Source organism: Notolepis coatsorum, assembly GCF_963971535.1.
Source record: "Notolepis coatsorum genome assembly, chromosome: 7".
In the NCBI taxonomy this organism is placed as follows: domain Eukaryota; kingdom Metazoa; phylum Chordata; class Actinopteri; order Aulopiformes; family Paralepididae; genus Notolepis; species Notolepis coatsorum.
In genome coordinates this window covers 76,746,749-76,818,837 of record NC_140171.1, presented here as the reverse complement: position 1 = coordinate 76,818,837, position 72,089 = coordinate 76,746,749, and the positions used below count along the sequence as shown (strand labels likewise).

The following is a 72,089-nucleotide window of genomic DNA, read 5'->3' as shown; positions in this document are numbered from 1 at the left end:
TACTGGACTGAGAGGAACCTGTGTCTTCTATGACCAAACTTGTCACTATTTTCTTATCCTGAGAGCCCACCCCTCCATCACTTCCCACCACGCCATCCACTGTCTGACTGTGTACATTGTCCACCACATTCAAATGTTCCCCTATTACTTCACTTGTCAAATTTTTTTGATTCCTTTTTTTACCCTGACGGGGTCCTACTAATCACCCCAAAGTACCAGAAAATACCAGAAAATACCAGAAACTACCCCAAAATACCCCAAAGTATACCCCAAAATACCAGAAACTACCCCAAAATACCAGAAAATACCAGAAACTACCCCAATATACCCCAAAGTATACCCCAAAATACCAGAAACTACCCCAAAATACCCCAAAATACCAGAAAATACCAGAAAATACCCCAAAATACCCAAAGTATACCCCAAAATACCAGAAACTACCCCAAAATACCCCAAAATACCATAAAATACCAGAAAATACCAGAAACTACCCCAAAATACCCCAAAGTATACCCCAAAATACCAGAAACTACCCCAAAATACCCAAAGTATACCCCAAAATACCAGAAACTACCCCAAAATACCCCAAAATACCAGAAAATACCAGAAACTACCAGAAACTACCCCAAAATACCCCAAAGTATACCCCAAAATACCAGAAACTACCCCAAAATACCCCAAAATACCAGAAAATACCAGAAAATACCAGAAAATACCAGAAACTACCCCAAAATACCCCAAAGTATACCCCAAAATACCAGAAACTACCCCAAAATACCCTAAAATACCCCAAAGTATACCCCAAAGTACCAGAAAATACCCCAAAATACCCCAAAGTACCCCAAAATAGCCCCAAGGTATACCCCAAAGTACCAGAAAATACCCCAAAGTTTACCCCAAAGTACCAGAAAATACCAGAAAATACCCCAAAATACCCCCAAAGTACCCCAAATAGTGTGTAATAGTGTAATAGTAGTAATAGTGTGTAATAGTGTAATAGTGTGTAATAGTGTAATAGTGTAATAGTGTGATAGTGTGTAATAGTGTAATAGTAAAACTACCCCAAAATACCAGAAAATACCAGAAACGACCCCAATATACCCCAAAGTATACCCCAAAATACCAGAAACTACCCCAAAATACCCCAAAATACCAGAAAATACCAGAAAATTCCCCAAAATACCCCAAAGTATACCCCAAAATACCAGAAACTACCCCAAAATACCCCAAAATACCAGAAAATACCAGAAAATACCAGAAACTACCCCAAAATACCCCAAAGTATACCCCAAAATACCAGAAACTACCCCAAAATACCCCAAAATACCAGAAAATACCAGAAAATACCCCAAAGTATACCCCAAAATACCAGAAACTACCAGAAAATACCAGAAAATACCAGAAAATACCAGAAACTACCCCAAAATACCCCAAAGTATACCCCAAAATACCAGAAACTACCCCAAAATACCCTAAAATACCCCAAAGTATACCCCAAAGTACCAGAAAATACCCCAAAATACCCCAAAGTACCCCAAAATAGCCCCAAGGTATACCCCAAAGTACCAGAAAATACCCCAAAGTTTACCCCAAAGTACCAGAAAATACCAGAAAATACCCCAAAATACCCCCAAAGTACCCCAAATAGTGTGTAATAGTGTAATAGTAGTAATAGTGTGTAATAGTGTAATAGTGTGTAATAGTGTAATAGTGTAATAGTGTGATAGTGTGTAATAGTGTAATAGTGTGTAATAGTAAAACTACCCCAAAATACCAGAAAATACCAGAAACTACCCCAATATACCCCAAAGTATACCCCAAAATACCAGAAACTACCCCAAAATACCCCAAAATACCAGAAAATACCAGAAAATACCAGAAACTACCCCAAAATACCCCAAAGTATACCCCAAAATACCAGAAACTACCCCAAAATACCCCAAAGTATACCCCAAAATACCAGAAACTACCCCAAAATACCCCAAAATACCAGAAAATACCAGAAACTACCAGAAACTACCCCAAAATACCCCAAAGTATACCCCAAAATACCAGAAACTACCCCAAAATACCCCAAAATACCAGAAAATACCAGAAAATACCAGAAAATACCAGAAACTACCCCAAAATACCCCAAAGTATACCCCAAAATACCCTAAAATACCCCAAAGTATACCCCAAAGTACCAGAAAATACCCCAAAATACCCCAAAGTACCCCAAAATAGCCCCAAGGTATACCCCAAAGTACCAGAAAATACCCCAAAGTTTACCCCAAAGTACCAGAAAATACCAGAAAATACCCCAAAATACCCCCCAAAGTACCCCAAATAGTGTGTAATAGTGTAATAGTAGTAATAGTGTGTAATAGTGTAATAGTGTGTAATAGTGTAATAGTGTGATAGTGTGTAATAGTGTAATAGTGTGTAATAGTAAAACTACCCCAAAATACCAGAAAATACCAGAAACTACCCCAATATACCCCAAAGTATACCCCAAAATACCAGAAACTACCCCAAAATACCCCAAAATACCAGAAAATACCAGAAAATACCCCAAAATACCCCAAAGTATACCCCAAAATACCAGAAACTACCCCAAAATACCCCAAAATACCAGAAAATACCAGAAAATACCAGAAACTACCCCAAAATACCCCAAAGTATACCCCAAAATACCAGAAACTACCCCAAAATACCCCAAAGTATACCCCAAAATACCAGAAACTACCCCAAAATACCCCAAAATACCAGAAAATACCAGAAACTACCAGAAACTACCCCAAAATACCCCAAAGTATACCCCAAAATACCAGAAACTACCCCAAAATACCCCAAAATACCAGAAAATACCAGAAAATACCAGAAAATACCAGAAAATACCAGAAACTACCCCAAAATACCCCAAAGTATACCCCAAAATACCAGAAACTACCCCAAAATACCCTAAAATACCCCAAAGTATACCCCAAAGTACCAGAAAATACCCCAAAATACCCCAAAGTACCCCAAAATAGCCCCAAGGTATACCCCAAAGTACCAGAAAATACCCCAAAGTTTACCCCAAAGTACCAGAAAATACCAGAAAATACCCCAAAATACCCCCAAAGTACCCCAAATAGTGTGTAATAGTGTAATAGTAGTAATAGTGTGTAATAGTGTAATAGTGTGTAATAGTGTAATAGTGTAATAGTGTGATAGTGTGTAATAGTGTAATAGTGTGTAATAGTGTAATAGTGTGTAATAGTGTAATAGTGTGTAAAAGTGTAATAGTGTGCTAGTGTAATAGTGTAATAGTGTGTAATAGTGTAATAGTGTGTAATAGTGTGTAATAGTGTGTAAAAGTGTAATAGTGTGCTAGTGTGCTAGTGTAATAGTGTGTAATAGTGTAATAGTGTGTAATAGTGTAATAGTGTGTAATAGTGTAATAGTGTGTAATAGTGTAATAGTGTGTAATAGTGTAATAGTGTAATAGTGTGTAATAGTGTAATAGTGTGTAATAGTGTAATAGTGTAATTTTGTGTAATAGTATGTAATAGTGTGTAATAGTGTAATAGTGTAATAGTGTGTAATAGTGTAATAGTGTGTAATAGTGTGTAATAGTGTGTAATAGTGTAATAGTGTGCTAGTGTAATAGTGTGTAATAGTGTAATAGTGTGTAATAGTGTAATAGTGTAATAGTGTGTAATAGTGTAATAGTGTGTAATAGTGTAATAGTGTAATAGTGTGCGTGTGTGTGTGTGTGTGCGTGTGTGTGTGTGTGTGTGCGCGTGTGCGTGTGCGTGTGTGTGTGTGTGTCTCCACATTATGGCTGTAGTGACTGAGGCACTCTGTACTCTGGCTGCATCCAGGAAGGGATTAACGCAGTAAAGGTTTAGTGAGACAAAGAGTGAGACATAAAAAACGTAGAGGGCTCAGGAGATAGAGCCGAGCGCTCGTCTGGTTAATCAGAAGATTCCCGGTTCGATTCCGGCTCCTCCCAGCGGCGTGTCCGAGTGTCCTTGAGCAAGACACTTAAGCCCTGCTCCTCCCGGTGAGCAGATTGGCACTTGGCATGGTCGCCTCCGCCGTCGGTGTGTGAGTGAATGTGAGGCATAAATTGTAAAGCGCTTTGGATAAAAGAGCTATATAAATAGCTCCTTCTCCCCCCCTTCTCCCTCTATCTCTCTCTCTATCCATCTTTCTCTCTCCCTCCCTCCCTCTCTCTCCCTTCTTCTCTCTCTTCCTCTCTCTCCCCCTTCTCTCTCTCCATCTCCCTCTATCCCCCTTCTCTCTCTCCATCTCCCTCTCTCTCCCTTCTCTCTCTCTCCATCTCCCCCCCCCTCTCTCTCTCTATCCATCTTTCTCTCTCCCTCCCTCCCTCTCTCTCCCTTCTTCTCTCTCTCTCTCCCCGTTCTCTCTCTCCCCCTTCTCTCTCTCCATCTCCCTCTATCCCCCTTCTCTCTCTCCATCTCCCTCCATCCCCCTTCTCTCTCTCTCCATCTCCCCCCTCTCTCTCTCTCTCTCCATCTCCCTCTATCCCCCTTCTCTCTCTCCATCTCCCCCCTCTCTCTCTCTCTCTCTCTCTCTCTCTCTCTCCCCCTCTCTCTCCCCCCCTGGTTGGTCTCCCTTGTTCCACAGCTCCTCCATCAAGATGCCATAGAAGTTGGAATCCATCTTGAGTGCTAGAGACCCAGACACACACACACACATGCACACACACACTCACACTATTACACACTATTACACTATTACACACTATTACACTATTACACTATTACACACTATTACACTATTACACACTATTACACTATTACACACTATTACACTATCACACTATTACACTAGCACACTATTACACTATTACACACTATTACACTATTACACACTATTACACTATTACACTATTACACACTATTACACTATTACACTATTACACAAAATTACACTATTACACACTATTACACACTATTACACTATTACACACTATTACACTATTACACTATTACACACTAGTACACTATTACACTATTACACTTTTACACACTATTACACACTATTACACACTATTACACTATTACACACTATTACACTATTACACTAGCACACTATTACACTTTTACACACTATTACACTATTACACACTATTACACTATTACACTATTACACACTATTACACTATTACACTCTATTACACTATTACACACTATTACACTATTACACACTATTACACTATTACACACTATCACACTATTACACTATTACACACTATTACACTATTACACACTATTACTACTATTACACTATTACACTATTACACACTATTTGGGGTACTTTGGGGTATTTTGGGGTATTTTCTGGTATTTTCTGGTACTTTGGGGTATACTTTGGGGTATTTTGGGGTATTTTCTGGTACTTTGGGGTATACTTTGGGGTACTTTGGGGTATTTTGGGGTATTTTCTGGTACTTTGGGGTATACTTTGGGGTATTTTAGGGTATGTTGGGGTAGTTTCTGGTATTTTGGGGTATACTTTGGGGTATTTTGGGGTAGTTTCTGGTAGTTTCTAGTATTTTCTGGTATTTTGGGGTATTTTGGGGTAGTGTCTGGTATATTCTGGTATTTTCTGGTATTTTGGGGTATACTTTGGGGTATTTTGGGGTAGTTTCTGGTAGTTTCTGGTATTTTCTGGTATTTTGGGGTAGTTTCTGGTATTTTGGGGTAGTTTCTGGTATTTTCTGGTATTTTCTGTTATTTTGGGGTATTTTGGTGTATACTTTGGGGTATTTTGGGGTAGTTTCTGGTAGTTTCTGGTATTTTCTGGTATTTTGGGGTATTTTAGGGTAGTTTCTGGTATTTTGGGGTAGTTTCTGGTATTTCTGGTATTTTGGGGTATTTTGGGGTAGTTTCTGGTATTTTGGGGTATACTTTGGGGTATTTTGGGGTAGTTTCTGGTATTTTGGGGTATTTTGGGGTAGTTTCTGGTATTTTGGGGTATACTTTGGGGTATTTTGGGGTAGTTTCTGGTATTTTGGGGTATACTTTGGGGTAGTTTCTGGTATTTTCTGGTATTTTCTGGTATTTTGGGGTAGTTTCTGGTATTTTGGGGTATATTTTGGGGTAGTTTCTGGTATTTTCTGGTAGTTTCTGGTATTTTGGGGTAGTTTCTGGTATTTTGGGGTATACTTTGGGGTATTTTGGGGTAGTTTCTGGTATTTTGGGGTATACTTTGGGGTATTTTGGGGTAGTTTCTGGTATTTTCTGGTATTTTGGGGTATTTTGGGGTAGTTTCTGGTATTTTGGGGTATACTTTGGGGTATTTTGGGGTAGTTTCTGGTATTTTGGGGTATTTTGGGGTAGTTTCTGGTATTTTCTGGTATTTTGGGGTATTGAAATAAATAATAATAAATAATATATGCTTCTTAGCAGATTTCTTAGCTTAACATAACAGACCTAAATTTGGGGGAACTAATGGGATAACTGGGGTTGCAACAAAAGTGCAATTAGGGCTAAAAACCCAATGAAATAAAATAATAATAAATAATATGCTTCTTAGCAGATTTCTTAGCTTAACATAACATACCTAAGTTTGGGGGAACTAATGGGATAACTGGGGTTGCAACAAAAGTGCAACTAGGGCTAAAAACCCAATGAAATAAAATAATAATAAATAATATGCTTCTTAGCAGATTTCTTAGCTTAACATAACAGACCTAAGTTTGGGGGAACTAATGGGATAACTGGGGTTGCAACAAAAGTGCAACTAGGGCTAAAAACCCAATGAAATTTAATAATAATAATAATAATAATAATAATAATAATAATAATAATAATAATAATAATAATAATAATAATAATAATAATAATAATAATAATAATAATAATAATAATAATAATAATAATAATAATAATAATAATAATAATAATAATAATAATAATAATAATAATAATAATAATAATAATAATAATAATAAATAATTATGCTTCTTAGCAGACTTCTTAGCTTAACATAACATACCTACAGTACGTTTGGGGGAACTAATGGGATAACTGGGGTTGCAACAAAAGTGCAACTAAGGGCTAAAAACACAATGAAATAAAATAATAATAATAATAAATAATATATCCTTCTTAGCAGACTTCTTAGCTTAACATGCAGGGAACTAATGGGATAACTGGGGATGTTGTTTGCTCCTGACAAGAGTATCAAAGTCTGGGGTGATGGTAGACAAAGCAACTCTGAGGTCATGCTCAATGTCCAATCTGTTCCTCTGCTTTGTCTTCAGCTAGACCAGAGCTGAGAAGCCACTTTCACAAAGATAGGTAATGAGAAAAAAAAAGTAAAAAAAAAAAAAAAAAAAAAACGTTTTACTTTTTTTTTTTTATTTTTTTTTTACACACATCCGCGACCCACTCAAAATGGCTCCGCGACCCACCTTTGGGTCGCGACCCACCAGTTGAGAAACACTGGTCTAGAGGATTATTCTGACTTCCACCGGCGCTTCACATTCGGGCTCCCTCGGGGCATAGTGGGGCTTGCCTGCTCCACGTTTGTGGCAGGCAGGTGAGCCTCAGTGGCGCCCGGAGGAGAGTGCGCGTCGCTGGGCAGTTCCCCCGCCAGCGGTGGGTGGTGTCTTGCGACGCGGGCTCTCCGCCTCTGCTCGATCACGTCAATTGGCGGTGAGCGGCGGGGGCGGGCGGTCTAAACAGATGTGTCAGTTGTGCGGAGTCGGCTGCTCAGGCATACGGCCCAGCAGAACAGCCGGCTCCAGGCGAGGATTCCTCCGTTACCTCTCCATCACGTCCGAGATACAGTAACTGGCTGTTAGCCTGTAGCTAACCATTAGCCGGTAGCTAAACCGTTGGCCTATGGCCGGCCGTTAGCCTGTAGCCTGGCCATTAGCTTGTAGCTAGCCGTTAGCCGGTAACGTGGACGATTGGGATTGCATGGAGGGGATGGGGAGTTCTTGTTTAACGCCCCACGAAGACAGAGGCTTTGTCTTCCTGGGAGCCCAGATTCCGAGTCTGGGTTCAAGTCCCCGCCTCTGAGGAGGGATGCCCACTGCCATCCGCACTGGACGTTGGCCCCCGCCTATCAAAAAGATAGTGGGTTGGCCTCCCGGCGCGAGGGATGCAAGCTTGAATGTTTTTTATCCCCGAGCTTAAGGCGGCAGCGGCCCGCATAAACGGCGCTTCGCTGTCGATGCCACTGTATCTCTGGCAACGCCGTCCTGTGAGGGAGGCGGGAGTTGTCTGCCTTTTTTATTTGGGCTAAAGAAGAGGCAGTCTGCTATCTGGAGTGACCAGGCCTGCATCGCTATTCCCCACCTTTACGCAGCTTCAGTAGTAGCCGGTAGCTAATGGTGGGCCTGTAAGAGCTAGCCGTTAGCTTGTGAAGTATTATTCATTAATATCTATCATCTCGGTGATCGTATAGTGGTATTTACCCTTCTCTCTGCATTAGTTGCATTTCAATTGTGTTCGGTTTCAGGAAGGAAGCGCGGACGAGATGTTTTTGAATAAAGCAAAGCTGTGTTTATTCCATTTCAATAAACACAAACTAGATGAATCAAATAAGTACTGGATCTTCTTTCTATATCTAATCATCGTCTTCGGTTTGGCAGTCGATCCATGTCTGATCGGCTGATGCCGCTCAGAATCGTGTTCTCCGGTGTTTGTTGTCTCAGGTCGTCCCGACAACACAAGGCCCTTGGTTGCTGCTGGTTGGCAAGGTAACCTTGGTCTTCCGTGATCTCAGAGCTGGGGGGAGCGCTCGTTTCGTCTTCTCTCTCTGGATCCCTGCTCCGATTCGCCTCTGTCTCCGTCTGTGTGTGTCTCCATTCCACTTTCCTGCAGTTTAAGAAGAGAAGGCACCTCCCTGTTCCCTGCTACGTCATGGGACCTGGCTTCTCTAATTGGCTGAATTATTTATAGAGGGTAGCCATTGTTGCCCACGTCATCCTATTTCTGAGAAACCTATCCATTTAAGGTAGTACTGAGTGGTTAGCCCAAGTTCGGCCGTCCCTTGAAGGCAGTTACTTTGATCACCATTTTTATCTATCAGCAGTTTGCTAAACTCACTATTCCTATCTGTTACTTTGTTTTATGTGGATTAAACTTTACAGATTACTTTCTGTCTAGTAACCTAAAGTAATACCATTCTTTCTCCCGATTTCTATAACCAGGTATATCTTTTAACACTGTTTTACTACTCATGCTTTCTTAAACAATTAGTCTAATGTGATTCTATAATGTTTACCGCTTGATTTAACTCTGATTTGATCCATATCTTTCTTTGGTTTGTTTTAAACTAAAATGGTTTAGTCTTTAGATTGTTTTTAACCCAGTTCTCAAATTCCTGTTTCTAAAGACAGCTCTCCTGACTCAGGAGGACATCATATGTCAACTATTCTCAGGGCCCTCTTCTCAGGATCAATGATTGTTTCAGCTGTTAAACACAAGCTCAGACCCTTACGTTGACCTAAGGCCGTATCCTTGGAGGTAATCTACTGACCTCCCTCATAGTTGAGTTCAGTTCCGTTTCTCTATGGTTTATAACTAACCTATCTGACAAGACCCATCTGTTCTAAAGCTAATAACAGACTTGTGTCCTTCTCCTTCAGAATGTGCTGCTTGGGCGGGGGAAGTTAATTTACAACAGGGCTTTAGACATTGTGCCAGAGCTGACACCCAATTTACCACCTGAGCCACTGTCGCCCCTGTTGATTGCACATCTCCTTACAACTTACCACTTACAACCAGCATTTCGTCCGGTATCATTGTACATTTCTTGGGAGAAGACATATGGGTAGCACTTTATAATAACACCCTGTTATAATACATTTATAAGGTATTTGTAGATAATGAACTAATCATGAACAAACCATTTATATACATTCATAAATGATTATTAAATCATTTATAACTATATTTGTATAACATTTACAGATTAGTTCTACATTATTTATAACTCATTATCAACATTGTTTGTACTTGATTTGTTCATCATTAAATAATGTTGTTTAATGTGTAGTAACAGATTTGTAGATGCTTTGAAAAATGGATATGAAAAAACTACTATAGTGTATCTCCATTTATTTTTCATGTTCAACAAATGATTTGTTAAGACATTCATAAAACATTTATAAATCATTTGCAGATGCTATCGTGGGGCCAATCTAAAGTGAAGCCTATTCATCATTAACAAGTGTCTAATACAGTTCATTATTTGTTTACTTTTTCATCATATGTTACAAATGTTGTAGGCAGCTTTCGGATACACCCTTCTTTGTGACATCAAACAGTGACAGAATTAGGACTAAAGATAAATGCAATTTTATTAACATATAAAATACATGTGCATGACATATAGTGTAACATCGGGGGGCACTAGGACCCAGGAGTACCCTGGCCAGGTATTGAAGAGGATCTAGAGAGGAAGTCTCACGCGAGCGAGACTTGACGTCACGTGTGTTGCCGTCTGTTTGAATTGAAGCACAAGTTATCCGTGCTGCGTCTATACTTTCGCTTTTCAGGTATGAGCAGGTTAAACACCTTTTTTTGTTGGTAAATCTATTCCATCATTTCCGACCTACAAACAACTCTTATATGTTGTGTAGACGTTCGTGTAGATGTGGTGGGCGCTAACGTTACATTTGTTCCTAATGTGTGCTCAGTGCTCAGTATGTATGTGATGACGACACGACACACAAGAGTAATAATTATTTGTGTCGTGTCATTATCACTGAGCACACTGAGCACACATTAGGACCAAATGTAACGTTAGCGGCCACCACATCTACACGAACGTCTACACAACATATAAGAGTTGGTTGTAGGTCGGAAATTATGGAATAGATTTACCAACAAAAAAAGGTGTTTAACCTTCTCATACCTTATTAAAAGCGAAAGTATAGACGCAGCACGGATAACTTGTGCTTCCATTCAAACAGACGACAACACACGTGACGTCAAGTCTCGCTCGTGTGAGACTTCCTCTCTAGATACTCTTCAATACCTGGCCAGGGTACTCCTGGGTCCTAGTGCCCCCCGATGTTACACTATGTCATGTACATGTATTTTATATGTTAATAAAATTGCATTTATCTTTAGTCCTAATTCTGTCACTGTTTGATGTCACAAAGAAGGGTGTATCCGAAAGCTGCCTACAACATTTGTAACATGTGATGAAAAAGTAAACAAATAATTAACTGTATTAGACACTTGTTAATGATGAATAGGCTTCACTTTAGATTGGCCCCCACGATAGCATCTGCAAATGATTTATAAATGTTTTATGAATGTCTTAACAAATCATTTGTTGAACATGAAAAATAAATGGAGATACACTATAGTCGTTTTTTCATATCCATTTTTCAAAGCATCTACAAATGTGTTACTACACATTAAACAACATTATTTAATGATGAACAAATCAAGTACAAACAATGTTGATAATGAGTTATAAATAATGTAGAACTAATCTGTAAATGTTATACAAATATAGTTATAAATGATTTAATAATCATTTATGAATGTATATAAATGGTTTGTTCATGATTAGTTCATTATCTACAAATACCTTATAAATGTATTATAACGGGGTGTTATTATAAAGTGCTACCGACATGTTTTATTTTGATAATTCACGACACTTGCTGCTGGCCGTTAGCCTGAATACAGTTCCTGGCCGTTAGCCGGTAGCTAACGGTGGGCCGGTAAGAGCTAGCCGTTAGCCGGTAGCTGGCCATTGGTCGGTAGCTAACGGTGGGCCTGTAAGGGCTAGCCGTTAGCTTGATTGCTAACCGTCAGCCTGGAGTTAGCCGTTAGCTTGTTGCTAACCGTTAGCGATAGCCGTGGGGAGGTAGCGGGCCCTGGACACTCTGATTCGGCGTCATCTCTGGCAGAGGATGTCGTCAGACTGCACCACGGCCGGCCGCAGGATGTGGGCGAAACGCCGGAGCAGGACTCCAGCCGTCGCCACTACGGGCCCCGCCAGCAAGAGGCCTCGTCAACGAGGTGGACTAGCCATTGTTGCAGCCAATCGTCCTGTGCCCGGGGGTCAGGTAGGACACGTTACCACTTATGCCTCACTCTCCCCCCCCCCCCCAAAATGTTTTTGGTTGATAACACAAAGGGTCCCTCCTAGGGGGGAATGTTTTTGTTTAACAAAACGTGTTTACTTCACTGTATTTTGGGGATACAACGTGAGCTATGTTAAACCCACAGCTACAAATGCTGGGGGCGCCTTCTTGCTTGGGAATTTGTGCAGATTTCTCTGAAATATGCTTGGTTGCTGTTGTGTATAACTTGCAAGGCCTGTGTTCTAGCACTTAGCCAGGGGCTTATGTCCTTTCTCTCTACCTAAGCCAGTGTTTTTTCTTACGTGGTAAGAGTGAACTTGACGGCTTCAATGTATGATGAGGGTTGTGTGTGTTTCATGAAATACGTTTTTAGGTTAAAACGTAGCAACTGGTGTGCTATTGTTATCTTAGGGCGCTTTCACATATAGTTTTGGTGGACTCTGTGCGATTCTGGGGGTGAAGTTGCAACATTAATGTTGCATTCTTCATTTGGTTCGTCTGCATTCACATTGTAAGGGCGCTCGTCTATTGGACACAACAGAGTGAAAATGTGTGTGTGTGAATGTGAGCCCTATTGTGTGTGTGTGTGTGTGTGTGTGTGTGTGTGTGTGTGTGTGTGTGTGTGTGTGTGTGTGTGTGTGTGTGCGTGCGTGCGTGTGTGCGTGCGTGCGTGCGTGCGTGCGTGCGTGCGTGCGTGCGTGTGTGTGTGTGTGTGTGTCAAGTCAAGTCAAGAGTTTTATTTGTCACGGCATACAAGTATACAATGAAATGCGGGTGGTCTTGCCCGCAACGATGTGCAATACAGTGGTACAACATATAATAGAATCCAATAAAAACAACATTGTGCAATAAACAGGTAACAGGTAACATGGTGGGACATCTCGGTATCTGTACATAGTTATTTACAGAGCATATAGGACATGCTGGGTCCTTTGGTAGTGCAATACACTGTTACTGTTGTTATACTATTTTTAAAGTGACCTTTCCTTTTTGGCCATAAGTGTAGGCGTGTGCGCAGGGCAGCCTGGGAGAAATGCGAGGCCCTGTGCGAGATTTAACGCGAGGCCCCCCCCCCCCCCCCCCCCAAAGGTAAAAAAAAAATTTAAAAAAAAATTATATATATATATATATATATATAATTTTTTTTTTTTTTTTTTTTATACAGTCAACATATTCTTAAATAATAGCGCTGCCCGAGGCGGGGCATGATACAGTCAACATATAGCAAAAGAGAGAGCGAGAGAGAGCTCCCGTTCTACAGTCAATATACAGTGTACAGAGAGAGAGAGAGAGAGAGAGAGACACATTGGAAAGAAATTGAAATGCTATTTGGCCCTAAACAGAGAGTACACAGTGGCAGAATACCTGAGCACTGTGACTGAAGATCCTTGAGCACAGCCTAGCCATCGAGAAAGGCCGCCATAGGCAGACTGTGTGTGTTAGAAAGAGAGAGAGAGAGAGAGAGAACATGTGTGTTTGTCATGTGTGTGTGTGTGTTAGAGAGAGACTATAGCATGTATGAGAGATTCAAAAGGACAAAGATCAACACTTAAATCCAACAAGAAGAGCGTCTATACCAGAGAAACCAAAGCAGCAAGGAGCCAATGGCCGACATCAGCTAAATAGGCTAGCCAGGTACTGTGACACCAGGCCACGTGACACACAGCTTTGGCCAACGGCCCAACGCTACCCAAGCTACACAAACGACCATTCACACACAGCACATGTCGTATCTCCAAATGTTGTGAAGTAGCATATGTTTTGCCTGGAAAAAAACATCGTTATTAACAAAACATTCGGGAGGGGAAGGAAGGAAGAGTGGGGTAATGTCATGACATTTTACCTGCACGAGGAACGCAGGGCGAAAGGCCGCAACACAGGTCTCCACGTTGACGAAAGGCCTCTCGCTGTCGGGACAAAGCTATGGCCAGAGCCTTGTCATGGTGCAGGCCCGACTACATCTTCTGTCAAAGATGATGTCGTAGTCAGAGTGCCAGGGCCTGCTATTCTCAAGGCTAACTGATAGCATCAAACGAACGTTCCCAGCTGACGCTAAACAGCTAACTGGCTAACAGTTAGCTCAATCAGGCACCTGGCTGCATGTAGTAGCCGCATAGCTTGCTTCTGCGTTAGCTAACAGCTAACAAGCTATGCGGCTACTGTCTACATACAGCCAGGTGCTCTCACCAGGCACACACAGTTAGCTACTAGTAGTACTATATATTAGCTAGTCGACCAGTTTGGCTCCAGAGAGAGAGAAAGATAGATAGGTCAGGACAGGTCCACGGCGGGTATATAATCATAGGTTGACTCACCATAACGCAGTATCAATGAATGCGGCGCGGCCGGCGCCAATGGTAAAGTTGGAAGGAGACTTGGCCCACGGTGTAATTTCTTCTTCTTCTTCTTCTTCGAGTACTTTCCGGCAGACTGGACACCTTTCGGCGTATTGCTGCCTAACAGATTTATCTGCTCACAAGTTCTCTTCTCCTTCTTTTGAAAAGACATCCACTCGCCTCGCCTCGCTCCTCTGGATAGGTTAGCTAACGCTAGTTAGCCGTTAGCTAAGCTAGCTACTAGCCGACATCATCATGGCTATCCCGACTGAACCACACGTTAGCACTCAATATTATAACGTAGCTAAAGCTAACTAGCTGTCCCTGTCTTTAGCCGGGATGGCTAGCCTGACTGAACTGTCTAACATGCAACAACTTTCATCTTCAGTCCATCTGCCGAACGATGTCCTCTTCACCTTGGCTGGCATAAACTCCAATGCTGCACGCGCGGAATAGTCAGACGCTACCTTACCTGTAACCCCTCCCCTCATTGAAACCAATGCCTGCTGCAGAGCACCAGAGCTCCAATAGTGACCCAGGTGCAGACCCAGGAACAAGTCATTCTACAAACGTGTCTAATGTGAAATATATAAGCATATAAGCAAAACTAGATTTTAGGTCTGTGATGAAAAAGGGCCTCGCGGGAAGGGGAGCCTCTTGCGAGGCCCTGTGCGAGGCCCTGTGCGACCGCACTGCTCGCACACCCCCTGAGGCGGCCCTGCGTGTGCGGCATGAGTGTGTGCCTGCTCATGTTAAAGTGGCTGCTAGTGTGTGAGCGTGCAAAGCGTGCGTGTCGTGTGTGTGCTCATGTGTGCTTGTGTGTGAGAAGTTCAGTGTTCTGTGGCACTCAGTGATCATTGAACAAGGCTCTGATGGCCTGGGGGAAGAAGCTAAGCCGAAGCCTCTCTGTCCTAGTATAGCTGGGGTTCGCAGGCGTCTGCCTGACCTCAGCAGCTGGAACAGGCTGTTATTGGGGTGGTGGGGGTCTTTCATTATTCTGCAGGCTCTGGAGTGTGTGTGTGTGTGTGTGTGTGTGTGTGTGTGTGTGTGTGTGTGTGTGTGTGTGTGTGTGTGTGTGTGTGTGTGTGTGTGTGTGTGTGGTGTGTGTGTGTGTGTGTGTGTGTGTGTGTGTGTGTGTGTGTGTGTGTGTGTGGTGTGTGTGTGTGTGTGTGTGTGTGTGTGTGTGTGTGTGTGTGTGTGTGTGTGTGTGTGTGTGTGTGTGTGTGTGTGTGTGTGTGTGTGTGTGTGTGTGTGTGTGTGTGTGTAGTAGACGCAGCGGGAGGAGTGTAGCGAAGAGAGAGTCGGGGAGCGGACGGTCTCTCGGTTTGATTGCACTGAAGCGCCGGGGAGGTTGACAGGTGAGCAGTGTTAACTAAAATGATGACGAAAGATGTTCGTCAACGAAGGTTTTTTTCATGACGACAACGAGACGTGACATCACGTTATTGAAGACCATGTGACGCTAACGAGACTAAATAGTTTATTAAATATCGTTGACCACAACTGAGGACACAAAAATGTAATTTACAAAAACCAGGACAAAATGTCTCTTCATGTATGTTGATATTGCTGACTAAAACAAGACAAGACAAAAGAATTATAACTTTTCTTAATGCCATCGTCCCGACAGAGCAGTGTGACGGGGACCTCTGTTATTAGCATTAGCTGAAGAGCTATTTTAAAAGCTAGTTTTAGCTTAACGTTACCTTGGCTAAAGTTGGGACTATTCATAATCCAGCTGCAGACCTGCAAGCAAAGTACAGCAAGTTGGCAAAGGAGTATTCCAAGGTAAATCACTTTTTCACCAGTAACGTTACATTGTTTGTATTTCCATCTAGCTCGCGTTAACTAGTGGCTAACCTAGCTCACGCTAATGTGGCTAACTGATCGACCTCTCGCACACAATTAATGACATGTTGCGGACAGCCATACCGGTGACAATGTTTCGCTTTTAGTGCCAAATGATAAGAGTCTGAGGCGGAGTCTCAAAAGAGAATGTTGAATATTTATTGTGCATTACAAATCACAACAGAGCCTCTGCTACTAGCTAACCTAAACGGAGCCTTCTGGAAGCAAGTGCAACAACGTATAATGTCCGTGTGGAACCAATGTGCGAACAACCTTTCCGTGGGTAAAGCATAGTTGAGCATAGTTGTCATTTAATGATACTAATACTAATCTATACAATCACCTGTTGTTGAATAAATACCATTACTTTCTAGTTATTACTAAAAAACAGTATATATAAAACAGTAGCTGTAAAAAAGAAAAGATTTTTTTTTTTATAATTTATATAATTTTTTTAGTACATTAATAAAAAATTAGGGATGTCCGATATTATCGGCCTACCGATATTATCGGACGATATCGGCATTAAAATGTGATATCGGAAAATATCGGTATCGGTTTTCAAAAAAAAGAAAAAAAAATTACATTTCTATAACCTTTATTTACCCAGGCAAGCAAGTAAGAACAAATTCTGATTTAATTTATTGTCAAAAGTATGCATAATGTTGTGTTAATTCCACAACAAGAGATATGTAATGTTAATTACCTGAAATTATTCTGTTTTTTTGGGGGGGGAAACCCTGCATATATCGGTATCGGTTGATATTGGTATCGGAAATTAAGAGTTGGACAATATCGGTATCAGTAGAAAAGCCAATATCGAGCATCCCTACTAAAAATAGAATAGTCATCCGTTTTCGTCGACTAAATCTAGACTAAAACAAAAAAGACAAAATTGAGACAAAAACTGACTAAGACTAAAATGCTCAGACATTTAGTTGACTAAAACTCAGTGGCGGCCGGTGGGTGCTTCGCCACTAGGGGCGCTATACCAAACATTTTGCAAACATGTACAGTACCAAGCAACAGACTCATGGCAAGACGTGAGCGATTCGACTCACGCTCACGGCAATGAATCGGCTCTTATGAACGAGTCGCTCAGCTGTTACTACAACAACACACAACCAGTCAAATAAAGTATAGTCTAGACTCTAATTCACAACTTGAAACACAATATATAAATAGAAAAGTTAGAAACAAAACTCGCCCCGTCTCCAAACACAGGCAGATCTCTCCCTCTCTCCTTCTCTCTCTCACACACAGCGCGACGTGGAATCGATTCGTTACACAATCAGACCTATTATATACCAAGAATAACTTCAGTATGAGTACAGGGCTGTACACATATTTTGCATATTGTTAAACGAGCCAAGGCTAGCTATTAAACTATCGATATGAATCGAAAATCTGGGACCCTGATGTAAACAAGACAAACGTCTTTCTCTGGTCTGCATCCCCTTAACAATTGTGTGTATTGAGCCGTATTGTATTGTACCCATTCTGCAATCTGTTAATAAAGTTCTCATTCATTCATTCATTCATTCAAACATAGACGATATTGAACAAGCCATAATCCACGTATTTTCAATCCGAGAGAGCTGCAGTAGTTAAATCAATGAGCCATCGACACAGTCAGTGTGGTAACGTTATTATTGCATCCAAGATTGATACACGGCTGGCTAGGCAGTTGGTAGTCATAGTCTTGTGTTATAAAATAAATAAACAATCAGCAATGTCTCGCTTCATGAATGGCCAGCAGTAGCCTAACAGTACTGCTCCTAAAAAAAACTATTTACAAACGTTAACGTTAACCACAGAGAGAGAGAGAGAGAGAGAGAGAGAGAGAGAGAGAGAGAGAGAGAGAGAGAGAGAGAGAGAGCGAGAGAGAGAGAGACTCACCGTTTAGTTGACACGTCCAGGGCTTGCCTTGATAAAGTGTATAATCCACTGTTGAATGATGTATTCCAGACCACTGTCCACTGTGTCCAGACTGCATCCGCCATATAGCTTGTTAGCCAAGTGTTAGCTTGTTAGCAGCACCACACAACAGTCACAAGTACTTCATTCCTTTGTCCATTTCCGCTCTAACAGACTGCAAACTACCTGGCGTTCTATCGCCATGCTCTAAGACAAACTCTAACCTTAACCAACTTTGAAAGAGTGCCTAAGCTTAACAGTCTAAAGAACTTGCAGTCACGGCACGCTCTAAGACAAACAACCTAGGACCAACCTAGGAACCAACCTAGCCGGAATAAGCTAGAATTGGAACATTAGAAATTGGATTCGGCCAATCAGAGATCGTCTCTGTGAAATTCTGCTACGGAAAAAAATACTGGCGTCGGCCAATCAGAGAGCGTCTCCGCGAAATGCGGCTACAGAAATTCTTGACGCTACTGGCTAGACCGCTTCAAATCGCGCCCGGATTCCAACATAATAGTCATATTTCAACGCACAACGCGTTATGCACTGATTGGCTGTGACGGATACAGCGATCAAACTGTGACGCGCACTCAGAGCGCTATCGTGTCTAGCCCGGGCCGAGAAATACGAAAAAATAAAAATAAATAAAAAAAACGTGATGTCACTTCCTGCTCAGGAAAACGAGTGTTTTTTTATTTGAGATAATAACGTTATATTGTGCATTGGAAATACAAACATACTTAAAATGAGTAAATATTATTCATTTTAAACATGTTTATATTATTTATAGGGCTATAAAACAAAAAACAAAAAAGTTTTATTTTCTTCTTCTGTGATTTAACAGCAGCTGGCAGCAGGTGGGTCGGCGCCCTTGCGCCCCTAGTGGCAGAGCCGCCACTGCTAAAACTGACTAAACGATGGAAGAAGAAGGACCGCCTGACTCTCCAACAGAGACAGAAGTGGACCAAAGATTGTAGGAATGCAAAGGTCGATGACATTGTACTCCTACAGAATGATGCCACACCACGTAACGGCCTATCTCAGCGATGTCTTGGGAAAGCTGAATGAATTAAACCTTCAGCTTCAAGGTATGTTGATATTTTTTGTCTTCTAGTATCTGTCATGTCTACTCTAAACTAGAGTAGACTAGTGTCTGTCTGTTTGTCACTAAATGTAATATGAATTGATTACAAAAGGCCCCAATTGAAACAAGCCATTGGCTTTCTTGGGTTTTTTAATCCTATTTAGTTGACCTTGTACTTACTGTCATGTGATTTTTTTCTGCAAACATCTAAATAAAGTATTCTATTCAATTAAATTCAAGGCAAAGATAAATACCTACCTGACCTGGCAAACAAGATCACTGCATTCAGTGGAAAGCTGGAGATGTGGGGCAGGCGCCTTGATGAACAACAGACTGATGCCTTTGAGAACCTGCAGTGTTTCTCAAGTCACCACAGTGATCCCCTGTCTCAGGCAGCACATCTCTTCCCTGAGAGGATTTTTTTTTAATACTTCCCTAACAACAGTGCTCAGTATGACTGGGTGGTGGATCCATTCAATGCAGCAGGTTGGTATTTTATGTTATTGACTGACTAATTATGACATTTGTGCTGTAGGCTACATACTGTACATTTTATTTATGTTGTACATATAATAATAATAATAATAATAATAATAATAATAATAATAATAATAATAATAATAATAATAATAATAATAATAATAATAATAATAATAATAATAATAATAATAATAATAATAATAATAATAATAATAATAATAATAATAATAATAATAATAATAATAATAATAATAATAATAATAATAATAATAATAATAATAATAATAATAATAATAATAATAATAATAATAATAATAATAATAATAATAATAATAATAATAATAATAATAATAATAATAATAATAATAATAATAATAATAATAATAATAATAATAATAATAATAATAATAATAATAATAATAATAATAATAATAATAATAATAATAATAATAATAATAATAATAATAATAATAATAATAATAATAATAATAATAATAATAATAATAATAATAATAATAATATGCTACTATCTAGCTGGAATGAATTGTTGTAAAACTGAAATTTGTTGTGTTTAATTTGCTATTAATTACAAATAAAGTATCTCTCTATCTACAGCACCTGCTGATTTCAGCTCTGCTGAAGAGGAGCAACTCATCGAAATGACCTGACTCCACCCTGAGGCTGAGGTTTACAGCTCAGACACTGAGTGAATTCTGGCTTGGTGTGGAGAGGGGAGGGAGCATCCACTCATAGGGCTGTGGGCGTCCTTCTTCCCTTCGCCACATCCTATCTCTGTGAGATTGGATTTTCAGCTGTTGCTTCACTGAAGACAAAGCACAGGTCTAAGCTCAACATTGAGCATGACTTGAGAGTGGCAGTATCAAGCCTGCAACCTCGTTTTGAAAAGATGTGCAGTGCAAAACAGGCTCATTGCAGCCACTGATGACTCACATCATTTACTTACATTTTCTCTTTTTTTGCACAAATTGCAAAGTTCTTTCACAAGTTCTTTCACAAGTTTTTCACAAAGTTTTCTATGTATTTTTTTTTAAAGCAGTGTCCTTGAATTGTATTGCAATGTTACAAGATATCTTTATTTTTGAAAAAACAGTCTTGAGTGTCCATTGAATTGTATTGCAATGTTACAAGATGTCTCTATTTTAAAAAAAGCAGTCTTGAGTGTCCATTGGATTGTATTGCAATGTTACAAGATGTCTGTATTTTTTTTAAATCACAGTCTTTGAGTGTATTGGACAGTATTGTTATGTTGTTGCACAATTGCACAGTTGTAAAGTGGTTGCACAATTTGAAAGGTCACGATATTGGTGTTATTTCAATCAATTTAAACATGGCCCATTTCATGACTATTTTGTTGGGGCGAGGGGGGGGGGGCCCAAAATATTTTGGTCCGCCAAAGGGGGGCCTGACAGAAAGAGTTTGAGAAGCACTGACGTAACCAGTGGAGGATGGCGAAGGTTATCGAAGTGTACCCAGGGAAAGATGGGAAAGCGCATCTCCACACCCGTCCACCTGGAGAGGCCCATCCATAAGACGGTGCCACTGGTGGAAGCAGAATGAAGTTTCTTTCACCCTCTTATCTTTCTCTATCTTTCTCTTATCTTTCTCTATCTTTCTCTAGTTTTCTCTATCTTTCCCTCTCCCTCCAGACGCAGTCTGAGGTGATTTGTCCTGTGGAGGCCAAGGACCGTAGTTATTGTATTTAGCCTTTGTTTAAGTTCTATGCAGTATGTTGTCTCTAAGTTATTGTAAGAATCATATACAATTGATATGTTTGGTGGGAGTGTAACTGCCTCTGTGTTCAAGTTTAAGTTTAAGTATGATGTCATAGTAGAACCGGCTAGAACAGGCTAGAACATTAGCCCTCTGCCACAACATTCTGGAACGTTCGTGATTCGTGATGATGTCATAGCTGAACATTGTAGAACCGCTCACATCCCTCTATATAAGTGGACGTTTCGACACAAACAGTCCTTTCGGGTAGAAGAAGAAGAATGTGCTACAGTCCATAATTTCCTCTCGTATTGCATGCAGCCAATAAGTTCTCACGGTTCGGAGTAAATCGGTAATATCAGTAATATCAAGAACGTGTTGCTGTAAACATCTGACTAAAAATAAATGAAGATGACTAAATATGATGAAAACGAAAAAGGAGCACTTGACACATGACTAAGACTAAAACTAAAATGAAAATAGCTGCCAAAATTGAGGAGGTTTATTTGCGCGCACGTGTGTGTGTGTGTGTGTGTGTGTGACTGCGAGCCCTGTCTGACTCCAGTTTAACCATTTTCAGTCGGTGGTAGGGTGACCAGGTGTCCCGCTTTTGGTTGTACTGTCCCACCATTTGACCGAATGTCCCGCGTCCTGCATATTGAGAGGATGTCCCTCTTTTCGAAGCAAAAAAAAAACATGGGTCTAAAAGCCCCTCCCTACAGTAAACGTAGCAACCTCTTGTCCACACACATTGCTCTGCTCGTGACGCTACCTCATATCGCAGATCTGATTGGTTAGGTAGTAATTTAGCGCTCTGCTCATGAGAGGTGACTCACCACTTCCTATATTTGGTCCGCGGTTGGTCCGATGAAGCGAACCGAGACCTAAGTTTTCAGGCGGACCAGAGTTTGCGTGTTTGGTCCGCACCAGAGTTCGACTGAGCATTCACACCACCCAAAAAAAAGCGGACTATCCAAGAAAACAAACTCTGGTCCGATAGTCAGGACCAAACAGCTCTGGTGTGAAAGCACCCTTACAGAGTTGTACATATGTAGCATGTGAACCAATAACTTTTTTGAGTCCCTCTCTTCAGTCTGTTATTTTTTCTTTGCTTAAGGGTAAAGGTAAAAAAAATAGCAGGTGGCAAGTTTTTTCGCACATAAGCCAGAGCCGTGGGTAAAACCCATTTTTTACACAAACAAGGTTATCAGAGTTTCAGAGCCTCCTCAGAGAGTTTCAGAGTCTCCTCCTCAGGGAGTTTCAGAGCCTCCTCAGAGAGTTTCAGAGCCTCCTCCTCAAAGAGTTTCAGAGCCTCCTCCTCAGGGAGTTTCAGAGCCTCCTCAGAGAGTTTCAGAGCCTCCTCCTCAGAGAGTTTCAGAGCCTCCTCAGAGAGTTTCACAGCCTCCCTCTCAGTGAGAGAGCCTCCTCAGAGGAGCCTTCTCCTCAGAGAGTCTTAGTCTACTTAGTCCAATTGTTACATGAACCTTTTTCATTGGTTTTACTCACGTTGAGGTCTCTCTAGGAAAACCGCTGTCTTCCCCTCTTACATAAAGAGCAGAATTGATGCGGTTGTTATTCCCAGGCTCGTCGTAAAAGAGCCCGTGTCTGTGTCTCTAGTACCGGCTTCCTGCTGCTCGTCCCAGACAGCGAGGGAAAACATTGTGGGGCTCTTTCTTGTTAGAAATTCGCTGTCACTGTTCTCGGGTTCTTTACGAGCATACACGCTGTTTCATAAATCAGCGTTTGGTCTTACGAGGCCGATCAGCGCTGGCCCAGGGTGTTTTTCAATGATTGAATCCGCTTTTTGGGACCGGCGCGCCTTGGTTGCCCAACATCATAAAAACGGCTGGGAAGGAGATTTTAGTCTCTACCGAGCGCCAGTGCACTAGGTTAGACTCGAGGACTCGCGTACATCTCCGGGGGGAGATGACGGAGTAGATCAAACATTGGCAGGGGGGTTTCACGCCTGTTAGGTGGGCCACCGGGAGCAGTGCGTTCGCGTACTGACCGTCTTGGTGGCGCCCTCTGTGATGTTTTGGATCGACACGCGTACCTACCCCCCTCTTAGGACTGGGGGCGGCGGCGTGACAAGGGCACGGGACTTGTCCTGGTTGTGCCGGACCGGATCAGTTTAACCCGTTGTCCGCCGGGGCGCAGACAAGTTCTGATACCCCAAAGGACCCTGAGCTTTTCTGGGGGGGAAATGCCTGGGCGGGCCGGATGTCACAGGGGTTGATGTCATGAATGTGTGTGTCATATAGATGCCACTACGAGTTGCCCTTAACAGTGGTGTGCATTGGTCCATACTATGTTGTACCTTTTTGCACAATGTTAGGTGGGTTGGTCCTTCTCCATTCATTTCACCCCTCCCTCCCTGCTAAACCGGGGATGGGAGGGGGCTGTCGGGGAGGCTGCTTCTGTCAACTCCTCTATGCATCCCTGTGTAGGTCCCGGTCCTCCAGGCCCAGGTCGGGCCTTGCCCTCATTGACCTGTTGGCCTGGGTTAAACCCTTTTTAAACCTGAAACGCCTTGAACTGCATTGTATAGCCTGTGTATATGCGCAGTTATGTTTCCGGGTTTTTAATTTTTATTTTTATTTTTTATCTTTTCCCCCCTCCTTTTTTCCGATTTTTCTCCCATCCCACTGTTTAGTCGTTATGCCAATTCCCAACCCCCTTCCTGGTTGTTGTGCACTCCCCCCTACTGTTGGTCCGGGAGGCCGGAGACAGTCACATGCTTTCCTCCGACGCATGTGCAGCCAGCCGGCAGCCAGCCTGGCAGCGCAGATTCTCACCGGGAGAGTGTAACGTGTGGAAGGTCACACTACCTCCCTCCAGATCCTACCCTCGCTGTGCAGGCGCCCCGACCAAACTGTAGGGGTCGCTGTCCACAATGCCCAGGACCCACCCATCAGCTTTTCCACCCCTAACACTGCCAATTGTGTTAGTATGAACGACCAGCCAAGCTGATAGCAACGCCGAGAGCTGGATTCGAACCCAGCGTCTCCAGCGTTGATGGCGAGCGCCTTGCCCACTACACCACCTAGCCGCCCGTTTCCGGGTTTTTTTTTTTTTACTTACATTTTTATTAACATTTATAGACAAACAACACTTACACAAAAATGGATCCCATAACACTATGAAAGAATGCAGTGAACATAAATGGTTACATGAATAGCATTGTTGGTTATATGTTTCCACTACAGTTGTTTTTCCAGGCACTTAATACAAAGACTGATTGTATACCGCCCTTGAACAGGTATAGACAAATTTAATACCTACTCAAAAGGATTAGATACTGACTAAGGCAAATATGTATGGTATGGGTCCAGTGACCCTCCTTGAATTTCCTTCTTCTCTTATCCTTCGCCCTTTCTATTTCTTTTATACTAAATTTCTCTTTGCCTTGTTTGTTAAACAGACATAAATAATAAAGTACAAAAAATGTAATACAATTGTAATGCCCAAAAAAAAAGAAAATTAAATCAGAAAATACTAACTAAGTCAAAAGTGTGTGACATGGGTTCAGAGACCCTCCTTGAACCTCTTTCCTCCTTTACCCTTCGCCCTCTTGTGATGCATTTGGTTCTTCCTCTGTGATGTCGTTTTCGTTCCCCTTGTAATCCTCCCACTTTCCCCATCTTTCTCCAAATTTCTCTTCCTGTAACCTCAGCATGTGCGTTATCCTCTCCATATCCTGTACCTCCTCCACTATTCCTACCCATTGTGCTATTGTCGGTGGGTCTTCTTTGTACCACAGTCTTGTTATTGCTTTTCTGGCTGCTATCAACATTATCTTTATTAAATATTTGTCCCCCCCTTGTATTCCCTTGTGTGTCAGGTCTCCTAAGTAAAGCACCAGTCCTGTTTGTGGTAACCCGTATCCTAATATTCTGATCATTGCCTCCCCTATCTCCTCCCAATACCCCTTCAGCTTCTGACATCCCCAGAATATGTGCGTGTGATTTGCCCCCTCCTTCCCACACATCCTCCAGCATGCTCGTTGTGTTGGTGCATATTTTCCCTTCAGCTCTGGGGTTATAAAGAATCTGATTATGTTTTTCCATCCAAACTCTTTCCATATCCTCGATCCTGTTGTTGAATGTTGCACCTCGCATATGTTCCCCCATTCCTTCCCTGTTATCCCTATCTCTAGTTCTCTCTCCCATTTCTCCCTTATATAATCGGTCGTGTGTCCCTTGCTGGTCATTATAGCCCGGTACAGTGCTGATATTACCCTTCCTTTCCCTCCTTCGTATGCCCTTACTATCATCCTAATTATTCCATTCTGTTCTTCTTCCTTGTCCCCTCTTATTTCTTTATTATAGTAATCTCTAATCTGTAGATATCTGAAGTGGTCCTTGTTTTCTAGTCCAAATTTCTCCTTTAATTTTTGTAGTGTTTGCATTTCCCCCTTCTCTATCATTTTGCATATCGCTGTTGCCCCCCCCCCCCCCCCCCCCCCCTCTCCCACCTTCTGAATCCATGGTCCAGCCTCCCTGGTTTGAATCTCTTGTCATGTGCTATCCATCTCAGAACCCCTGACTGCTTCTCTAATTTGTGTGTTTTTACTACTCTGTTCCATATGGTCAAGGTGCATTTGGTGATAGGATCTAACAGTCCCTCTTTTTCTTTGAACAGTTCCCTATCTCCCACCAGAGCTTGTACCTTGTATCCCTCCCCTTCTTTTTCAATGTCTTTCCATCTTGCCTCATATTTGTCGTTACACCAGCACATCACTGCTCTCAGTTGCGCTGCATAATAATAATCTTGTAGGCTGGGTACTGCCATCCCTCCCTCTTCCTTTGGTAGTTGTAGTGTTTTATATCTGACCCGTGGTCTTCTCCCCGCCCATATGAACCTCGATATTAGTCTGTCCCACTCCGGGGTTTCTTAATGGGTTAAGGGAGCAACCATTTTCTGTTAATAAACATAGGGGGGTGGTTGTCTCCCCCGTGTGTTGGTAGCAGAGTCGACTCTCTGGTTGAGCCCGGGTCTGACCCCGGCTGCCCGAGAGTATGCCCCTGCATGTTTCGTGACGTCTGCCAATTGTGTCAAACTCTTTCTCTGAACCTCGACCCCGCGGGATTAATAAATTGGCAGGGTCAGGGTTCGTGGTGGAATCTGTTCACTGGCGGAGTTGGCTAACGGCATACCGAACACCCTTTCCGCCGGGATACTGTTCTTACAGTAAGCCCCTTAGGCGCCTGTCTAGTCTGCAGTGCTCCGGGCGCAGGTCGAGTTCTGCTCTTAAGACCTGTCGACCTGGATTGAGGGATCAACTTTTTTGGAGGGTTGTCTCCCCGGTGCGTCAGCTGGCCCCACGACATTGTGGGGGGGAAGCCTCCTTGGAGCGCTTCGGAGCGGCGTGCCAGGGGGAGAAGGGCCTTCACCTATTTTAGGCCCTGTCCAATATGCTGGCGATGTGGGGGGTGGTGTCACCAGTGACCGTCTGGTGGGGTCTCGATGCTGCGGCCTCGTTGACTTCGCCAGGCCCCTTTTTCGGGAGGTCCTGGCCCCCGGGATGTGGCCTGGGGCTAGGGCCTCTTCCATGCCCCGCTGCTACGGCCTTGCCACGGGGTTGGGGCTTTTTGACCCCGACCCGGCGATGTTGGGGGCTGTGACAGGTTTTTTTTGCTTCACGTCCGTTCCCTGGTGGCGTGCGGGATGCGCGTCCGAGTAGTCGCGGGCCCTTCTATACGAAGGTAAGTCCCACGGTCTGCTCACCCTGTGCGGTTGAGGTACTGTTCCCTCTTTGCACAGTTCGGGTCCGGTCTCCCTCCCGCCACTCACTAGGGGGGGCGGGGGGGTCCGGATCCTCCCCAGTATTCTGATGGTTGTAGGGGACCTCAGCAGGTACATCTGTCGGGCTTTCCGCTCTGCTCCACTCTTGTGTTCCAATAGAGCAGAGCGCAAAGCTATAACGAAATATAATGAAGGTTATCCTATAACCCTAGTTATATGAGTATAGCGAGCGCTCTGCTCTGACTCACTGAGGACCCCACGTGTCTTCCATTTCGGCGGTGAAAGACTGGGGAAGGAGCTGGTAGTATGGCCATGGCCCCGCTTATATGTGAGCGGATGTGGGCGTGGCCAGGCAGGTGAGGAGCGTGCATGTGGTTGAAAGTTTTCATGATAGCATAATTAAAGGGACAGTTCCAATAGAGCAGAGCGCTCGCTATACTCATATAACTAGGGTTATAGGATAACCTTCGTTTTTATCATAGCAAAACTACAGGCTGACACCCACAGTGTGTTTTTATGATAGCAAAACTACAGGCTGGCACCCACAGTGTGTTTTTATCATAGCAAAACTACAGGCTGACACCCACAGTGTGTTTTTTATCATAGCAAAACTACAGGCTGACAACCACAGTGTGTTTTTATCATAGCAAAACAACAGGCTGACACAGTGACATACAGTGTGTTTTTATCATAGCAAAACAACAGGCTGACAGTGACATACAGTGTGTTTTTATCATAGCAAAACTACAGACTGACACCCACTTCCCCTTCCATCCTCTTTAATGTTCCAAATGAAAACAACACAACAACACAGAACACACCTTCCTCCCCAGTCCCCATGACCTCTGTTACCTTTAGTGTGAAGAGACAGCCATGCATAATGTGTACAGGTCATAATCTGACACATATAGAGAGATAGTGAGAGAAGGAAGGAGGGAGGGACATGGAGAGGGGCAGAGATCCGTGGGGCCGGTGGGCTCCACCAATGCCCCTGCCATTGTGTGTGTGTGTGTGTGTGTGTGTGTGTGTGTGTGTGTGTGTGTGTGTGTGTGTGTGTGTGTGTGTGTGTGTGTGTGTGTGTGTGTGTGTGTGTGTGTGTGTGTGTGTGTGTGTGTGTGTGTGTGTGTGTGTGTGTGTGTGTGTGTGTGGTGTGTGTGTGTGTGTGTGTGTGTGTGTGTGTGTGTGTGTGTGTGTGTGTACTACCTCTGCACTGCTGTGTGCCTTAGAGATGGCTGTCAGCAGGCGGTGTCTCAGAGAGAGAGAGAGAGAGAGAGAGAGAGAGAGAGAGAGAGAGAGAGAGAGAGAGAGGGGGGGGGGGGGGGTGGGGGGGAGAAGGGGGCCCAGTCTATTACTAAAGGGAGGTGGAGATTTACTATCCCACCCAGTCAAAATGCTACGCTGCTGCTCTGCCACACACACTCACACACACACACACAGACACGTACACACTTGAGCACACACACACACACAGACACGTACACACTTGAGCACACACACGCACACACACGTAGGCTGCAAACTCTCCACAGGAAACCCAGAGCCATAATGCGAAGGCACCTCAGAGCAGACGGGAGCGCTGCTCAAACCAAGTGGGATACGCTTGCGACTTTGATAGTGCGTTAATTACTCATGTGATGTGATACAGATGTCTGGGGGGCTTCAGCCGAAAGTTTGCCTGACGGTTTCCAAGGGGGCCAGGCAGACATTTTAGGAGCGGTAGGTGAAAAGCAAAATCTATTTATTATTTATGGTTGGGATTAGTTGTGCGTGCTGTCACAGCTCCCAGTAGTGCGGTGCTGATGCTAAACTGTGATGCTACTTGAAGGGCTGGCTGCTAAATAGTTCTTTGTGTAGTGGGTGACAGCTGGGGCTTTGAACGGGAACAACTCTTGGCTATGAGGGTTGCCTGTACTGTGGTGTGATGGAGAGAGAAGAAATGGGGGGGGGGGCTTCAAACTATTTAACTGTGGATCTGACTATGTAAAAACTTTTCTTTTACCTGGAGTGCTGTGAAATGAAAGGTGCTGAAATGAAGTGGTACATTTTGTTCAAATAAGTGCTGTACAACAATAGCTCTACATTCAGACAGCTATCACTGATATAGTGTCTGGTCAGTAACTTGGGTCTCCTAGTCGCTCCTGGTATTCCCACTGTATCCAATCAAGAGAGAGAACATTTGTCAGAAAATGGTCTGAGAAAAATAAGAACTAAAAACAAGTTTTAAGCAAATGTGTCCTTGAAACAAGTAAAATAATCTACCAGTGCAGTAAGCTAATTTGGCTTGGCAAGATTTCTTGAAATACGTTTTAAAGAATCTAGGGTTCTCTCTTCTGATTTGATGAAGTGGGAAGGGATACCAGAACATGTACCTTTTACTGCAGAGTGGAGGGACTGGGACTGGGAGACCCGTGTTACTGACCCAACACTCTATATCAGTGATGGCTGTTGGAATGTAGAGCTATTTAACACTTATTTAACAAAAGAAATACCACTTACAGCACCTTTAATAGTATTTTTCCATTGAGTATGTAAAGGGACAAACATCTGTAACTTTGTAACATGTAATAATGTATAATGAAAATTATTTAGAGTATTTTTATCGTAAACACTGAACAGTTACAGCAGTCATCTTTTATAATTGGAATCATCTTTTAATTTGAATTTTAGACACATGGAATTGCGCAACTGAATAGACCTTAGTGGAATTCTTTTGTGTAAAAAAAAATTGCTCTTTGTTTTGTAAGCAGCCAGACTGAATCTCTTGCTAAATCAGAAACAGAGGGGGAATGTGGGAACGAGGAAACCACTCCGATGAAAAGCCATGCAAGGGGCTCATTGTCAAAACAACATGGAGAAAACATACAGCCTTGCTCCTACGACCGCAGTCTTATTGACACAAAGGCCTGCGCAGATAGCTTCTTCCAGGAATGACTGAGTGCTAAAGAGATGGCCGGTGCACTGTGTTGATGGAGAGCTTCATTCTACTGTCTTGACTGTAACCATTCTTGGCATCTTCCATCTGTGCCCCCTTGGCCAAAAAAAAACGTTCTTAAAATCTTAAGGACATTGTTAGACTTCCTCCGAGCAGTTGGAGAGGGACAGAGATACTGTGTGACACATGCTGGTTTACTCCCGTCAAATGGAGGACAAATTGCCCTTGAAATAATCAGAGAAACAATAAGTGAGGAGCAAAGTGAGTTTTTTTATGCATGTGTGAAGTTGCTTAATTTCTTCTCTTTTTTTTCTCCCCTCTCTCCCACATCAGCGATATATTGGGACTTGTATCTACCAATCAGTGAAATCAAAGTGTGGAATGTGTCCTATAATGGGCGCCCCGGTCATACATGTGTTGGTGCTAATGGCCTGTATGGTGGTCGGTGGAATGTGCCAGATAAACACCACAGAGGGAGAGGACGAAACTCTCACAGGCTTTCTCCTCCACTCCACCCTTCAGTCGCCGGGCTTCCACGGCACCAGCAGCCCCCTTCCAGAGACTGGCCCCACCGCACACCATGTGGGGGGTCCGGGGTCCGGGTCCAGGGCTCTGGGAGTAGGACCCGGGTCTGGGAACGCGACCGTCATCAGGAGGCCCATGACCCCTCCGCCGTGCTTAATCACCACCTCCATTAATTATTACTTCAAATACATCAACACGGTGATCTCCATCACAGTGTTCGTGGTGGGACTGGTGGGAAACGCCACGCTGCTGAGGATTATCTACCACAACAAGTGCATGAGGAACGGGCCCAACGCTCTCATCGCCAGCTTGGCCCTGGGCGATCTCATATACATCACCATCGCCATACCCATCAATGTGTACAAGGTATGACACTCATAATCGTTCAAATAATGGGGAAAGATACGCGTAGACTTAAACATGTGGCACTATATGCTCCAAAACACCTTAATTTATGTGGCATGGATCCAGACCCCCGATTTCCCAACTTCTGCCCTTTTTTTCCAAATGTTTATAATAATGTCATGATTCAGTTGAGATCAAATCAAATCAAATTTCAGATCTGAGCTGATTCAGGGGCCAGAGCCAGGCTAAGATTTATCTTCCAATGGGCCTCGATCAAGCCTCCATTCTTTCCGTTCCTAATGCACCATACACTGCACCATACACTGCACACATCAATGCTCTGTACGAAGTACTGACCAGTTTCCTCGCTGCTACGGTGATATTGGTGTACACAGCGTTAGTGAAGGAGATCATAATATTATATATATGGAGAGAGAGGTAAAGAGAGAGGTAGAGAGAGAGAGAGAGAGAGAGAGAGAAAGAGAGAGAGAGAGAGAGAGAGAGAGAGAGAGAGAGAGAGAGAGAGAGAGAGAGAGAGGGAGAAGTTGGAGTCCAAGACGCTCCTTTACTGAGTGCGCAATTAGGAGGGCGAGTTTATCTGTGGGGGCTCTTTATCTACAGTGTGTGGGGAGGTTGGTGATGAGAGAGGCAGGGATATGACTGACTTAAGTAAACACAGGAGTCAGATGGTGGTGGTCACACATGTCAGGGGGGCTTCACGCAGACGGACTGAGACGTTAGTCACAGGCCCCCTTATCTAGAATGGGCAGTGGGGACACTATGAGCAACTAAGTGAACGGTGTTGTTCAAGTGATAAATCATCTGCGGAGCGCGTAAACTCACTTCTACCCGTTAAAAGTGCACTAGGGTGTTCCCTTCGTATGTTCACAGTGCAATGTGGCGTTTTAGTAGCCTACAATAACAGCTGAATGCTCGTGATATTCGGAGTGAGTACGATTCGGGCGATAACCTGGTACTTATTAGAGTACATTGCGAAAGGCCCCCCATTCATAGGGAAAACAAGCGTAAGAAAGACACCTGGTTGGAATTACCAGAGAACGTTCTGATCAGACTGTGTCAGCACTCAGCACATATGGTGACTTTGCGATCCAAGGCCTGATTATTCAATGCGTGTGGAAAAAGAAAAAAAATTATTTCCTGTTGGGGGGGGGGGGGGGGGGGTAATTCACACACAGGAAAAATCACAATGTTCCTCTTTAGGGAGATGGGAGGAAATATATAAATACTGAAATATATTTATCAAGTACAAGTAGGCTGGTACTTGAGTAACATTTTACTAAAGTAGGAATACGTGTAGACTTGGAAAGTAAGAGCAAAAGAGTAGCACTCCAAATAAAGTAGGCCTACTTATGTATTTAGTTTATTGAAAAGTCAAAATATTTGTATGTCACTATAACAAAGTCCAAGGTTTGTGGGCTGGTCCCTTTTTAATCATATGAACAAAGCTTATGTCAGTTATGACTGTGTTTTACTGTAAATAACAGCTGTCATTGTACTCTGTATGTCCACAAAAACAACTTGCTCAAGTAAATGTACTCAATATACATGTACTCAAGTAAAAGTAAAAGTAGTCATTTAAAAAAAGGAATGCAATAAAACACTCAGAAAGTAGTAGCCCAGAGGAAGCTAGTCACCCAGAGGCTTCAACACATGGCTGGGTGCTCAGTGCTACAACTCAAAGACATTTTGAAACAGGGCACTTAATGTAACAAATGACATTACCCAAGTCAGTAAAGAAAATACATATATATATATATATATATATATATATATATATATATATATATATATATATATATATATATATATATATATATATATATATATATATATATATATATATATATATATATATATATATATATATATATATACAGTAACTTGAGTAAATCTAATTTGTTACTTTCCACCTAAGAAAAGTCCTAAGTGCCCTGCTTCAAAATGTTTTCGTGTTGTAGGACTGAGCACCCAGCCATGTGTTGAAGCCTCTGGCTCACTAGCTTCCTCAGGGCTTTGACCATGTTTCCAAAATGAATCAGCTACACACGCAGGCTAAAAACAGTGACATGGGGCCCCCTCTTCCCCTTTTCCCCTAACCCCCCACCCTTCTTCCGCGCTCCTGGGACACTTTGATTAAATGGAACAGCCCAAGTAAACAATAGGGGGGCCAGGATGCACCCGTGAAGTGCTTCCTTTGGCCTGCGTTCTGAGAGAGACGTGTGGGAAAACCCTGTCATATTTCTTTTGTTGGAGCCCAGGTTAGGTCCTGTTCGGAAGACCACTTCAGTGACAAAACAAAGAGAGCTGTGACTTGTTTTCCTGAGGGAAGTTATATTGTAAGAGACAAGTGGTACTTGATACCAACAGAAATAGCAAAGTACTATTAAGGATGTCACATTTGAGATAGTCCTTACTTAGTACAATGGTGGACCTGACATTTTTACTCATATCAGCTGCTTATGAGGGACTACTGCTGGACCAAACACAGACGCAAGGATGATGAGGAGAGAGCTTTGATGTGGTGTTGACTAGGCTGCTGTGCTCTTGACCTTTAATGTGGGTAGAAGATGCTCATCTCACGTCCCACATTCAAAACGAGCAAACAACAGCGGAAATGGAAAGATTAGGACTTAATGGTCTACTCTCAATGAGTTGCCTGCAGTCAAATCATCTACTGTAAATCAAATCATGCAATCCAACATGACCAGCTGTTCTGACAACAAGGGGGAGTTTAGAGCCAAAGATGATTAAACACACTAGAAAGTATTAATATAATTAATTATATCAATCAACTTTATCATAACAATAATTCTCTGTTGGAGTTATTTTCTGTGTGTGTGTGGGGGGGGGGGTCATAAAAAGAACGGTTGTTCATAATATATTATTATACCAGAGATAATAATGTTTCATTGATCTGACAGTGATATTGTTGTATTTGTGCATTCCTCCAGCTCCTGGCTTCACACTTTCCGTTTGACGACAATGTGCTTGGCCTGTGTCTGTGTAAACTGCTGCCCTTCCTGCAGAAAGCCTCAGTCGGGATCACAGTGCTGAATCTGTGTGCCCTCAGTGTGGACAGGTCAGTGCTATCGCACTATTTTACTACGGCATTAAGAATGTGTACAGACGAGGTCCAAAGCCTCTTGGTCGTGATTCATATGAACATCCTATACAATGTGTTCATTTGTGTTTTTTTTCTTTTGTATAAAGATTTTTGTTTATTGTCATCCTTACTTTAAATGGGCCAGGACAATAAAGGACCGATGAGTAATCTGAAGGAACAAAAGGACAGCCCCACCACCAAAAAATCATGGAGATTTGGATATTCATTCTATAACCTAATTGATTGTCTGACTCTGAGCTATTGATACAAGGACTAACACTAGAGGTAGATACAGTATGAGTTTCCACTTACATTTGCTGTATTATTTGGTCATAAAAGGTTTATTTATATTGGCTGGAGTAAAACAGATCTATGTTCTGATTTACAATAGGCTAAGACAGTTCCAAAAAGCTTAAGCTTCAAGAATGTATGTGAATAAATGTAACGGAGGTCCGTGAGTATATCCACACTCAGTCACGATGGACTTCAAGTGTTGTTAAGTGACTGTGGCACGTAGCGGTATTGCAAGTAAACTCATCCACCCATAAAAGGCATGCAGACACGTTACAAGACCGGGGTTCGAGACTAACTCGGGACAATCCCTTAACAGGGGTCGAACTTTAACACAACGCAGAGATGGCAATACGAGCACGGCTACATAAACACGATATTTATGTGATTAAAACAATTCAAGATTTGGACTTTAACACTTTGGCGACCGCTGGGATGCGTCTAATATAGTGCTTGAGGACCAGGGTTTGTCAACAGACCGGTGACTTTTTGTACAGCTATATCTATACTTTATAGTATTGCTATCTGTCCATTCTCATTGTCAATTGAGTTCATAAACCGTCCCTTCAAAATGGCTTAAAGAAAAAAAAATGCATCAATAGGTTGTCATTTTATAGCGCCGTGAATATAAGCTTTATCGCAGATTTTGTCTCATATTTTCTGGAAAGCTAGTTATGGAGCTAATAACTGCTAACGTTATATTCAACGGCATTTCCGTTTTATATATGCTAAAGAAATAACTCAAACTGCATATGATCCGGGCTGTCCCAGAGCATGTATGCATGAAAGGGGGGGGGGGGGGGGGGGACGTTGTTTAGTATTATTGATTACCAATAACAGTGTCCGTGTAACTAGCCACATTCACTGATCTGCTGCTTGCGTTTCACAGCAAGCTCCGATCCGGCTGTAATTTAGGTGAAAAAGATCTTACTGTGAGCCCGTGGGATACCCCACAGCATTTCCCCGTTATCGATCGGCATCTGGTAGATCAATATGTCCATTGGCTGATGATAAATCCAATTATTCCATGGTGAAATCTGCGATTCAAAACGTGATCCACAGTACATTGTGCTGGTTCAGGATCCGGCTACAATGATACTCCATTGGAAGAAAAAAAATAGTTTTACATTCGCCAACAGGGCATACTGCAGTGGAGCGATGGCGCCCCTAAGAGGATCTGGCCGGTATTGCATGTTCTCGATTCCACAGACGAGGGTAGATCTGCAGAGCCGGTCGGGGATCTTGAGCCGGTTATTAAAATGGAATAACAGCAATAACAAATGCCACGGCTATATACGTGCCTCTGGTCCACAACGCATGGCACCGAAACACGTATATATACGTGGCCGTTCCCCATTCTGTTAAGGTAGAATAAGGTAGAATCTGTAATGCCATCAAACAGCGACCTCACTTTGTTTATATATTTTTAATTTTGGTCTGATGGTTGGGGTTGAGTGTGGATAGGGGAAGGGTTGCTGACCAAACCTCATGGTCTGGAGAAATTCACAGTATAATAAGTTACTAAACTCCAACCCACACATCAGACCAAAACTAAAAGACTTAAACAAATATCAAGCAGGGCTCTTGCTTTGAGGTCACTGTTTGATGGCATTACATGAAAAAAGAAGTGCCTTACCCAAAGAAAAGATCATAGTAATAAAAAAAAGGGGGTGAGGCGTGTAGGGGACAAGTCAGTGGCTCTCCAGTGTATGAGTTTACATAGTGAGTTTACACACTTAGATCACAATCCTTAAATCTTCTACAGAATATATTTAAGGATTATTAAAGGGGAACTATCTTATAAATGGCCTTTTTCAGTGTTTAGCATTGTTTCCTAGCTATGTGGACTTATATTAATATGATCTATGTCTCTAATTCTCATATTGGCGCATTCTTCCAATTCTCCTCTCACAATATTCACCCTCACTGAACTGAGTCATCTGAAAATGTGATGATTTGTGATGTCAGAAAGACACCGCTGCATGATAATCATCATGTCCCGCAGCGGTTTACCATTGTGGTTGGAGCCCAGGCTCAAAACGGCTTAAGATCTTGAGGTAGAAAAATGCTGTAGTTGAAGACTTAATTTGAAATACAAAACAATGAATTAAAAAAATATATGTTCCATAAACTCACAGGAATTGTGTAAAAGTGCCCAAATAGTGAAAGAAATAGTAAAATAGTTCCCCTTTAAGAATATTTTGTTGTATCTTGCATATTCAGAAAAAGGTAAAGAAAAAAACATATTTTATTATCATTCCTTATGCAGTTTAAATGTATACTGTAGCTTACTCAGATCTATATGACTATACAGTATATGTGGTTCTTTATGTTTTATAATTCCTAAGAGACAGCAGTCCCCACTACAGTTATTGAATCTTTTTAATTAATTTACTTTAATCCACATCCATGTTTATACTGGGAAATCACAGTGTCACAAAGCAGGTTGTTTTCGTTTGTGTGTTTTAAAAGATGAGCCCCATTGTTCTCACGACCTGTATTCACTGGATTGTGAGTACAGGCTCTATTTTATAGTTTGTTTGTTTTACATTTTAAAAGGGAGATGCTGTACCCATGTAGACAGAAAAACTATTCATATAGTGACTGCCATATTTAAACTATATCCATTCCTCCATACAATATCTCAATTCATCTTTGTCTGGAGGCCCAAACCAGCTCACGCAGCGTGGGGGAGTACGGTCTCCAGATTCAAACCAAATGTTTTGCTTTTCTTCTCTAATATATGCCGTTTTGAGATTTGTACGATGAATTCCACAGGAAAGATGAATGAACTTCCTTCTTGCAGCAATTTGAAGGTTTGGTTAAGACAAATTCCTTCAGAAAGATTAATGAATGATTTGATTTTACTTAATTGGAACCAATGGATGGTTTAGTTGGGTTATATGTAGGTCAGGGGTATCACTTTTCCATCCAAGATGTTTATAAAGTCAACACTAAAGGCCTCTACATGCTACAGCAAATTCAAAGCAACTTCAACACAACATCGGCGCGATTTCAGCGCGCTTGTTGCAGACAGTCTTGTAGACTGTGTTGCGAGGGCGTTGCGTACCTGTGTCCAAAATCTAATCTAAAGACCCGTTGCGTTGGTATTGCGTAGCAGTGATTGGTTGGTAGTGAATGGGGGCGGGGCTGTCTGTCACTTCTAGTGTTCCTGGCTCGAGACCAAAAGAAAACTTTCTGACAGGAGCTCGAGACCAAAAGAAAACTTTCTGACAGGAGCTCGATAGCTAGTGTATTGTTTCATTACACTTGTTTAATTGTTTGTTTAAAATGAATCAAATGCAGGAACGTATTGCAGAGGAGGTCCGAAAGTACCAACATTTATATAATAGCGGGTCTAAAGACTACAAGGATAGCATTATGACGATGAATTCGTGGAAGGAGATTGGGGAAACAATGGGGATGGACTGGGTTGATGTGGCGATATAACTATATTTACACTATATACAAGAACACAAGCGAAAACAAACATAAACAGGGCTATTATTATACTAACGATGTATGGTTGAGAAGGGAAATCCGTTTGTAATTGCTAGAATGCGCACCTTCGGCTGTACCTCGCGGAAAAAAATCTAATCTACGAATTCCAATCTGGCTTCAGAACATCCCACTCCACTGACACATGCCTTCTCTACTTGAACGACCACATCAAACAAGAGGTGGACGCGGGCAAATACTGCGGCATGGTCATGCTGGACCTACAAAAGGCCTTCGACACTGTCAATCACACCATTCTGATTGACAAGCTAAAAGCAATTGGTTTTGATAGTTTATCAGTGAGCTGGATACAATCCTACCTGGAGGGGAGGGAACAGATGGTGGAAGTAAACGGTACACTATCCCCCCCCCTCACAGTGAGCTGTGGTGTTCCACAAGGAAGCATACTAGGACCGCTACTATTCCTAATTTATGCAAATGACATGTCGTCAGCTTGTGACTGCAACTTGTTCCTGTTTGCGGACGACTCAGCCCTGCTGGTCTCTGACAAGAACAAGTTACAGGTTGAAAAAGCCCTCAGCTCGGAACTAGGCAAAATCTGCATATGGCTCGCCGACAACAAACTATCATTACACATGGGCAAAACAGAGTCCATTCTCTTCGGTTCAAATAACAAACTCAGCAAGACCGACGGCTTCTCGGTTACAGTGGGTGACAATATTATCACAAGGAAAGATGAAATTACCTACCTGGGTTCCATCCTAGAGGCTAATCTTTCCTGTGACAAAATGGCATCCAATGTAATAAAAAAAGTCAACCAACGAACGCGATTCTTGTACCGGATCTCCTCTCTGGTAAACAAGAATACCCTGAAGACTCTAGCAGGAGCACTCATTCAAGGGTACTACGACTATGCTTGCACCTCATGGTACCAAAGCACCTCAAAGGCACTAAAAAACAAATTACAAACATCTCAAAACAAGCTAGTCAGACTACTACTTGACCTGACTCCTAGAACCCACCTCACCCCTGCCCACTTTGACAACCTAGGATGGCTTAGAGTAGACGACAGAGTACAGCAACTTGCAATGGGCCTGGTCTACAAGATACACTACGCGACCAAGGTACCCATGTACATGTCAAAATACTTCCCAAAGGTCAGTGAATACCACGATCACAACACCAGAGGGAGCTCCACAAATCATGTAAAACCCAGATTCGGATCAAACAAGGGACTAAACACGTTTCGCAATTATGCCACATCAATGTGGAACGCCCTGCCTAAAGCTGTAAAGGAATGTGAATCACTACCCACCTTCAAAAACACTCTCAAAAAACACCTACGTGAGACTGCAATTCGAAACTGGCCCCTACAAATGTCCTAACCTAGTTGTACAGTAAATGACCAAGTAAGGCTTTGTCAATATTCCAATGTACAGTGTAAAATGTGTGTGTGTCCCCTTCCCAACCCCCCCCACCTCCAATGTACAGCCCTCACCCAACCCACCCAACCCCACCCCACCCAACCAACCTCCTCCAATGTACAGTTTCTATGCCAAATGTATATACACTCCTTTTCTGGACACTTTTGTATCACAAACAGTACTGTATTTGCAAATCTGATATGTCATAAATGTATAGATGTAGCAGTACTGTCTATCTGTATGTCATGTATGTCATATATGTTATGATGAATTGAAAATGGGGGACCCTGATGTAAACAAGTCGAAAGTCTTTCTCTGGTCTGCATCCCCTTAACAATTGTATGTATTGAGCTGTACTGTACTGTACCCATTCTGCAATCTGTTAATAAACTTTTCAATCAATCAATCAAACCAAAGTATTCAGGCGGGCTGGGCGCGCTCGAGCCGCACATCCGGGGTACATTTTGTTGCATCATAGGCTGCGCGTTGATTTTGCAGAAGCATAAAGGTAATGTGTCTGCAACACCGTTGCTTTGTCGATGTTGTGTTGAAGTTGCTTTGAAGTTTCTGTAGCATGCATTAGACAAATGTGGCTCAAATCAATGTTGGAGGAGCTGAGAGGGTTTCAGCTGATAAGCAGTGAATGTGATTGATTGAACACTAAGCAGCATCACATCCAGTACAACACACTTTTGCACTGGCACACAAGCAAACTTGGTATGGCCAAAAACAAGTCTGGTAATAAACAATCCCAATGGGTAGTTGTACAACTCTCTTGATTTCTATTTGTTGCATTCTGTGTGCAAGTTGTTTCATGATCATCTAGCTTGTCACATCATCTGCCTGTATTTTTGACATTGCTGTTAGCATAGCAGGCCCTAAAACAACACCTTTGCGGTTCAGTTTATTGCGCCGTGATAGCTGTCATTGTTTTAAATGTGGACATACAAGGGAGAGCATTGCTCCCGGATGTGCTGGCAGCAACGTTTATTTTTGTAATATTTATGACGTGCACGAGGAGACACCCTAAATGATCCTATATTGTAACCCTCCAGGTCCTCTTCAACAGCACTAGTGTTTCTCTAATGAATAAATAATCAGGAGAATGGATTGCTCAGGCCAATCATTCATTTCACTGTGTCCACCAGAAGACACACTTTAAGAGACGAGAGAGGAGGCTAGGAAGCATTGCTCTGAAAAGCCTCCAAGGTTCAGCATAGCAAATAACATAGTATCTAATGAGCTCGATCAGGAAGAACAGCACAGGGGGGGGTTATATCACAATGACGCAGTTGCGCTCAAGAGCAGCTGCTCTCCATTTGTTTCCAGGAAATGCGCTTGCAGCACAACACAGGCAGAGTAACTCCGTGTTTAATATGAAGGTACTCAAGTCTGCTGTATCTCTCCTCTCAATGTTGGAGGAAGAGGAAAAAGGTGGGATACATTGCCACTTAGTAAAATATAAATGCCACCATGTTGTTCCGACAGAGAAATTCAAATGTGTCATGAAAAATATATTGGTTTTTTTTGCCATGAAATCTTGATGCTGGTTTTTACTAAAACATTTCGACAAGTGGTTTCCATTAATGAAACAAGCAAACAAGCATTTAGAGCGAACACGCCAACAAACAGACCGCTCTGCCAACATGGGCCAGTTTGTTTGGAGGCATCACAAAAAAATATAAATATTAGATTCCAAAGATAAACAATTGATCATCTCCCTTCATTAAATCTTAAATTTTTTTATATTATTTTTCCTGACTGTGCAGTTTGTTGTATTTGGTGTCCTGCCATGCATGAATACAATTATGTTGTCAGTTTTATCCGTTAACAAGAGGAAGGAAATGAAATTATTTCATATATGTATACATTATGGTTAAGTGGAACAGCACCTTGTTGTGTGTGATGGTGATTGAGTTACACACTTCAAAAAGGATGTGTCATTTATTACACAGACCTGTGTCTAATTAGAAATTACATTTTCTGTTATTATTCAATAGAATGTGTTAATAGCAGTACATTTACATGTAATGCTATTTTGACACATTATGATGAAAAGTTAAACAAGAGTTTTATTTGTAGATGGAAAATATCAGAATATAGATCCGTTTTGATTCAAACATTTACAACATAAACAAACCTTTTACAGACACAAAATACAGCAAATACAATACAACATGCAATAGTAGTTACTGTACCTAGTGTTGGCACTTGAATCAAAAGTGCTCAATTTATCCAATAGAGAATGAAAACATGTCTCCATCCTAATCTAATTATACCCATTTGTTTACTTTAGGATTACCAGACTGGGACTTTAACCCCATGTGGATTAAAAACTAAACTAAACTACACATTGGGCACGTATGGTTAATGCTTTCTGTGTGTCTGTGGCCCAGGTACCGAGCAGTGGCGTCGTGGAGCAGAGTTCAGGGAGTGGGCGTTCCTCTGCTGACGGCCATTGAGATCATCTCCATCTGGGTGCTGTCACTCATCCTGGCAGTGCCAGAGGCCATCGGCTTTGACATGGTCACCTTCAGCTACCACAACCAGACCATACGCACCTGTATGCTCAGCCCCAAGACTGACTTCATGCATGTAAGCCAGGCAACATCTTTCTTATTAAAGGGGCAGTTCACCCCAAAAAGAAACATATTTTCCCCCTTGCCCGGAGTGCTATCTATCCATCCAGATAGTTTTGGTGTGATTCACACACCATAGTGTTGGTGTGTTTTGTATCTGCTGTAGAGATGTCTGCCAATAAGGCTGAATGGCACTCAGTTTGTGTCACTGAAAGCACTAGAAAATACATTTGGAAAAACTCAAGAGCAACGTCTCTTTCCAGAAATCATGACCCGGTTACTAGTCTAGATAATACACAGACCTTGCAGTTTCATGTAGGAACTATTTTCTACCGAAGTACACCCCCATTCATAATTATAGGTGGTGTAGTTTGGTAGAAAATAGTATTGGAGTGATGGCAGACATCTTTACGGTAGATATCTGCAAAACTAGGCTGTGAAAGAAATCTCCCTACTCTCTGTGTTTAAGGAAATCTGGAGATGGCTGCCTTTGTTCACCAGCCCATAGAACATAATTGATTGCAGGCTACAAGTGCAATTACCTGGGCCTGATGTATGGTGGCCTCAAGCTAAGCCGTGTGTGTGTGCGTGTGTGTGTGTGTGTGTGTGTGTGTGTGTGTGTGTGTGTGTGTGTGTGTGTGTGTGTGTGTGTGTGTGTGTGTGTGTGTGTGTGTGTGTGTGTGTGTGTGTGTGTGTGTGTGTGTGTGTGTGTGTGTGCGTGCGTGCGTGCGTGCGTGCGTGCGTGCGTGCGTGCGTGCGTGCGTGCGTGCGTGCGTGCGTGCGTGCGTGCGTGGGTGGGTGGGTGGGTGCGTGCGTGCGTGGGTGCGTGGGTGGGTGGGTGGGTGGGTGGGTGTATGAGTGCGTGCGTGCGTGTGTGTGTCCATTCCACCTAGAGATGGACGGTAAGGATTACCACGTACAATAGCCATATAATACTGAGGTCTAGATCATTTGATTTCCACCACAGTTGATGAGGCATGATTTGAACACAGCCTTTACTGTAGATCAGACATTTGAATAGCATGTGTTTCCATTCTACTGCAGGAGCATTTTGTGAGCCAAAATGTCTCATCTTGATTTGGCACAGAGCACAAAAACCCACTTGTGGTAGCTGTACTAACTGACTACTTGTTATTGCTCTTTTCAGAAAAGATATACTTAGTTCAGTTCAGTTCAGTTCTTTTTTATTTCGGGCTTTGGACACATAACAACGGTCATTCCATAAATCGCCAAAGTTTTACCAGCTGCTATTGCAGCATTGTCCAATTGTCCGAAAAGGGCTAGGGAGAAGCACTAGGCTTGTCAGGCCCTACCCCTGAAGACTTACGTTTTTATTTAAAAAATAATAATCATTTACATACATACATAGTACATACATATAGTACACATTACAGTACACACATATAGTACACATTACAGTACACATTACAGTATAGTATACCTGCAGTATATAATAGTATATAATAGTATATAGTACATAATAGTGTATACAACACATATATAATGTGATATGAGATATATACAATATAATATAGTACCATAATATAATAGTATATACTGTAAATATAGTTCAATATAATATACAAATTAATTATAATATGATTATATAATGTAATATGATATAACGTACAATACAGTATCATATGTATTCTTTGTATTAATATGCAATTAAAGCTCTTCTTCCCTTCTGTACCTATCGTAAATAGATTTGTTTTGTCTAGATTTGAATTGATTTATGTTTTCACAATATTTTAGTTCATCCTCGAGTCTAGCCCATTCCACAGGGTGGCTCCGTAAGAGGAGATACACATTATTTTCAGGTTGGTTTTCATCACAGGTTTTTTGAAGTTCAATGGTCCTCTGAGGTTGTGTCCCCCCTCTTTATCCAGAAACGTGCTTCTTACATTTACCGGTAATTGATTATTTCTTGCTTTGTACATAACTTGCAGAGTTTTAAAGTTTACCATATCAGTGAACTTCAAAATGTGTGATTGTAGAAACAGTGTGTGTGTGGTCCCGATATCCTGCATTGTTTATTACTCTTATTCAGTGATGCCACAGATTACTTGTAAAAAATAATCCGATTACTGATTACTTCTTTAAAAAGTAATCTAGTTACTTTACTGATTACGTAAAGTAACTAGGTTACGAAGTCGTCGTCGTCGTCCCTGCTGCTGCCACAACATAAGAATGACAGCCGTTTATTTATTTTTTTAATAATAATGCTTTATTGAAAGTGCATAATGTCATAAATCATGATTGGCTGCTCAGACAGGTCATCATCAAGTCAAGTCAAGTCAAGAGTTTTATTTGTCACGGCCTACAAGTATACAATGAAATGCGGGGGGTCTTGCCCGCAACGATGTGCATAATACAATAGTAATATATAATAAGAATCCAATAGAACGACATTGTGCAATAAAACAAGTAAACAAAGTAGGGCATATCAGTATATGTACATGAGTTATTTACAGAGCATGGTAGGACATGCTAGGTCCTGTGGTAGTGCAATACACTGTTAGCTACGGATGAGGCACTAGGTCTTTATGTACACTGTTATACAATGCTATAGTATACAATCTCAAGTTATACTATACTATTCTTAAAGTGACCTTTCCTTTTGTAAAGTGACCATAAGTGTGAGCGTGTGCAGCATGAGTGTGTGTGTGCTCATGTTAAAGTGGCTGCTAGTGTGTGAGCGTGTACAGTGTGTGTGTTGTGTGTGTGCTCATGTGTGCTTGTGTGTGGAGAGTTCAGTGTTCAAGGCTCTGATGGCTTGGGGGAAGAAGCTGAGCCGAAGTCTCTCTGTCCTAGTTGCTGGTGTTCGCAGGCGTCATCATGAGACGTCATCAGCCATCAGTCGCGCATAACATGAATCTCTCTCTCTCTCTCACTCTCTCTCAAGTAGCCAAATTACACTATAAAACGAGCTGGATAGTTGATTTAACTTCATGCTGAAGCCATTCTAAAATCAGCTATATGTGTGTGTGGCTGTGTGCGTGCGTGCGCGAGTGCACGTCCCATCTCCGGTCTAGCTGACTGTACCCCTGGCTCTCTTATCATCAGCATTATGAGATAGTAACTAAATAGTAACGCACAGCCACTTGGAAAAGTAACTGTAATCAGATTACTGGCTTGTAAAAAGTAACAAGTTAGATTACTATTTACTGAAAAAAGTAATCAGATTAGAGTAACTAGTGTACTTAGTAACTAGTTACTGGCATCACTGCTCTTATTGCTCTTTTTTGTAGGATAGTCAATGTATTTATGGTTGTTTTGTATGTGTTACCCCTTAGGTAACTTAGGTTCATTGATGACTATAGGAGCTCTATATGATTGTTTAGTGTTATTGCTACCTATTTAACCCTTGTGTGGTGTTCACGTCTTTGTTACTCACCCAATGGTCACAGGTTATTTTTTTTGATAAAATGTGATGCTGGAAAAGAAAAAAAGAATCCATTATAATCAAGACATGAATGGAATAAATCATGTGTATCTTGAAAAATATAAAAGAAACAAGGTGGAGGCAGACAGGAAAGGTACACAGTGAATAACTTTTACCATATTTTCTTGACCCAAACACCATGTATGTAATATACAGTGTGCACTCTATGAAAATGTGTTATTTTTAGGGCTGTCCCCGACTAAGGATTTGGATAGTCGACTATGATTGGCCGAAATTAGCCGATAGTTGACTATTAGTCGACTATGAAAAAAAGATTTCTTTGGAAAAGAAAAAGTATAATTACAAATATCTTTTTTATTTGTATTCTTGTCCTCTGCAAAAGCATGCAATTGGTCCACTTGATATTTGTCTAGTCTAGTGTGTTCATTAGATGGGTGAAATCCTCTTTCAGTGCCTCTGTGTCTGTTTTCTTAGGCAGTTAGCCTCTGGTATGCGTGCCATTAGCGTTAGCCACGCTTCTAGGCCTCTTTTCTTTTGGAAAGAATGATAAAAAAAATTAACATAATTAATTTTTTTAAATAAAAACAAAATTATAATATAAGAGGTTGGCAGCCCTATGCTTTTCGCATTAAATGAGCCAAGGTCAAATATATAATATTAGAGTAATATCATTACTCTTTCAGTACACATTGAAAACATGTCATACAGGCCCGAATACCACACAAGGGTTAATTATGTAGCCTATTTATAAAAAATTTGCCATTTTTTTTAAGCACTACATGGCCATAATACACACGGCACCATTAGGATTGGGAATAGTTACTTAGCATACCCCATGAGACAGTCACACATCTTCCATGCAGCGCCAACATGTATTACATTGTATTAGGTCACCAGATAATTCAGTGACACCCCTTGGACCAGGTAAGGGTTCAATGTCATGCTGAAATACACCTCTGGTTGTTGTGGGTGGTTAGAGAGTCTGCAGTCTCTCTAACCACCTGCTACCGTGTTGCTGTGACGTGGATGTGTAGCAGTGTGTAGCTGTGTAAGATAAGATAAGATAAGATAAGATATTCCTTTATTGATCCCCTTGGGGAAATTCGGTATCATAGCAGCATGGGGGAGGGGGAGGGGAGGTACAGGTAGACAGTAGAAGACATACAGGTACAGGTCACAGAATTATAGTACAGTGGAGAAGTAAAAAATTAAATAGAATGAAAAGGCAGTGTAAACAATATACAATATAATTAACTCTGGACATGCGTATATGGGCAACAAGGTGCGAGATGAAGGTATGTAATGCCCTCTCAGTTATTTTGCCCTACAATAAATATAGTTACAATATATAATCTAATAATCTAAATCTAATCTAATCTAATATATGATCTAAAAAAACGAAATGCTAGAATGCTAAATATATGCAATATATAATCTAATAATCCAATAGTCTAAATCTAATCTAATATATAATAATAATTAAAAAAAAAAATTGTGTAGCATGGCGTGTCATGGATGCATTGTTGTTTTGTCTTGCAGCTCTATAAGGAGGTAAAGGACTGGTGGCTGTTTGGCTTCTACTTCTGTGTGCCCCTGACCTGCACGGCAGTCTTCTACACTCTGATGACCTGCGAGATGCTGAACCACAGGAACGGCAGCCTGCGCATCGCCCTCAGCGAGCACCTCAAACAGGTTAGGCAGCCCTCTGGTCTCTTCTCATCGACACTATGTGGGATTCCGCTGAAGGACAGGCAATGGACAGACCGTGTGGGGGACAGGGGATCAAACAAGAACAAGAACTCACCACCTTAAACCTGACATGTTATTTTTTGTCCTGCTAGCAAATGCTAGCATGAGGCTCTAGGGATGACAATGTTGGTCACTTGCTCGCTCGTGTCAACCACTGTGGTAAGCCTGCAGTCTGACTCATTCCCTTACCGCCAGGATAGCGATAGGGTAAACACACAATAATCCAAAACAGCAGTCCCTCATAGACCTGTTCGCTGTATACAAACATACCGTGTTCGAGAAAATCAGCAATACCAACTGAGTCACGTGACTAAGTTTCCCCCTACCTGTGCAAGCTGCTGCGCTAAAAAAAGTATGACAGGGCTCTATGGTGAAACCGTGACACTCCCCTGACAAATGGTTGTTTCAAACGAAAAAGGCTGGATGTAATTTTTCCAAATCAGCATGGCTGTGAGTGTGAGTCTTTCACCTTTTACATATCTAGCTTTGGCATGGATTGATTGTTTAGATCGCTAGCATGGCTAACAAATGCAAATATATTGTAGTCTGCCCCATTGTTCTGACCAGGATTACGTTCCTTTTACCCCCTTGATGCACGCGCACACTGAGTCTGACGTGGACAACAAACAGTCATGATTGCAACTTGAGTGACAGCTTCCAATAGCAGAAGAACAACAGTGACAGCAGGCTGATTTGTGACGGCGCTCTCTCAAAATAAGCCATTTGTAACCTTTTAACAGAGCATTGCTGGAGCTTCGGCGTAGAGCCTGAAATTTGGTCAGGATTCCCGCGGGACAGGAGTCAATTTCACTTTCAATTCTGTGGGACGGGACAGGAAAAAAGCAACGGAAGTGGGCAGGACCAAGACATTTTCTTTTAAAAGAAAAAAAGTATGTACAGTATGCAATGTTTGCTTGATTCTGGAAGAAATTCTGTCCATTCTCATTGTTGTTTCCAATTCAAAAGTATTGCATTGCGCAATACACAACCTAAACAAATTTAGAATACGACGGTAGTAATTTTTTTAACTTCAACAGGGATCCAGACTAGACTGGAGGATTTATTTTACTGAATCACGGGAGCGGGACAGGACAGGAGTACTCTGTGACCACTCCCGTGTCAGGCTACTTCGGTGCTAACGTTACATAATGTTACATTTTAAAATGGCATAGTGGAGTCAAAGAAGCAGCGGGCCATCTGTCCTAAATTAAGGTACACAATAAATGTTGGAGCCTCAGAGCGCATTTGAGCCAAGCTGCCAATAACCTCACTTCTTAGACTTGCTAGCTAACGCTAACAGCTTACATTAGCATGTCCAGAGTGCATTCTGTGGCACCAACATATGGATGCCTATTGCCTATCAGCCTTGATTTAGGAAACATCACCCCGCTTTATCTATCCTGCAGTGATAATGTTCCACATTTGGTATGTGTCACGCCAAAGCTCTGGCTCTAATGTGTACCTGCAGATATCACAGTCACTTCTTTGGGTTACCTACATTAGCCTCTAAATGAGTGGTTCTCAAATCTGTTAGGGGCAACGCTAGTGCTAGTGGGGCATTTAGACTAGCCTTGTTTATTTACTTTTTTGTTTTAAGTAGGGCATGTTTTTTATGGGTAGGTATGTTGGCTTGTTTTATGTGAGTTTTTATACAAGCAACGTATAAATGAACACACAAGGACACTTTATGAGTGGCAAGGACTCTATCTGTCAACACATCTTGCACTGGAAACCGGAAATGACTATTGAGCCCTTGCACTGAAGAACCATATAACTCTTGTTTTTAAATTATTTTAACAGCCTGTGTATTTGCAGTTGTAACGTCAATCCAAATTACTTGGGAGTGTGGATGTGATAAATCATCAGAAATTACTCAACCTCTACTGTCTTTAACTATGAATGAACACAACACTATAACTTGCCATCTTTAGACAATAACATTTGATAACATTGTTCCTCTGACACTTAAAAGGGAGTTACGTGGTTCTTCATCTGAGGTAATCAATTAACTCATCACAGGTTTATTTCTATGCTTTCCCATTTAACGTCAGGCAAATTTGTTCCACGGAATGCAAGTCCCTGAATGCATGAGCCTTCCTGCAAAAGACTGAGATGCCAAGCTGTGAAATCCATTTAACGTTAACATTAGTCTGATTACTACAGAATTACAACTCGTTGAAGGAGCCAGACTGATCTGTGTATTCTGTGTGCAGCAGGGTTGGTGGCATTCAGACTGCCTCACAGTTTGTCTTCTCTGCCTTCTACCCTCTCGGGGTAACATTACATAACCTTCCTCGTCTCTCTAATGGTGGTGTGTGTTCTCTGTTTATGTCTGCAGAGGAGGGAGGTGGCCAAGGCTGTCTTCTGTCTGGTCCTCATCTTTGCCCTCTGCTGGTTCCCACTGCACCTCAGCAGGATCCTAAAGAAGATGGTCTACCACCAGTATGATGTGACCCGCTGTGACCTGCTCAAGTGAGTCATGTTTACTGGAACTAGAACTCCATCAGGACCATGGTTACTGGAACTATAACTCCCCTGTAACACATCACAAGCAGGAGACGGGAAGGTTAACGTTTCATTGGAGAACTGACTGTCGGACATTTTTTATAGGTAGTGCCCTTTTCTGCTAAAGCGTTGCGAGGGCATTTCATTAGTCTTCAAATCATAATTAAAAGAATAAATAAAAAATTATAAACAGGATCGTAAATCATGAAAACAGAACAGACTAAACATAGACTGATTGTGAAAGTCGAGCTCCGTTGAGCCAAAAGTACTTACTCTGAAAGGCATGACATCCGAGTAATATGAAACGGTATCCAAAAGAAAGAAAAAAAAGAAGTTGAGATGATGATGTCACACCATACGCCAAAATAATACATCTTGATCTTCCTTCTGCTTTCAGTTTCCTGTTGGTGTTGGATTACCTCAGCATGAACCTTGCCACGGTCAACTCCTGCATAAACCCCATTATCCTCTACTTTGTCAGCAAGAAGTTCAAAAACTGCTTCAAGGTATACAGTACATACCATCTGTCACACACACAGAATACACACGCATGCATGCTCACACACAAACACGACACACACACACATTACATGCTCACACACACACACACACGTTACATATTACATACCCACAGATGCATGCTTGCACACACACACAATACACACACATGCACGTTAACACAAACATACATGTACCTACATACATAAACACACACACATGTCTGAAAAGTCTGCGGTTTAGTCTGGTCAGAAAGAAAAACAGTGAACTCAACCCTTTGCCCATGACTCTGTGGTAGTGATGGCATTCCATGAGGAAAATGTAAAGCAGGCTGATGATTTATGGACTGATTCTGTTGGCTGAAGTCACATACTGAACATGTCTGTCAGAGGGACCTGGGGGCCGGAGAAAAGCCTCAGCCTCTCTTGCCTTGGAGCAAAGAGCAGGGTGGAGCGAGGGAGGAAATCAGAGGACGGTTTTTGTTCAAAAAAGATTATCTCTCTAGGAACACTCTTAAAAATGACAGAATACGTGTTGCCTCCAACTAAACCCATACAGATTAGTTGAAATATGACATTGTTAAAGGAACACGTCAACATTATGGCAAATGCACTTACTGCCTTCTCTAAAGTCAGATAAGAAGAGAGTGTAGATACCGCTTTCATTTCTGTGTGTTCGGTGGAAAACTATCCGGCTGCCAGCTAGCCTAGCTTAGCCCAAATGAATGGAAGCAGATATGGATCAGTTAGCCTAGGTGTTGGCCAAAAACGACTCTCCTGGAGTTTTAAGCTAGACTAGCTGGTTAGGCATCTTTCTTCTTGTCTGACTCTGGAGAAGACAGTAAGCCCATTTCCCATAATGTTGGGGTGTTCCTGATGCACTGCTACTGAAGGAAAGATTCTGTGTTGTTGTTGTTGTTGTTGTTGTTGTTGTTGTTGTTGTTGTTGTTGTTGTTGTTGTTGTGAAATACAGCTTGGCTCAGTACCATGGCCTGCCCCATGGTATCATGGCCTCTCACTGTCTCTTTCTCCCATATCCATCCAGTCGTGCTTGTGCTGCTGGTGCTACTCAGACAACCAGGTGTCCAGCATCGGCGCCATGAACGGCACCAGCATCCAGTTTAAAAGCCCTGAGCCGAACAACCTTCCCAACGACCGCAGCCTCCGAAAAGACAGCGACTAACCACTCACGGTCACGGGAGTGCTCCCTGCGGACGTCGAGCTCTCATTACAGCCCGCAGCCTACTCTTTAAAACACAACAGGATCCAACTCTAACCCCGACACAAGCGTGATAAAACGATGAATTGTCATTTTTTTCCAAATAATAAACTTTCGACCCGAGGAACTGTGGAGCCATCCTAGAGAGGAAGGATGGATGAGGAAATAGGATTTCTCAGACACTTAAGACAATGGGCTTGATGTGCCGTGTACAGTCAGTACTGTATAACGAGCTTCACAGTGGTTGCCGGGCATCCTGGTGGACCACGTTTCCCAAACCAAACCACTTCTATTCACATGATGAAGGAGAGGGATGCTGTTGTTACCGTGAGAGAAGAGAAAAGAGAGGGGGAGGAGGAAGAGGAGGATGAGGAGGCAAGGTTGGGGGAGGAAGAGGAAGGGGAGGGAAGGATGGGGGGGGGTCAGGATGCAGGATGGTGACAGGATGCAGCTGAACGGTGACTAAATTAGCCTCGAATCAGTAGCCATGTTTGCTATTCATATAAAGGGCAACACTTCTGGGATGCAGCCAGGAAGGAAGGTCACTACTTGCTGTCGGAGGGCATGATGGGTGAGAGGAGTGTGTCCCATCCCTTAGAGCTCCACCCCCCCCACCCCCCCACTACTTAGTGATGGCAGAGAACAGGAGAAGAGTGTGTTCCCCCCCCCCCCCCCATCTCCACACTACTTAGTGATGGCGGAGAACAGGAGACCCCATGTAATTGATTCAAACAGTCTTCATTCTCCATCAAGCACACACTAGCTGTTGTACAGTGTATTATAATGTGCTCACTTATTCATTGAGCTAGCCTCAATACTCTTGTGGTATATTTAGGTTGAGTGTTTAAAAAAAAATTGCTATAGCCTATAGATGGTTGGTTGACTTATATTTTGATTTGATGTGGAACTTTCACAAATAACGTTCCCTATTGTCTTGTGTGGTTCGTCGTTGTATATGGTGTCTGTGAACGAAAAGGTGCCTCGTGTCACCTTGAATCTCCCTGGATAGCCATGAACTGCAAACAGACGTTCGCAGTCCGATATGAGCTCCCAGTCGTGCTAACCGCCGGTCTCCTGGCTCGCAATCCAAGGACTCATGATTTCAGAACTGGCTCTGTGTAGTCGAGGTTCAGAAGTTCCATATCAGAACATTGCCAGATACAACAACCAGAAAGCTGCGATTGAAGAAGTTATGATAGATTTGACATGGCTGGGTGGACACCACCTCTCTTACCAGAAACAACCTAAGGAATTGTTCATTCCTACAACACTGTGAATTTCAAAAGATACTAAAATACGTATCAGCAGTTATATATATCAGAGTTGTTTGACAAGTGCCTGTATAATCTCTCTATGTTATATATCCACTTTAATAAGCTGTACTATTTTGGTTATGTTAATTATTGTAATATTAATATTGTTGTTATTTGTGTGATGCCAGGGGCAGAATGTATTGTTTGTTTGTTTTTCAGTGAGGATAGATAGATAGATAGATAGATAGATAGATAGATAGATAGATAGATAGATAGATAGATAGATAGATAGATAGATAGATAGATAGATAGATAGATAGATAGATAGATAGATAGATAGATAGATAGATAGATAGATAGATAGATAGATAGATAGATAGATAGATAGATAGATAGATAGATAGATAGATAGATAGATAGATAGATAGATAGATAGATAGATAGATAGATAGATAGATAGATAGATAGATAGATAGATAGATAGATAGATAGATAGATAGAAGATAGAGAGATAGAGAGATAGAGCGATAGATAGATAGATAGATAGATAGATAGATAGATAGATAGATAGATAGATAGATAGATAGATAGATAGATAGATAGATAGATAGATAGATAGATAGATAGATAGATAGATAGATAGATAGATAGATAGATAGATAGATAGATAGATAGATAGATAGATAGATAGATAGATAGATAGATAGATAGATAGATAGATAGATAGATAGATAGATAGATAGATAGATAGATAGATAGATAGATAGATAGATAGATAGATAGATAGATAGATAGATAGATAGATAGATAGATAGATAGATAGATAGATAGATAGATAGATAGATAGATAGATAGATAGATAGATAGATAGATAGATAGATAGATAGATAGATAGATAGATAGATAGATAGATAGATAGATAGAGAAGGATTATGCTGCCTTACACATTTGTAAACCTGTGGATGAATCTTTGAGTGTGTGGGCGTGTGTATTTTCTTGCACTTTCTTTTACAGTGTTTTGCGCACTATGTACAACAGATAGGTTGTACAATAGAGTGGGCCTTTATCATATAAAGACTTCCATATCAATACGACATTATTTCACCACTACTCTCTGAAAGGACTCATATTACTCCATAAGAAGCTGTATATTGTTTTATACCATTGATTTTAGAATAACGCATTATTCTCATCATGTAGGGATGTTGCTGCTTATACTAATAAAAATATTTGTAAGAGTGTAAAAAACCTATCTTTGCTGTAAGAAGACTTTTATTTCGCTAAGATATTGACTGATTGGTTGATTGATGTCATTTAGCAATAAGTGAATATAATACAACAATAAGGGAATGTGCAGGAGTGTCTGCAGAAAGAGTTTCATTTCACTAAAGATATTATAGTGGTCTCTCTGGGAAGTGACCCCCCCCCCCCCCCCCCCTCCTCTCTCTCTGTTTTTCATCTGTGTCTGTGAGAAAGGGGTCGTCTGGGAGTGATTTGAAGTGGACTGTGACCTGTGTTTGGCAACCAAGCCCTAAGGGTTGCTAATGTCAATGGAGAGGATGTGAACAGGCTTGGGACACAAGGCTGGTGGGAATGTGATCCATATGACTAACTTGACGTTCGTTGCACTGCCAAAACAGAATGTCTGATAGCACCAAACACAGGCTCTCTTTCAGCGTCGCCTTGTCTTGTCTTGGCTGGGATATGATGGTAGGACCATTAGGAGAACGAGTTTATATGAAAGTTGAACCTACTGATATTGAGTTGTGAGAGGTGGATTTTCCATCTGGACCAAATGACCTATCTCAAGTCCCGCCCTCTTTTCTTGATCCTCCAATCACAATTGCTGTGGAAGCAGAAATAAGGGAGACCTGCAGGAAATAAGGGAGCACTGGTAGCTACGTAAAAGACAGCTATATGGTTACTATATGGTTATAGTCATAAAAAACAAGTAACAGAACAAATATGCAATCCTCGCAAAAAGTAATAACAACAATAATGACAATAATGATTTGTAATTATGTTTGATGGCTACAAATATGATTTTCTTTCATATGCATGTTTTATATTATACTGCAAGAGGCCAAGGCCAACCCTTTGCCTAATTAGCTGGGCAGTTTAGCCCCAAGATCAACAAAAGAATATGGGCTTTGTGGATATTTTTGGAAGTTAATTTGTTATTATTAGTTTTGGTGGGTCGTGTGATAAATCTCAGATAGGTCATAATCTTTATGAAACTGTTCCATACGACATGAGAACACGTCATATTTCATATCAGTTCCTGTGGGCTTGAAGAAACACAGAATTCCTCTCACAACTGCGGCTGTCGAAATGTAAAATGTCTGGGTTTTATGAAGCGCGTGACAGAAAATAACATGGGACATATTGCTGCCTTTCGGTATCCAAGAGAGAAACAACAGAAAGGGTGAAAGAGAGGGGGGAAATAAAGACAGAGAGGAGAGAGAGGAAAGTAAAGAGAGAGAAATTAGGGAGAGAGAGGGGGGGGGTGCTTTTAGCTCTGGAATTTTGTGGGAAACGTGATTCTTGCCAGCAGTGTATTGAATAAAGCTCAAAAGCAAATAACAGAGGACAAAGGTCTAGAGTGCTCCTCTACGTGGCAAATATATATAGAACATGGTGTTTATACCAATGCTCTTTAGTCCTTGCTAAGAGTATAATATGCTGGAGACAAATTGCTGATAGAGAGGGCTCCACTATTTTCAGTGTCCACTATTGAAAAACAAAGGAACATATTTCTTTCAGCTGCCATTCATTCTCAAGAAGATGCTTACAGCACAATAACAGTTAAGCGGTGTCCATTACTTGGATTATGAGGAGTCAATAACAAGATATTGGTTGATGAGTGTACACAGTGTGTGCATGCGAGCTAAGATAGCCCTAATGGACTGAACAACACATTTATGGGGGGGGGGGGGGGGGGGGCATCAATCAAACACAGTTCATAACAGTTCATAAACCCATCGTTTCTTTGTATTTTGGTAGCTCAGTATGGGACAGTATTTCTGTGTGATTCATAATGAATTTCACGTTTGAAAAAAAAACTGCAACATTGCACGTTTTCACATGAAGTTTCCAATGTGCTTTTTTGCAACAGAAACAAGCAGTGTTCAGTGCACTGCTTCGCCTACTCCTGGTGCAGGCAGAAGGACCGATCATGTCCATAAAACCAAGCAGGGCTGTTTCAATTACTGATCTTTTATTTGACATTATACAACGGCATGCAAATTGCTCGATTCTGATTGGCTGAAACAGTCAATTTACACATAGTTATTTTTCATAATCCCACTTGGTCCCAGGACCCGCCCACAAACGAATTACTATCAGAAATAAATTAGAATCAGAAATCAGAAATACTATTAGAAATAAAGCAAGATGGCGGACAATAATCTTTCCAAATGGATATGTTGATAGCGTCATAACGACTAAATAAAAACCGATTCTGTCACGGCGAATGTCTTAGTTGCTTAAACAATGTTGGATGATGTAATTGATGGGTCATGAGTCATTGTGGAACAAAATAAAAATTGCGCAAATTGATTGATTGATTAATTGCAAAAAAAATTAAAAATGTTTTCTTTCTATAGAAGCAGCTGGGAGGTGCGCTGTTTTAAGTGAACATGGACTGAATGGATATGTTGATAGCGTCATAACGACTAAATGGAAAACGATTCTGTCACGGTGAATGTCTTAGTTGCTTAAACAATGTTGGATGATGTAATTGATGGGTCATGAGTCATTGTTGAACAAAATAAAAATCGCGCGAATTGATTGATTGATTGATTAATTGCAAAAAAAAAAAAAAATAATCTTTCTATAGAAGCAGCTGGGAGGTGCGCTGTTTTAAGTGAGCGTGGACTATTGAATTGATTGATTGATTGATTGATTGATTGATTGATTGCTAATTTTATTACTGTCCGCCTTGTTTCCAACTGGTTAAGTTTAGGCCCTCTTTCGAAGTTGGTTAAGGTTAGAGTTTGTCTTTAGAGCAGGGCGATAGACCACCAGCCCTGATTCCAAACTCTAACCGTAACCAAATTCGAAAGAGGGCCTAAACTTAACCAGTTGGAAATAAGGCGGACAGTAATAAAATTAGCAATCAATCAATCAATTCAATAACCCACGCTCACTTAAAACAGCGCACCTCCCTGCAGCTGCTTCTATAGAAAGTAGGTTTACAAAAAAAATTTAAAATCTTATAGGGCAAAGAAAACTTTTTTTAATTTGTTTTGCCTACTTTCTATAGAAGCATCTAAGAATGAAGTTCTATAGAAAGTAGGTTAAAAACTAAAGAAAAGTTGGATGTGTTAGTTTGTTGGATGCCTAGTTGAGAGACAGTTGGATGTGTTAGTTTGTTGGATGTCTTAGTTGACAGACAGTTGGATGTGTTAGTTTGTTGGATGCCTAGTTGAGAGACAGTTGGATGTGTTAGTTTGTTGGATGTCTTAGTTGAGAGACAGTTGGATGTGTTAGTTTGTTGGATGTCCTACTGAGAACAGTTGGATGCACTTCCGAGCTGCTTCCACATGGAGGCAACTTCTCTCTTATTTTTTTTGGGAACTACTTTTTCTGGCGGATGGTTTTTTCAATAAATCTTCAATTAATGTGTGTTTATTGTATAGCAATAAGGTTGGATGAATGTACCAGTTGTATAAAAGCATTACACCACTTGTAGTCGTGGATTGTGAAAATTAGACCATGCCTAGGGGGGTCTAACGACCACCCCTAGGCATGGTCTAATTTTCACAACCCACTCCTGCGCGTGATGTAATGCTTAATTTTAAGTTGAAAACACTTGTGTGTGAATGTTACCGGTCCCAATGTGCTACTGGGTACTGGAACAAATCATGTTCGCTTAACTTCCTGTCTAATCAATTCTCCATCTCACAGTCAATGTGAACTTGGTTAATTATATTAACGTATTGCTGGTAATATAAAGTTTACCATAATTCTTCTAATCATGTAAATTAGATAGGTACAATTGCAAAAATTACACAAGATTATGCACATATTCTTGAGGATACTACACACTCCCCGACCAACAAAAGTGGCTCCTGACACTTGGTCTGAACACTTCAAAAACTCCAACAACTTCAACTGTTGTGCAAACTCGAACATGTCCAAAGATCATGTTAACCATATAAACATTACTCAATTACTTTCATTCCCCAATATGTATGGGATGTGCCTTGGGTATAACAATCTATTCCCAGGGGCTTAGAAACAATGGATCGGATAGGTGGTGGGCAAATACTGATATAGTGAGTGGGACGGGAGGTGACAAGGATATATATAGGGGTGTTCGTAACACAGATGGGTACCGGGGGTTGGTAGTACTCCAACTGTATTCACAGTGGGCCGTCTTTGGTACGCTGGTTGGCCAAGAGATGGGTAGGTGAACACATACCCTGGTCGTCTCTCTCGGGTGGACAGTCTTAGGGGGATCGGGTGTTGAAGATGAGGGTCTGAAACTTCCTCCACTTGATGAACTATTTGAGGTAGCTCTTGGTCGTCGATGGGCTGAGACCAATCCACGTCCTGTTCACTTGTGCTGTGTAGTTCCAGTTCCTCCTCTATGATCGGTTCTCTGTCTGGTTCAAGTTCAACATGGCTTCTTTCTCCCGGATGAACTTCTCTCCGTTCTGTCTTGTCTTGTACCTTCCAGGCAACACTTCGGGCTGGTGGGATACTCGATGGTCTTTGGCGTTCTACAGGCCTTCGTAGCCAGTACTGATAGTTATTTCCCTCCTCTTCGGAGTCACTTGTCTATGTGTACTGTTCTGTGATCTTTAGGGTTGAGGGGGGTCTCTTAGTTATCTTTTGGGACTGGGTTGCGTTCATGATCTGACTCGGGGCAGCCTCTACGGGTAAGTCGTTCACTTCTAGAAGTAGATTTCGGTGCAGGGTTCGGATGGGACAACCTCCTGCCTCTGGGCTTACTTTGTAGACAGGGTTGGTTCAAACCTGCTCTCTCACGATGTAGATAGTATGTTCCCAATATGGTCTCAGCTTACCTGGACCTCCTCTTTCATTGAGATTACGTACGAGGACTCTGTCCCCAGTCTGGAGAGTTACTCCTTTACTCTTCTTGTCATACTGTCCTTTCCCCTTCGTACTTGACTGTTGACTGTTTGCGCTTGTGATTCGATACGCCTCGATCATCCTGCCCGCCCACTTGTCGGCATATCCTCTTGGAGTTTCCTTTTCCTCGTTCGTTAGGAGTCCAAAAAGGAGATCAACGGGGAGCCGAGGATGACGACCGTACATCAGATAATAGGGTGAAAAGGACGGACTTCCGGTTCCGTTCCACAGCGCATGGCTGGCTGATTTTTCGGTGCTCGGCAACCAGGCCACATTATCCCTGAATACGTTTTATTTTTTATACCATTTGATTTTCCAGAAGTTAGAATTATGTCTAAACATACGCAGAGCAAGTTGGGAACCCTGAACGACGTGGATAGGGATCTCATCAGGTTGATATTCCGAGAGGAAATGGACGCTATCTTGGCTAAGCTAGCGGGCAGGGTGGATGCATTGCAGGAGGAGGTGGCTGCAATAGACACTCGATTAACCGTGGCGGAGGAAGATATGTCTGCGGTCGTGCAGGCGGCTGAGACCAACGTCGCGGGAATATTAAACTTGGAGGACAGGCTACGTGATTGTGAGATGAAGGCGGCACAGATGAAGGCGGTGGAGCATGCAGATTGATCCAGACCCCAGGAAGAATAGTCGCTGCTGAGGCAGTGACTAATGGGGATCTGAAATAAAGAAATAAAGAAATAAAGACCTGGAGGACCGTGGTAGGAGATGCAATGTGAGAATATATGGACTGCCTGATGAAACGGAGGATGACGACCCGATAAGGTACCTTGAGGAAATGGTCCCAAAATGGTTCCCAAAGCTAGCTCGCCCTGAGATCGAAAGAGCGCATAGGATCTTTAGACCCGCTACCCAGTTGAAGGGCGGACATGCAAACACTCGCACATTCATTTTCTGCTGCCTGAGATTCCAGACGAGACAGCATATACTGAGAGAGGCCAGACAGAAACCTCCGGTTGTGAATGGCTGTACATTGAGATTCGCCGCTGACTTTAGCGATTACACAGCTAAACGGCGAAGAGCATTCTCAGGTGCTATGGATCTGGCACGAGAGCGAGCTGTGGAGGTGTTTCTGCTATTCCCAGCAACGCTAAAGGTGAAGACGGGACGGGGAGAGGTATCGTGCAACCGGCTGTTCAAGTCACCATCCGAGGCGGAGGACTACATTCGAAGAAGCAGCACGGTCGCTCCGACGGGGGGGAGCGGACAGGCCGCGGTGGAGCATGCGCCGAGCGACGGGCAATGAGGGGCTGGAGCGGGTACCTGAGGCGGGCTTCACGCGTGGCCTGCTAACATGCTAGCTATCCAGGCTAGCGACCCTATAGGAGCGGAGCTGATTCCACATGTGGGCGGCTAGCATACAGGCTAACCAAGCTACCGACCTCACTGCACGTGTGCTTTTAGCACACCGGCTAGCTAGCCGGCCCAGCATTATGGTAAACACGTTCGACCGCTGCTTCCTCAATCCTCAAGACGGTAATACCTGACTTCTCTATACGGTACTGTTTCAATCACGAACATGATTACGGACTAATTGAATGTAATTCAGACGCCCTATACTCTTATCAGTTTTTTCATTATTATTTATCTCTTGCCCTTTTTATCATCCAACACTTGAACTATCCAGTAAACGGCGAGAGGATTGTTACGTTTGTTTATTATCTTTATTCGGCTCTAACCGGGCGGGATGAAGATCACAATCTTCACTCAAACAGACTGAATATGCTTATGATCCGTCCATTCGAGGGGGTTGTTCCCCTTTGCAACGAACTGTATGCGGGTGGCAGGTCGAGGCTATCCTCCGGCTGCGGACAATGTTGTGCATTTAACTCTCCTTCTTGTCATAACAGAATACAAGTCTGTCGCCGACGCTGCACAGCCTCAACGTGGACAGCACGGTAATGATCGGGGTTTGTTTCCACAATGGTGTTATTTCGACATGTGTTAAGAGTACGTCACTTTAATCAAGTTCAGTTCGGACGAACTATGTTTCATGTGCCTTTATCGTATGCATAATGTTCTATGCACTGAATTCTATATAGACATAGATTGATGCTCTCAAGTCAAGTCAAGTCAAGAGTTTTAATTGTCACGGCATACAGGTAGGTATACAATGAAATGCGGGTGGTCTTGCCCGCAACGATGTGCAATACAGTGGTACAACATATAATAGAATCAAAAATGAAAAAACAACATTGTGCAGTAAACAGGTAACAGGTAACATGGAGTGACATCTCGGTATCTGTACATAGTTATTTACAGAGCATATGGGACATGCTAGTTAGCTTTGGTAGTGCAATACACTGTTCCTGTTGAGAGATGGGGGAGTCCCCCTATTCCTAATTTGTTACAATATACAATTCTGGTTAGAATGGTAAAGTTACATAATGTGGTCCTGGTTGCTGTGACCCGGTCACAGTGCCAGGTGATGTTTGATCGACATCGGACAAGATATTTGAGGGGGGGGGACACAGGTTTTTTATTTTTTTATTTCTTTTTGCTCGCTCTATTGTATGTCTGCTCTCGCCCAGCAGGTCCTTAGCGTGGGGTTGTGTAAATATTGTGGTGCTCTACTTCAGGGGAACCACGTCTAAAGACACGGGGTTATTGATATGTGGCGGTTACTCAACCCAACCTTGCGAGACTACTCTTTCTTCTCCGCGAGACATAAAACTTTCTCCAGAATTGATTATGTCTTCTCCTCCCCTAGGCTATTAGATAGTTTTGACGTTGACTTGAAGTCCATTGCACTGTCAGACCACAAATACATCCTCCTTAAGGGTTCACTCAGCAAAATGACGTCCCGTGCCCCTAGATGGCGCTTTAACTCAACACTGCTGAAGAACAAGGAATTTAATCTACAATTTAAAGAGAAGCTCATTGAATTCATGCAGTTTAATGCTGGTTCGGTACAGGACCCCAGAACTTTGTGGAATGCGGTCAAGGGGTTTATTAGGAGTAATACCACGCTATGTACTTCCAATTTCCGCAAGGGGCATCTCTCCAAGTTGGTGGAATTGGAGGAGCTGCATAAAACAATGATGTCTTCTATGCAGCGCAAATATTCTAACCGACTGGAGCTCCAAATTAAAGTGGTGAAAAAGGAGATAAACTCCATTTTAAGACAACAGTCTGAATTTCAAATGCACAGAACAAGACAACACTATTACTCTAGACCAAGTCACCTACTGGCTATGAGGATACGGGCCAGCGATCAATTTGCGGATATCCCTGCCATTAAGAACCAACAGGGGGAGATAACGACCAACCCCAACAAAATCAATGGTACATTTCGCTCATTTTATTCCAACCTGTACGAGTCGGAAGTGGTCTTTGATCACGCCAAGCTGGAGGACTATCTTAGTCAAATTAACCTACCACAAATCTCAGAGGAGGACGCAAAGCGGTTAGCTGAACCTATCACACTAGATGAACTCAGGGAAGCAATTGCGGACATGCAGCGGGGCAAGGCTCCTGGTTGGGACGGCATTCCACCGGAACTCTATACTGCGCTTTGGGATATACTTGGTCCCTTATTACTTTCAATGATTTTACACTCAGTCGAGGAGGGCAATTTCTCCAGGGATGTCAATATGGCACTTATATCTGTTCTACTCAAGAAAGATAAGGACCCCACGGAATGTGGCAGCTATAGACCCTTAAGTCTCCTCGGAGCCGATCTCAAGCTATATGCTAAGGTGCTAGCCATCCGACTTCAAAAGCACATGACGTTTCTGGTTAACCCCGATCAGACTGGCTTTATAAGAGGCCGACTGGTCACGGATAATATCAGAAGGTTACTACATGTGAAAGATGTTGCAACCCCTACGGCCGTCATGTCCTTAGACGCGATGAAGGCCTTTGACAGACTGGAGTGGTCGTATTTATGGGCAGTACTAGGAAGGATGGGATTGGGCGAGGGTTTCATTCACATGATCAAAGTTCTCTACACAGGCCCGTCTGCCATGATCTTGACAGGGAAGCTTTGCTCACCACTATTCGCTGTTTCGCGCTCTTCTAGACAGGGTTGTCCTCTTAGCCCAGGACTCTTTGCTCTTTCACTCGAACCCCTAGCGCAGTACATAAGGCAATCACGGGTTATATCCCCTGTGTCAATTAAGGGCACACATCACCATATCAGCTTATACGCGGATGATGTACTCCTATTTATGCAGAACCCGGCCGTCTTTCTGCCCTATCTTCTCCAAGTAATAGATGCCTTTGGCAGCCTATCTGGATTTAAGATCAACTGGCCAAAATCAGCCTTCCTTCCACTCAACGAGGCTGCGAAGGCAACCCTCCTTCCAGCAAATATTCTCATGGTAGATCACTTTAAATGCCTTGGGGTTGAAATATTCCTGACTGTTAACCAGACTGTAAAGTATAACTACTCCAGCTTGGGTGACAGGATTGCGAAGGATTTTGACAGGTGGTCTAAATTAAAGAACTCATTACAGGCCTGCGCCTCAATAATTAAGATGAATGTCTTACCTAGAATTAATTTTATCAGCTCCATGCTTCCGTTGTCTCCTCCTGTTGGTTACTGGCAAAAACTGCACTCTGCTGCATATAAATTCGTCTGGAATAACAAACGCCTACGCTTAAAGAGAACCACTGCACAGAGGAGTAAATTGGACGGGGGTTTGGCATTTCCGGACTTCAAATATTATTTCCAAGCATACTATCTAAGACCTCTTATCACGTGGTTTGATAAAAAAAAAAAAGATAATAGGGTGAAAAGCCTGTGGCTGAGACTTCCGATTTTGAGATGTGTGGATAGTTGACAAATGTCAGAGCTCCCGGTCAAAAAACATCGAAATAAGGAAGTAAAACTAACCAAAACTAAAGAAAAAGTGACAATTCAAGGATATAAGAAAAAAGGAAGGATGAACACGAGAAAGAGCAAGAAAAAAAGGACCCCAGAAGAAGTACAAACAACGGAGGAAAGATCTCGGCACGAGGAAATGGCGGAAGAGGTGGATCAGACGAACATGGCGCAGGAAGACAGGGAAGTGGGGCCTGTGGAACCCGCCTGGATAGCGAAGATGCAAGCGGCCATACAAGCTAGCATACAAGTGAGTAACCAAGAGGCTAACCAAAAGCTACAAGCTAACATACAAGCTAGCGCACAAGTGGCTAAACAAGAGCTACGAGCTAGAGTACAAGAGCTACGAGATAACATGCAAGCTAACGCGGTGAGTAATCAAAAGGCTATCCAAGAGCTACATGCTAACATGCAAGCTAACACAAAGGATATCCAAGCTATACAAACTAGCATACAAACTAGCGTGCAAGCTAACACACAGGACATGCAAGATAGCGCGATGACTAGCCAACAGGCTAACGCAACAGCTAACCAAGAGCTACAAACTAGCATACAAGCTATCCAGGCGAACATAGATGGACTCAGGGAAGAGTTGAAGAAAGGACAGGACGAGCTCAGAGAGGAAATGAATAAGGGACTCGAGGCAATGGATGGAAAACTGCAGGAACAAGAGAAAGACAAAGATGTTGGAAGGAAGGACGACTGAAACCGAGGAATGGACTACAGATATACAAGATATTCTAAAGGAGATGCTCGAACAACAGAACATATTGAGAGAAAAGTTAATGGACTTGGAGGGGAGGTCGAGGAGAAACAACATACGAATATGGGGACTGAAAGAAGGGATGGAAGGAGAATCTATGATCAAATATGTAGACAGCCTAATTCGAAGAGAATTGAAGATGACAGAACTCGACAAGATGGGGATTCAAAGAGCACACAGGACGCTGGCGCCGAAGCAGAGGATGGACAAACCACTGAGAGCAGTTATAGTTAATTTCTTGGAATTCGAAGTCAAGGAAAACATCCTAAGAGCAGCCTGGCAGGCGAAGATGGAGGTGGAGGGACAGAAAGTAACCGTCGACCATGACTATGCGACAGAGGTGGCGGTAAAGCGTCGGAGCTACGTTCAGATAAAAAAAATTCTGAAAGAAAAAGGAATCAGATTTCAATCACCAATGACCCATTGGAATGAAGGCGCAAAGGTGTACGGCGACGTGAGGGACATGGGCCGAAGAGGATGGAAGGTACCGGGAGGAGAAGAGGAGAGACCGACGTTGTTGCAGAGGTTGGAGAGAACGAGGAGTTGGACCAGGGTCGGGGGACGAGGAGGAGGCGAGGAGAACGGGAAGGTGAATGGGATCTGAATCGATTCAAAGCAGATCAACTGAGAAGGAAGACGCAAAGACACGGAGAAGGGGGGCAGAGAGGAGACGAGAGGGGACACGGTGATCCAAGGGAGGATAAGTACAATACACACACAATACAGGTTAATGTATACATGAGAAGGACTGATGCAATGAGAAGATGGTAAAGTACATACGAGATAATTATACCAAAAGTTATAAAAAAAATTAAAAAAAAAGGGGACATGAAGATTCAAGACACATTAGACTGATATACATACATATGATAATTATACCGAAAGTTATATATAAAAATAAAAAAGGGGACATGGGGATTCGGGAGATGTATTGAGACGGAAAGAACCACAGGATTACACGTGACACATAATACAATTAGACGGGAACATGAAAGTGACTAATGCAGAGCTTATGACCGGGAGCTCGGAGCAAGTGCGCACTTTTTAGCCACTAGGGGGAGCCCTCTCATTGGAGAGCCACTACTCCCCACCCACCAGCGGGGGAAAGAGGGGTACGAGTAAGACCCTCAACTGCCATGGAAGTTCCAAGTGTTAATGTTGATGTTAATGTTTATTATGGTTATATGTATGTAAATCAGACGGAGATAGCAGAGGCTACAACCACAAATATTATTTTATGTGACATGGGTAGAACGGGAAAACAATTGGAAAAGAAATATGACACAAGTTAAGGGTAGGGATGTCCCGATCGCCTTTTTTTGCTTCCGATCCGATCCCGATCATATGATTTTAAATATCTATCGATCCGATCGTTTCCGATCCGATCTTTCACATTAGTAATCAATTTTGACGCATTTTTGTCAGAAACTGGCAGAGTGAGACAAGCCCATCTGTTGCCTATAATAGGGCGCGAGAGCGGAGGCTTTTGTTATTACATTCACCCTGAGAAATGTGCTTCTGCTTCATATGAGAAATATTAAAAGTTTCAATATATGTTTGCACATTAGTATACATTCAGTGTTCGACTTACGTAATGGTCCATTCTGGTCTGAAACGCTGATGATAATCCTCAGTCACGTAACGTTATCCTCCAGTTGAAAAGTTAGTCTGAAAACTTCGCCTCCAGCCTGCTGCTTCATGAGTTTTTCCTCCACGCGGAATCTCCTCCTTGCAAACATTGCAACTGGCTTGACTCTCTATTTTAAAATGCTTAGTTCCAAACCTCTGACATTAAGTCTAGCTGCTCAAGTCAGTGGATATTAACCGTGTTTCGGGAGCGACGTGTTGTTGTTGTGATGTGGTCGCGACTCGCGTGTAGCGTGTAGCGTCTAAATTAAAGGGAATGTTTGTTGCAACGGTGAAAATTAAAGGGGAATGTGTTTGTTGTGGATAATTATTCTGCTCTGTGTGACAATAAATACATTAATGATGATATATTATATGTAATTTAAAACCAAAACTAAGGCCTCCGTATGAGTTTAAGACGTGGACATGGTCATGTTTGTTGAATAACATTTTTCTTTTTTTGACTGCCGATTTTTATTATTATTTTTTCCCGATCCCCGATACTCTGAAAAGCACGTGATCGACGCCGATTCCGATCACGTGATCGGATCGGGACATCCCTAGTTAAGGGTATAAAAATTATGTTGTTAAATGTGAATGGTATGAATAATCCGATCAAGAGGAGTAAGGTGATGACGAAACTTAAGAAAGAGGAGGCGCAGGTCATCTTCTTACAAGAAACACATCTAATATCACAAGAACACGAAAAGCTGAAGAGATTCGGGTATGAAAATCTGTTCTATAGTTCTTTTAAACAGAACCTTAGAAGAGGAGTAGCTATACTAATTAAGAACACAGTGAAGTTTGAAATGATCAGGGAAATAAGGGATAAAGAGGGGAGGTATGTAATGGTCAAGGGGAAAATGGAAGGTCAAATGGTAAAACTAGTGAATGTGTATTCTCCACCAGACAGTGAGAAATATCTATTTGAAACGATCTTTGATATCATAGCGTTGGAAGGGGAAGGGGTCCTGATCTGTACAGGTGATTTCAATGTAGTACTGAACTATGACATAGACACAACAAGCACAAAGAAATGGAAGACAAACATTAGCAAATATATGAATATACAAATGGCAAAATTAGGAATCATGGACATATGGAGAGCAATGCACTAGGGCTGACCTTCGAAGCTTTTTTTGGCAATCGAAGCTTCGGGGCCGAGCTTCGATTTTAATTCGAAGCTTCGATTAAAAAAAAGAAAAAAAAATTATTTCTTATTTTTTTTTTAATCTTATGTTGTGGGACTTGTACAGCACTTTGGTAAACTTTGTTGTTTTTAAATGTGCTCTATAAATAAAGTAGATTGTTCACACACAAATCGAAGTAAAAAATTAAAATTAAAAATTAAAAGCGAAAAGCGAGAGACTAAACCTGTTGTTGTTAGCTTACATGCTAACGTGAATGGGATCGACCATAGCATTGCGGCTAGGCTAGCTACCATAGCAGTACAGCAGCTAGTTGAATGGATAAACGTTATTTAACATTGCAGAATGGGTACAATACAATACAGCTCAATACAAACAGTTGTTAAGGGGGGGTGCAGAGTCATCAACACAATGTACCACCAAGAGTGGAGAGTTTATGTCTCTCAAAAAGCGAGAGACCCTAACGCTCTTGTTGTTGTTAGCTTATATGCTAACGTGAATGGGATCGACCATAGCATTGCGGCTAGGCTAGCTACCATAGCAGTACAGCAGCTAGTTGAATGGATAAACGTTATTTAACATTGCAGAATGGGTACAATACAATACAGCTCAATACAAACAGTTGTTAAGGGGGGGTGCAGAGTCATCAACACAATGTACCACCAAGAGTGGAGAGTTTATGTCTCTCAAAAAGCGAGAGACCCTAACGCGCTTGTTGTTGTTAGCTTATATGCTAACGTGAATGGGATCGACCATAGCATTGCGGCTAGGCTAGCTACCATAGCAGTACAGCAGATAGTTGAATGGATAAACGTTATTTAACATTGCAGAATGGGTACAATACAATACGGCTCAATACAAACAGTTGTTAAGGGGGGGTGCAGAGTCATCAACACAATGTACCACCAAGAGCGGAGAGTTTATGTCTCTCAAAAAGCGAGAGACTAAACCTAAAGCTCTTGTTGTTAGCTTACATGCTAACGTGAATGGGATCGGCCATAGCATTGCGGCTAGGCTAGCTACCATAGCAGTACAGCAGCTAGTTGAATGGATACACGTTATTTCGATGGCACAAGCTTCGAACAGAAAAAAAATCGAAGTTAAAAAAAAAAAAAAAAAAAAAATAAACTTCGAATATTTTTTTAAATGTTCAAAGCTTGTGCCATCGAACGAAGCTTCGAAGCTTCGAAGTATTTAAGACAGCCCTACAATGCACACACTAGATAGAGAATACACACATTATTCACATCCACACACAACATATTCAAGGATAGACTATTTTCTCATGACAACAGGGGACAGATACAGGGTAAAAGAATGCAGGATAGGGGTAACGGACATATCAGATCATAGCGCAATATATCTGACAGTGAATCTTAAAAGTAGACAGAGAAATACAGTTTGGAGACTGAATGTAGGACTATTAAATAACAAAGGTTTGGTTAATGAAGTAAAGGAAGACATAATTAGATACAGAGAAGAAAATTATAACGGAGAGGTAGACCCAAACATTTTATGGGATGCACTAAAGGTAGTAATACGGGGAAAATGTATAGCAAAGACGGCATTACTCAAGAGGGCTAGAATAGAGACATACCAGAACTTGATAAAGAAACTGAAAGAATTAGAGAAAGAACACCAAAGCTCAAAGAACCAAAAGACACTTAGGGAGGTAAAGGAAGTTAGAGGAAAGATAAACAAAGAGCTGCTGACAGAAATAGAGAAGAAAGCTAGATACATGAAGCAGACATACTATGAAGGGGGACCGAGAGCGACCAGACTTTTAGCTAGACGAATCAGGACACAACAAAAACTGAACACAATAAGGGACACGAACACAAACAAAATACTGAGATAACCAGCTGAAATAGAGAAGACATTTGAAGAATATTATAAGAAACTATACACACAACAGATAGCGGCAAGAGAAGAGGAGATAGAGACATTTTTAGAAAATTTGTATCTACCATCGATAGGAAACGAACAGAACGAAATATTAAATGCAGAGATCACAGAACAGGGAGTATGGAATGCAATCAGTAAAGCAAAGAGTAGTAAGTCACCGGGTAGTGACGGGTTCCCCTCGGAATTCTACAAAACATTTAGACAGGAACTGAGCCCCATATTAGAAGCAGCATTCAGACACACAATGGAAAAAGGCACAATGCCACCTTCATGGAAAGAGGCCATAATTACTACAATTCCAAAAGAAGGGAAAGATAGAGAACTGTGTAGCAGTTTCAGACCTGTGTCCATACTTAATGTAGATTACAAGATGTATACATCAATAATATCCAAAAGATTTGAGACATGTATGACAGATATTATAGACGAAGACCAGACCGGATTCATAAAAGGAAGACAGACACAGGATAACATAAGGAAGACAGTGCAGGTGGTAGAGGAGATACAAAAGGAAGGAGGAAGTGCAGTATTAGTTAGCCTAGAATAGATGCAGAAAAAGCCTTCGACAGTGTAAGCTGGCTATTTCTATATAAAGTATTGGAGAAATTTGGATTAGACAAAAACGCTATGAAAACAATTAGGGCATTATATCAAGAACCGACGGCTAGGATTAAGGTAAATGGTAGTTTGACGGACCGGATTAAACTAGAGAGAGCTACCAGACAGGGTTGTTGTCTTTCGCCGACGCTCTTCGATGTATTCATCGAACCACTGGCTCAACTAATTAGACAGACCAAAGACATCAAAGGGGTGGAGATAGGGGGAACAGAACATAATTGGGACTGTTCGCAGACGACGTGATAGTGTATATGAGACAACCAGACACAAGCTTTCCGACACTGATGGATTTACTGACAGAATATGGATACTACTCAGGATATAGACTCAACGTGACGAAGACACAGACTTTAGCACTGAACTACACGCCAACAATAGAGATCAATGAAAAATACAAAATTAAATGGGACATGGACAGGATCAAGTACCTAGGGGTGAACATTACAAGAGGGATGGAGGGGTTATACGATGAAAACTATACACAGATCAATCAGAAAATCCAGAGAGACCTAGAAAGATAGATAGTAATGCCCCTAGATTTCAGCTCAAGGATCGAAATCATTAAGATGAACATATTACCAAGGTTACTATACCTATTTCGGTCTCTCCGGTGACGGGGGGAGCGTTCTCATCAGGGACGATCACACCCTATTTTGGTGCAATCGCGCTATGATTCGACCCCGAATGGCTAGTGTGAAAGCCCCCTTAGAGGCCTGTCAGGGCGGATGTGAGTACAGTCTAGTAGTGATAGACCACTTCACTAGATTCGCCCAAGCCTACCCCACCAGAAACAAAGCTGGCAATACGGCAGCTGACCGACTCTTTAATGATTTCATCCATAGATTTGGATATCCCACCAAACTCCATCACGACCAAGGAAGGGAGTTCGAAAACGAATTGTTCAGAACACTCAGACAGCTAAGCAGTGTTGGCCACTCAAGAACCACACCCTATCACCCCCAAGGCAACCCCGCCGAGAGATTAAATCGCACCCTGTTACAGATGCTTCGCACCCTCAGAGAAAAAGAGAAAGAGAATTGGAAAGACCATCTACCCCATGTACTTCATGCGTACAACTGCACGAAACACGAAGCCACAGGCCTTTTTTTTTTTTTTTTTTCAACAACATACATAGACAATACATTTCAGCATACACAATTATAAAGACTCATCAACAAGAAATAAAAATAAAACAGATATACAAAAATGAGAAAAGAAAAAGTGTGGCATGGGTCCTTCGGTCCATTCTATATTTGCATCCTTTATTTAAAATGTTCATCATTTCCTTGTATCCTTTTCAATCCCCTGTGATGTCGTTCCTTCCCCTCCTATATTCTTCCCACTTTTCCCATTTCAATTCAAACTTCTCTTCTTGCAGCCTCAGCAGATGTGTGATTCTCTCCATTTCCTGTATCCCCTCTACTATCTCTATCCATTGTTCCTTCGTCGGCACTTCTACCCTGTACCACAGTTTAGTTAAAGCTTTTTTGGCTGCCACTATTAGTATCTTAATCAAGTATTTGTCTTCCCTTGAATTCCTTCCTGTGATAGGTTCCCCAGATACAACACTTGGCCTTCCTGGGGTATTTCGTATCCTATTATTTCATTTATTATCTCTCCTATCTCTTCCCAGTAGTGCCTTATTTTCGGACATCTCCAGAATATGTGCGTGTGGTTCGCTATTTCCTTCCTACAACATGGTTTCTTTGCTGGTGTGTAATTGCCCTGTATTTCTGGTGTTATAAAGAATCTAATTATGTTTTTCCACCCAAACTCCCTCCATATCCTTGATCCTGTGGTTGATTGTTGTGTCTTACATGTGTTATACCATTCCTCCTCTGTTATCTCTATTTCTAACTCTTTCTCCCACTTTTCTTTTATATACAATGTTGTATTTCCCTATTGCCTGATATAGTGCTGATATCACCCTTCCCTTCCTTCCTTCGTATGAGTTTACCATTATCTTAATTACCCCATTCTGTTCTTTGTCTCTGTTTTGCTTTATTTCCTTGTTATAGTAGTCTCTAATCTGTAAATATCTAAAGTGGTCCCTATTCTCTAGTCCGAATCTTTCTTTCAATTTTTGTAGAGTCTCCCCTCCTTCTATCATTGTACATATTGCTGTTACCCCCCCCCCCCCTTCCCATCTTTTGAACCCATGGTCTTCTATCCCTGGTTTGAATTTGTTGTCGTGTGTTATCCATCTCAGTATCTTGGATTATTTTTCTAGCTTGTATTTCCTTACTATTGTGTTCCATATGTTTATAGTGAATTTGGTAATTGGGTCTAGTAGTTGTTCCTTTCTTCTGAACAGCTCTCTATCTCCTATCAGTACCTGCACTTTGAATCCCTCTCTTTTGGTTTCTATATCTTTCCATTTGGCTTCATAATGCACATTGCACCAGCATGCTACTGTTCTAAGTTGTGCTGCATAGTAATAGCTTTCTAAACTGGGTACTGCCATTCCTCCTTTTTCCTTTGGTAGTTGTAGAGTCACATATCTGATCCTTGGCCTTTCCCCCCCCCAAATTAATCTTGATATCTGTCTGTCCCATTCCCTGAATTGTTTTTGTGGTA

At 42.0% G+C, this 72,089-nt stretch overlaps 1 protein-coding gene across 1 annotated transcript; it reads left to right on the top strand.

Moving 5' to 3' along the window:
* The first annotated feature begins 28,620 nt into the window (after positions 1 to 28,620).
* Positions 28,621 to 53,180, top strand: ednraa (endothelin receptor type Aa). The gene is made up of 8 exons (XM_084319330.1): positions 28,621 to 28,918; positions 30,468 to 31,025; positions 33,977 to 34,104; positions 41,699 to 41,897; positions 46,827 to 46,979; positions 49,375 to 49,508; positions 49,939 to 50,047; positions 51,084 to 53,180. Exons 2-8 carry the CDS (start codon positions 30,516 to 30,518, stop codon positions 51,219 to 51,221), a joined length of 1,371 nt encoding a protein of 456 aa, XP_084175456.1. The 5' UTR covers positions 28,621 to 28,918; positions 30,468 to 30,515; the 3' UTR covers positions 51,222 to 53,180.
* Positions 53,181 to 72,089: the final 18,909 nt, after the last annotated feature.

Coding starts and splice junctions, on each gene's coding strand:
- ednraa (XM_084319330.1), top strand. CDS start 30,516: ATGTGTCCTATAATGGGCGCCCCGGTCATACATGTGTTGGTGCTAATG. Junction 31,026..33,976: donor TACCCATCAATGTGTACAAG/GTATGACACTCA, acceptor GCATTCCTCCAG/CTCCTGGCTTCACACTTTCC. Junction 41,898..46,826: donor CCAAGACTGACTTCATGCAT/GTAAGCCAGGCA, acceptor TTTGTCTTGCAG/CTCTATAAGGAGGTAAAGGA.